This window comes from Hemitrygon akajei, unplaced genomic scaffold, assembly GCF_048418815.1.
Source record: "Hemitrygon akajei unplaced genomic scaffold, sHemAka1.3 Scf000102, whole genome shotgun sequence".
NCBI classification, from domain to species: domain Eukaryota; kingdom Metazoa; phylum Chordata; class Chondrichthyes; order Myliobatiformes; family Dasyatidae; genus Hemitrygon; species Hemitrygon akajei.
The window spans coordinates 1982413-2054501 of NW_027331988.1; the positions used below are offsets into that span (position 1 = coordinate 1982413).

The 72089-nt window shown below is 44.9% G+C and overlaps 1 protein-coding gene and 3 non-coding genes across 4 annotated transcripts; 1 reads left to right on the top strand and 3 right to left on the bottom strand.

Moving 5' to 3' along the window:
* Nucleotides 1–3009: 3009 nt before the first annotated feature.
* On the bottom strand, nucleotides 3010–3082 carry trnav-uac (transfer RNA valine (anticodon UAC)). The gene has a single exon. It is a non-coding gene; the product is annotated as a tRNA-Val (tRNA).
* Nucleotides 3083–13661: 10579 nt separating this feature from the next.
* On the top strand, nucleotides 13662–21013 carry LOC140723140 (endogenous retrovirus group 3 member 1 Env polyprotein-like). The gene is made up of 2 exons (XM_073037770.1): nucleotides 13662–14406; nucleotides 18497–21013. The coding sequence occupies exon 2, from the start codon at nucleotides 18789–18791 to the stop codon at nucleotides 20457–20459; it is 1671 nt and encodes a 556-aa protein (XP_072893871.1). The 5' UTR covers nucleotides 13662–14406; nucleotides 18497–18788; the 3' UTR covers nucleotides 20460–21013.
* Nucleotides 21014–23151: 2138 nt separating this feature from the next.
* trnav-uac (transfer RNA valine (anticodon UAC)) lies at nucleotides 23152–23224 on the bottom strand. Its single transcript has one exon. It is a non-coding gene; the product is annotated as a tRNA-Val (tRNA).
* A 12892-nt stretch (nucleotides 23225–36116) lies between these two features.
* Nucleotides 36117–36189, bottom strand: trnav-uac (transfer RNA valine (anticodon UAC)). Its single transcript has one exon. It is a non-coding gene; the product is annotated as a tRNA-Val (tRNA).
* Nucleotides 36190–72089: the final 35900 nt, after the last annotated feature.

A 72089-nucleotide genomic window follows, 5' to 3' on the forward strand; every position in this document is an offset into this window, starting at 1 on the left:
GCATCTTCGATATTTGAATTTATTTCCCATTTAGAATCTTGTCTACGCCTTCAACAAAGTGTACAGTCGGACCTCCTTATCCGCAGATTCCGCATGCGCGGATTCAACCAACCGTGGATCGAGAAAACCCAGAAGATCTCTCTCCAGCACTCGTTGTTTGAGCATGTACATACTATTTTTTCTTGTCATTACTCCCTAAGCAATGTAGTATACCAACTATTTACATTGTATTAGGTATGAAAAGTAATCTAGAGATGATTTAAAAGTACAGACAGTTCCTGGGTTATGAGGGAGTTCCGTTCTTGAGGCCGTTTTTAAAACGGATTTGAAGTCGGAACAGGTATATCGGTTTATTTAGCGTCAGTTAGTCAAAGGTTTGTCTTAGTATATAGTATATATTTTACCTTTCTATGCATATAGAACACTTAAGAAATGTTCTATTTTAAATTCATCAGTCCGTAGGACTTGATTCCAAAATGCATCAGGCTTGTTTAGAAGTGCCTTTGCAAACTTCTGATGCTGAATTTTGTGGTGAGGACGCAGGAAAGGTTTCCTTCTGATGACTCTTCCATGACGGTTATATTTGTGCAGGTGTCGCTGCAGAGTAGAACAGTGCGCCACCACTCCAGAGGCAGCTACATCTTCCTGAAGGTCTCTTGCAGTCAAACGGGGGTTTTGTTTTGCCTTTCTAGCAATCCTACGAGCAGTTCTCTCGGAAAGTTTTCTTGGTCTTCCAGACCTCAACTTGACCTCCACCGTTCCTGTTAACTGACATTGATTAATTACATTACGTACTGAGGAAACGGCTACCTGAAAACTATTTGCTATCTTCTTATAGCCCTCTCTTGTTTTGGGGCATCATTTATTTATTTTCTAAGCAGCTGCCAGGAGGAGCCCATGGTTGCTGATTGTTGGGACAAGGTTTGAGGAGTCAGGGTATTTATGAAGCTTTGAAATTTGCATCCCCTGGCCTTTCCTAACGACGACAGTAAACACGCCAGAGCCCTCACAAGCTCATAAAGGTCTGAGACACTGGTAAAGGTTATCTGAGACCTCAAATCTCTTGGGGTGCCCGAGCTTTTGCTTGGTGCTCCTTTTATTCTCTTTCACTCTAAAATTGTACAAAACGAAAATAATACACTCATCTTGCTTAAAGTGCAGAAAAAGAATGTTTCATCTTTAACTGTATGACTTTTGGAGATCGGTTCATCTTCTACTCACTGAACTATTCACAGTAACAGAATCTTTGTCCAGGGCTGCCCGAACATTTGCATGTCACTGTACATGAGGCGGTGGAAAAGCGGCACAAGATCCGGACCGAAGAAGCACAAAATCTCAAACGTTGCCATGGAAGTTTACACGCAAACTCGCGACTGCTGAGCAGGACAAATTACCACTGTCAATATACCATCCATCTGTTCATTAACGTCCAACGGCGAGGTGTTTTTTTCCAACTGGACTCTAGGGATATCCCAGGATACATTTTCACTGATCACTTTTCAGTGGCATACATTTCAAACCTTTCACATCACTGTGGGGATCCTGGAGTAAAGCATCACTGGTGATTACGTTGCCGAAATGCTAAACAATGTAATTGTGGCCGGTTTGATCAGAATGACCGGCCGTAAGGTTTTAATAAGGTGATAGAGTTAAGACTGTAACCTGCGAAAGATCGGGAGTTATTTCGGTGTAATTCTAAACGTTGAGTCTGGGGCGGAGCGTATTCCGAGATAAGTATTTATTCCTGATGTTCACATTGCGGAAGAAGCTCCATGGCCAGTTACTGACCCTTATGCAGGCGCGGGATATTCCGCCCATGTTTTAGATAGATAGATAGATAGATAGATAGATAGATAGATAGATAGATAGATAGATAGATAGATAGATACTTTATTCATCCCCATGGGGAAATTCAACTTTTTTTTCCAATTTTACATGGAGTCACAACAAATTCGATATATTGAAAAGTACCGTGATCCCAATGCGATCACCCACCGCCACCTCGTCTCAAAACTAAACAGTACCCAGGTTTCCTGTTCTACATTACCGTCATTACACAGGAAGGTTTTAAGCATACTTTTCCACATTCCCGCAGAACCACGATGTCAGCGTTGTGATCAGTCCTTCCTTGCTGGTCCTTTAACAGGAATGGAATGTGCGATACCAATGGTAAGATATTTGGCTTCTGTCTGCGCTGCAATATCATCGGAAGATCGCAGATTCGAGTCCTGAAAATTTTAGGTGCTGATGTTACCGACTGTTTCCACCGCGGCTTAAACTGTACGAAGCACAAATATTTGATCGGTTGACGTGGGGTGGCTGTGGTGCTGCTCGCGACAGATAAAACAAAGAGAAGCAGAGAGATTGAATGTGTGTGTGTGTGTGAGAGAGAGAGAGAGAGAGAGAGAGAGAGAGAGAGAGAGAGAGAGAGAGAGAGAGAGAGAGAGAGAGAGAGAGAGAGAGAGAGAGAGAGAGAGAGAGATGGGGTGAGGCAAACTGAAAAGGTGGAGCCTAGAATACTGTGGTGGAGAATTTGAACGGAGAGTCTGTATGGTGAGACCAGGAAAGCGTGGAATACAGGGGAGGGGGGAGGCAAAATAAAGCGATTTCACATTTTAAAGTAGGTTTGAAATTTTGCAGCACACGGTTATTCTTCCCGATGTTTGTCTGGAGGGGAACATTTCAGATGTGAGCTCCGTTGAAACCACAATGCATCCTCATGCGACAATACATGACAAAAGGGTTGAAGGCTGATTCTCCCGTTACGCAGTGTACGTTATCCACGAACCTCCTTAGGCTGAAATCCGTTTATGTTCTCCTGTAAATTAGATGTAATTTCTATTAATTCTTCTTTCTTTAATTTACCTTTGCCGGGTTTGAAATACAATGACCTTTGCTAGAAAAGCGAATGTTCATTATATTTACACCTGGATGCCCATGACAATTACACTTGAACACAAACTGAAAAGTTGAGTCTCAAGTTCATTTGAAGCACTGAAGCCCAAACAATGTTTCTGCCCAGGATTGAACTGGGGACCTTTCGCGTGTAAAGCGAATGTGATAACCACTACACCACAGAAACCGTGCAAAGCGCTCAATGCTTTGCGCTCTTGAGCAATGACCCGAGGCACCCCCTCCCTGCCCTGCGCTGAAGTACAGCAATAAGTACAAAACATTCCCCACTGTTCCTTTCCGTTTTCAGTAACAAGTATTACATAAGCTAGAGAGAAAGGTTCAATAGTTTAGGACTTTATTCCATGGAGTGTAGAAGAATGAGGGGAGACTTGATAGAGGTATATAAAATTATGATGGGTATAGATAGAGTGAATGCAAGCCGGCTTTTTCCACTGAGGCTAGGGGAGAAAAAAATCAGAGGACATCGGTTAAGGGTGAAGGGGGAACAGTTTAAAGGGAACTTTGGTTGGGGGGGGGGGTTCTTCACACAAAGAGTGGTGGGAGTGTGGAATGAGCTGCCAGATGAAGTGGTAAATACGGGCTGACTTTTAACATTTAATTAAACCTTGGACAGGTACATGGATGCCAGGTGTACGGAGGGATAAGGCCCAGGTGCAGGTCAGTGTGACCAGGCAGAAAAATGGTTCGGCACAGCCGAGAAGGGCCAAAAGGCCTGATTCTGTGCTGTAATGTTCGATGGTTCTATGTTTATGCGCCATATACAGAGATATGCATTAACAATTTCCTGTCCGATGTTGGTTAAGGCGCGACATGTGACAGTTAACTAAACTGTGTTGTATAAAACACCTTCTGTACTCTAGTTTCCAGTAGTCTCCACAGGGTGGCGCTCGGGCTCACGTGCTGAATTTAACAATGCCTTTCAGCTTTCCCACCCTGTCTCTCTCGTCCGTTCTCTTCACCTCAGATTACAAGTTAATTGAAGCAAGTGAGAGAATCATGTGCCGATACATTTATATACAACAGGACGCGTTACGAGCCAGGGTTACTTGTGAGATGATGCCAGCTGTATAGTAACGAATCACGGCCAATCGTCCTACCGAGTCCGCACTGACACCAGAGACACTGTCACACTGATATTTCATTAATGATCACTGTCCAATCTGTTCTGTCGGATCGCAACCAGACCAAGACATCAACGGCCAATTAAACGACCTATTGAAGGAACATTATTTTGGTAACAACAGTCTTCAGGAACGGAGCGGCAAGTCGATCAGCTCTGAGGTCGCAGTGGAGTGATCACTCTCCAGCCGGAAGGACGTCAGCAGAATCGAGGGAGCTGTCGTCTCTTTAACAGAGGCTTGGTGATCTCGGGACATGTGAGAATTATTTTATAATTCGGCCCAGAAAGAATGCAGGTTCATGTTGAGAGAGCGGGAGAGTGATATCAGCATCTCCATACCATTTCCGGCCATTGAGGTTACGATTAATATCTCTTTTTTTTTCGCGTGTGCCTGAAGCTTATAGTGGACTTCAGGAAGGAGAGAGATACCAATCCTCATAGAGGGATCAGAAGTGGAGAGAGTAAGCAGTTTCAGGTTCCTGGGTGTTAAGATCTCTGAGGACTTAACCTGGTCCCGACATATCGATGCAGTTATGAGGAAGGCAAAACAGCGGCTATCCAGTACTTCATTAGGAGATTAACGAATAGACTGAAACAACATCCGGAGAGCATTCTGACAGGCTGCATTACTGTCTGGTGGGGGAGTGGGGAGGGCGGGAGTGTTGTTACTCTACCGGAAGGAGAGATGGGGCGATGGGGAGCCTTATGATCATGCGCATGAGAGCTATGGATGGTGGAGAACAACTGAGCACTCTGTACTCAGTCGGTGAACTTTCCATGAGCGAAGGTAGCAGGCGACAATTACAGTCTGATTCTTAAAGGAACAGTAGCATCTAACCATTCTCCGGCGGAAATCAGTGTCGAGACTTGGATGGCAGTGTCGCAAGGACATGGCGGTGGAACGAACCCAGGTGCTGAACACGGGCGCGGAGGCCGAGTCGGGAGGCGTTACCGTCGTAGCGAGCGTGGAATGGGTGCCAAGGGAGTCTTTACCCGGAGTCTTGGTTTCAGTACAGAATTCAGGAACAATGCTAGACTTAGAACCGATAGTCCAAAGAACCATGGGTGAGGTTACTCGTACACGGGTCTCACAATGTATTGGCAGCTCCTAGTTGTGATCACATGATTTTTACACTGCATTTGCTGATGGAAAGCAGGTGTTTGTAGTTAGTGGAACCTGGGAATGATTGGGAACTAAACGAGGTGATTAAGGCACAATTCCTGAGCCCGGTGCCAGAGGGGACCATGACAAGCAGCCTTTGTTATGTTGGAAAAATGACGCTGGAACTCTTCCATGGTTGGGAACTGATGGGTACTTGAAGTTAATCTTCATCTGCTCTTGAATCTTTCTTTGTACGCTGTTACTCTGTATGTCCAGACACCACATTATGGCTGAAAATTTGAATTTTCATTTTAGTTGATTATCCGCTCGCAGTGCTTCATTTTCTCAGCCAGTTCACTTACCTTTTGCACTCTAGGTCCATCCAATAATATATCATCAATGCCGTTAAATCTGGGGCATCAAGTGAGAGATTGCTAGTCACCGACCCGCTGGCTAATGGATCATGACATTCAGTCTGCCATGGGAAATCGCTCCAGTAAGACTGAGCAAATATTCATTTCCCAAATTCCACAAGAACTTTTCATTGATAATCTCCTTGTGAATTCCGCTCCATCAAATTCGCAATATTGACACAGCAGCATATAGTTAGAGGAACACACAGACAAAAACAGACAGCAGAGGACAGGCAGCCAGACAGACGAATAGATAGATAGATAGATAGATAGATAGATAGATAGATAGATAGAAGCACACAGACAGTTATGCAGACCGGAAAGACCTATAATCTACAACTCAGCAAAGAAGAACGAGACGCGAGGCAAAAGCTAGAAATATATATATATGTGTGTGTGTGTGTGTGTGTGTGTGTGTGTGTGTGTGTGTGTGTGTGTGTGTGTGTGTGTGTGTGTGTGTGTGTTGCCCTGTGGCTCAGAAGGGTAGGGAAAGGAAGAGGAAGGCAGTTGTGATAGGGGACTCCATAGTCAGGGGATCTGACAGGCGATTCTGTGGACACAGGAAAGAAACTCGGAAGGTAGTTTCCTCCCAGGTGTCAGGGTCCGGGATGTTTCTGATCGCATCCAAGATATCCTGCGGTGGGAGGGAGAACACCCAGAGGTCGTGGTACATATTGGCACCAATGCCATAGGCAGGAAAAGGGAAGAGGTCCTGAAAGAAGACTACAGGGAGTTAGGAAGGAAGTTGAAAAGCAGGACCTCAAAGGTAGTAATCTCGGGATTACAGCCTTTTCCACGCGACAGTGAGAATAGGAATAGAATGAGGTCGAGGATAAATGCGTGGCTGAGGGATTGGAGCAGGGGGCGGGTATTCATATTCCTGGATCATTGGGACCTCTTTTGGGGCATGTGTGACCTGTACAAAAAGGACGGGTTGCACATGAATCCCAGGGGGACCAATATCCTGACGGGCAAGTTTGATAGAGCTGTTGGGGAGGCTTGAAACTAGTTTGGGAGGGGGAGGGGTGGGAATCAGAATGTGAGTGCAGGGATTAAGGTAGAAAGACAAGGGCATGATGCTAAGAGTTCTGAGTTGATGAGGAAGGACAGGAAAGGGACAGAACATAATTGTAACCAGTTAAAGGGGTTGAAGTGTGTCTATTTCAAGGCTGGGAGTATTAGGAACAAGGAGGATGAACTTACAGCATGGATTAGGATGTGGATCTACGATGTTGAGGTTGGTACCGAAATTTGGTTGAAGGAAGGGCAGGATTGGATGATGCAGGTCCCGGGGTTCAGGTTTTTTAAAAGGAATAGGATGGGAGGTAGAAAAGTGGTGGGGGTGGGTGAGTGGCATTGCTGGTCAGGGATAGTATCACGCCTATAGAAAGGGAGGGCGCTGCAGAGGGAGTGTCCACTGAGTCGGTGTGGGTGGAAGTCAGAAATAGGAGGAGATCAATCAATTTGCTGGGAGTAGTCTATAGGCCCCCAAATAGCCCTCGGGGAAACCGAGGAGCAGATAAGCAGGCAGATTTTAGAATGGTGCTGTAAATACATGGTAGTAGTTATGGGTGATTTCAACTTCCCTCATATTGACTGGCACCTCCTGAGTGCAAAGGGATGGATGGGGCTGAATTTGTCAGGTGTGTTCAAGAAGGATTCCTGACACAGTATGTGGACCGGCCGACGAGAGGAGAGGCTATATTGGATCTAGTTCTGGGTAATGAACCTGGTCAGGTGACAGACCTCTTGGTGGGGGAGCATTTTGGGGAGAGTGACCACAACTCCCTTAGCTTCAGCCTAGCTATGGAAAAGAAATAAAATCAGACTAAATGGTAAAGTGCTTAACTGGGGAAAGGCTAACTTGGAAGGGATGAGGCAGGAACTAGCAACAGTAAATTGGAAACAGATGTTCAAAGGGGAAGGCACACAAGTAATGTGGGAGAAGTTTATGAACCACTTGAGCTGGGTTCAGGATAGATTCGTCCCACTGAGGCAAGGAAGAAATGGTAGGAAAAGGGAACTGTCGCTGACAAAACACGTGAGGCAACTCGTCAAGAGGAAAAAGGAAGCATATATTAGATAGAAGAAGCAGGAATTAGGAGGGGCTTATGAGAAATATAGGGTAGCTAGGAAGGAGCTAAAGAAAAGACAGGAGAGCTCGAAAGAGGCATGAGAAGGCTTTGGCATGTAGGATTAAGGAGAACCCCAAGGCGTTCTATGCGTAAGTGAAGAATAGGAGGATGACGAGAACGAAGGTGGGGCCGCTAAAGGATAAAGAGGGCAACATGTGCCTGGAATCGGAGGATGTTGGGGAGTCCAAATTAATACTTTGCTTCACTATTCAGAAGAGAAAAGGATCTTGGTCAGGATGAGGTCGAAGTAGAGCGGGCATGTGTGCTGGACAATGTGAAGGTTAAGGAAGAAAAAGTGCTGGATCTTCCTAAAAATATTAAGATTGATAAATCCCCAGGGCCGGATATGATACACCCCAGGGTGTTGTGGGAATTGAGAAAAGAGATTGCAGGAGCATTAGCTATGACCTTTGAATCCTCATTGGCTGCAGGGGAAGTGCCGGAGGACTGGAGAATGGCAAATGTAGTTCCCTTGTTTAAAAAAGGTAATAGCGAGAAACATGGGAACTATAGTCCGGTGAGTATTACGTCGGTGGTATGCAAACTACTGGAAAGGATACTTAAGAATAGGATCAACGAGCATTTGGAGAAGTACATTCTACTGATGGATAGTCAACATGGCTTTGTGAAGGGAAGATCGTGCCTCACGAGCATGATGGAGTTTTTTGAAGAGGTAACAAAAGAAATTGATGAGGGTAGAGTAGTGGATGTGGTCTCCATGGACTTTAGCAAAGCATTTGACAAGGTCCCTCATGAGAGACTCATCCAGAAAGTCATGTGGCATTGGGATATGTGGAACCTTGGCTGTTTGGATAAAAAATTGGCTTAAAGGCAGAAAGCAGAGGGGAGTTGTGAAAGGAAAGTATTCTGCCTGGAGGTCGGTGACTAGTGGAGTGCCGCTGGGATCCGTCCTGGGACCCCGCTATTTGTGATTTTTATAAATGACCTGGACGCAGAGGTGGAAGAATGGGTGAGTAAGTTTTCCGATGACACGAAGATTGGAGGAGTTGTCGATGGAGCTGTAGGTTGTCGAAGGTTACAAGAGGATATAGACCGGCTGCAGAGTTGAGCAGAAAAATGGCAGATGGAGTTCAATCCGGACAAATGTGAGGTGATGCATATTGAAAGGACAAACCAGAAGACTGAATACAGGATTAATGGTCTGTTACTTAAGAGTGTGGATGAACAAAGGGACCTTTGGGGTTCAAATCCATACATCCCTCAAGGTCGCTGCACAGGTTGATAGGGTAGTTAAGAAGGCCTATGGGATGCTAGGCTTCATTATCAGGGGGATTGAGTTCAAGAGTAGAGAGGTCATGTTGCAACTCTACAAATCTCTGGTGAGACTGCACTTAGAGTATTGTGTTCAATTCTGGTCAACTCGTTATAGGTAGGATGTGGAAGCTATGGAGAGAGCTAAGAGGAGACTTACCAGGATGTTGCCTGGTTTGGAGAGCAAGTCACATGAAGCAAGGTTAGCAGAGCTGGGACTTTACTCTTTGGAGCGTAGAAGAATGAGATGGGACTTGATAGAGGTCTACAAGATTATGAGAGGCATAGATAGGGTGAATGGTCTGTACCTGTTTCCCAGGGCACCAATAGCAAACACCAGACGGCATATGTACAAAATTAAGGGAGGGAAGTTTACGGGAGAAATCATGGGTAAGTTCATTACACGGAGGGTTGTGAGTGCCTGGAATGACTTGTCAGGGATGGTGGTGGAGGCTAAAACATTAGGGGTATTTAAGAGCCTCTTGGACAGGCACATGGATGAAAGAAAAATGGAGGGTTATGGGGTAGTGTTTGGTTTAGTACTTTTTTAAAGGATTACATGGGTCGGCACAACATGGAGGGCTGAAGGGCCTGTACTGTGCTGTAGTGTTCTATGGTTCTATGGTTCTATGGGAAGAAGTATAGTTCAGGTAATTGTGTGAGTCGATGGACTTATGGTGTACGACAGTAGATAAGCTGCCTCAGAAGACAGAGAAAGAGGGATTGAGAAGGGGTGTGAGCTGTTGGAAATGGATCAGGTAAAACAAAATGCGTGGTGGAAATTTGAGCTGGTTGATGAAGTCAACGAGCAGCGTCCAGGAAGCAGCAGCAATGCTGTCGTCAGTGTCGCGCGGGAGAAGTCGGGCAGTGACACCAGTGTCGGCTTGGAACACGGACCGTTCCACGTAGCCAATAAAAAGGCAGGAATAGCCGGGATCCCTGCGAGTGCCCATGGCTACAAGGGTCTTCAAAATGGGGGAGGAGTAGGTGGGCGGGGGATGTGAATATTTTTACAGACACTGTACCTGTTATCCGTTCAGCGACAATTGCCAGATCAACACATATATTCGAATCTAATCTGAGTTGGGTCTGGATGACCACTGTCATTACTGCCACTGATATCTGCGATTCATGTTTAGTAGTATGGTTTAGCTGACGGACGTGTTCATATTCAGGTATTATCGTTATGTTTGAGAATGACAGGATTAACAGTTTAATTTATGTGTGAAAATATCACCACTAGTAGAACTATTTATGTGGCGGGAAAAGACCCGGTCACATCAGATCTCTCCAAGTATAAACACGATACCATGTGATACTTAAAAATAAAACAGCGAGCTTTTTCTGTGAACATTTTGGGCTATTCCCGATATTATTGCGATCAGAATAACAGTTAATGTTCCTATCTTCCTCTGTCCGTGTGGGCACTCGATGGGGCCCTTGTTCAAAAATATCTCTCCTCCAAACTCGATATTATCTAGCTCATAATAACTTTCAGGACAATTCTATCCGCCGCAACAGGGATTGTAAATGACATCATTGATTACAATGGGTTTTTGACGATTGTAGCTGGATGGACTATCAGCATTTTATTTCTTGCAAGACAGCGGACACTGGAAATGCAGTGTGTCGCCAGTGTCATCTCCGTTGCCCTTGAATACCTGTACCTACTGGAAATAATGTCTGGAGTATGGTTACAGGAAAAAGGGAGACTTGTGCGCACCGCTGGTAATCAATGGAGTCGCGCAGTGGACGATCAGCAGAAACCGGAGATGGAGGAGGGAAAGTCGTGCCTGGTGGTAGAGTGGCTATGGAGATGGTGGAAGTTACGGTAAAATATCTTGCATGCGGAGGCTCGTGGCGTGTTACCTGAGGACAACGAGACCCAATCCCTTTTATTATTCTGGGTGGGATGGAGTGATGGTACCTGGGGGAAATGCGTCAGAGAATGGTGACGGCATCATCGATCGTGACGGAAGGGAATCTCCATTGACTGTAAAATGTCCGGAGATGAAATTCTCATCAATGGAAATGATAGAATGGAATAGCACTTTTGCGAGTGTCCGTTTGGCAGAAAGTATCGTCAAGATAACTGTTGGAGTCAGTAGCATGGCTTTGTAAAATATGTCGGTAGATAATCTCTCCCTGGAGTTGGGAACAGAGAGATCGAGAGACAAGATTGGTATCAGAACGGGTACAACCTGATCTGAGGGCGGTGTGGCAAGTTGTAGGCCAGGTACATGAGAATGACGAGCTCAGCGTGACTGCAGGAAGAGGCACCGATTCAGTTGTCAATGGACTCGCAGCAGCATAAGGGGCATAAGCATAAGGGGCTTGCCTATGCAATTTCCGCTTGTGAGGTGTGACAGGAATAAGGATATCACCGGGCCAAGAGGGACAGAAAGTGCCCGCAATATATAGAACGTAGTGGTATCTGGACGGGCGACGCCTCTAAGTCACGATTTTTTTTCTGAACAATGAGGGCAAGCGGAGATTTTACCACATTATTTAGCTGCTCCCTGAACTTGGCCTGTGTAACGGCGTAAAGGGCCGTGTTTGTACAACAGCTCAGAAGCTGCAGAATGATGCCCAGCTCTCGAAGGGAATCTGGCGGAAGCAAACGCATGGGAAGGTAATTCAGCCGATCCCACGCAGAGAACACACTGAAAGGTGCCCACAGCAGGATGAAATTACCCGAGACCATCAGCAATAAAACGAGGGATTTCCTGCGTTTCTCCATCTCCGGGTCTCTGGCGTTCTGTCCGTTACCGGGAACCCTGAGTCTCCTGCGGGCTCTGCTGGTGATTAAGACGTGCCTGACAGTGAGGCCGTTCGTCAGCAGAATCAGCACAAATGGGAGTACAGGGGTGAGGAAGGAATAAAATAGGTCATTTTGATTCGTGAATTTGGAATAATGATACCTCTGTTGACAAATGAATGGAGCAATTATCCATGTGTATTCCTCTGACAGTCGAAAATACCAGTAAATATTCTTTAAATTGCTGATCACAGTCACTGTCCCCAAAACCACGGCCGCGGTTTTCCGCGTGCAATATTTTGTTTTCATCTTTTGGCAACAAATGGCGACAAACCGATCCAAGGTGAACGTGACGGTGAACCAGACCGAACAGTCGGTTGCGGTGTAAATCAGAGCAGCGTGGATATTACACCCCTTGGGCATTGAGCGGGTGAAAACGGAGGGATGAATGTACGTAAGTGGAATCTTGCTCAATGTCAGGTCCAGGATAAGAACCAGAAGATCCGCCGCTGCCATGGCAACCAGATAGCACGTGACAACTCTGGAGAGGCCGCACTTTCCCCGAGACAGGATGAATATGGTCACCATGTTCACTGCGAAGCAGAATAAACCATCAGGGTAAATACAACAGGAAGAGCTCTCTTAAAACGAGTGCAATGTGTGTCAATTATTGAGATGAGTGTGCCTGACGGAATAATGTAATCGTAGCGATTACCAGTTCGATAAAATTGAACCGGTTTCCAAAGTAGTGTAATCTTAGTGCAATCTGTTCGATGGAATATTAGCAACGAAACGGAAAGCGAAGAACACAGATAACGATGACTGATGATTGTGAAATTCCGTACATGCTGAGCGAAAAAGATCTGAATGATGCTCCGCGGAATCTCAACTGTCGTGAAATAATAATCCTTGACACCCATCATCTCTGGATGAGGCGCAGATTCCCGCCCTTGATCCTTAGCCAGGGCGACTGAATTTGCTGATGGAGTTGTAGTCCAAAGCCTTATTTATGCACCTCTCTTCCTGTTTGCCAACATTGAGGGAGTATTACCTTGAAATCGTGCCGCGAGTCTCACCAGCTCCTCCTTGTACTTCTGCCTTTACCATCCTATGCCAGTCATTAATGTCTCGAAAATGCCTTTTTTTTCGGCAACAATGAAGTTCATTTGTCACCAGAACAATACGTCATTACAGTGGTCTATCATGTTTTCAGTGGGAACAAAAGTCATGTTTTCAGAAATATGTTCCTTAGGCTTTACACACGGTCAAATGCAGCTGGCGTGAAAATATATATTAAAGATCATTGCATTTTACAATTTTTGGGTCCCAATCGGAAAATGCATTTTATGAACATAGTGGGCAGGAGGGTGGCCAGAGGCAGAAGATGCAACCAGTGATTATATTCCAGAGACAATGCTTCCTTTGCTTCAGCGGCACCTCGGTCAGCACATGAAAGTTGGAAAGGTATCAACGAATTTATTAACTTTCTAATCCGACCGATGTTGTTGGAGATGATCAGAGAGAAACGGAGGAGGGGTCGTCACACTAACGTCATTCTTTCTGCTGGAAGGCAGATAAGTAGACGATTTATCGAACACAATTCTGCGGCAGCCTCACGCTGCCAACTGAAACGATAACAAAAGAAATGTGGATACAGAGCTGGCGAACGCAAAACGCGCGGAAGTGGAGCCATTAACATAAACGTTCAAAGTTTAGAGAACGTAATGTCACTGCTGAACGACAGCCAATGTGGAAACGTGAAGAACGAACGACGTTTTCTAAGGAACTCCCGCAAGCCTATAGGGCGAGATAGGAGCCAAAATGCGAAAGACACTTCGATAATGTGGTCGGCACGGCCGAAGGTCCTGACAGCGGAGTGACCTGGTTAAGTTTACGGAACTCCTGGACTACAGATGACCGATCAGACCGATTAGCCACGTGTAAGAAGAGAAAGGGTTAAGGTTAGACTGTGCTAAGATCTAAGCTTACAAAACATATGCTGACACATTGCTAAATAAGGATATAAGATTCTTGCAAAACTGTATAGGTACAATCTGTACCTTGTGGTAATCATGAAGAACTAAAAAGGAGTCATTGAGCTAGGAGCTGAGAGCGGAGGTGGATGGAACAGATGGAGATAAGCTGTACTCTTGTGGCTAACTCCAAGGCCGATAAGTGTTTGAAAACTTGGCAGACATGGCTCTGCGGATGGCTAACTCCAAGGACAGAGGATATGAGAAAATGTGTATGTGACCCCCGAAATGTACAAGCTGTGGGGAGGGGGAGAGTGGAGCTGACTATGAATAATTGTAGGAATGATACAGCAACTGAGGGACACGTGATAACCTACTTGAAACTGTATAAAAGGAAATGAAATGTAATGCTCTGGGCTCAATACTGCTGGAGCAGTTTTGGGTCCGACTCTGCAGACTCGTGAAAAATAAAGCTTTGCCGCTTTGCAGTTTGCTGAGACTCATGGTGTGAGTTATTTCTGACAGCTGGGGGTCTCGTCCGGGATCCCCACTCCGGTCGTGGAGGGCGAGAGGAAGGACATCGGAGAAGGTGCACCCTGCCGAGTTCGGCAGTCCCTGATTCCTTGCTCGTCGTCTGAAACGGCTTGAGCGAGTGAGATCCGGACAGCGCAAGGCGGCAAAGCAGGGAGGAAAGGAGACGGTTCTACGGCACACCGGGTAAGTGAGACTAGCTAACTGAGATCTAGGTGGGTGTGACCGGGTAAACTAGGTGTGACGACACCTAGAGTAAAAAGAACCGGGCCGGGAAGGGAATAATGGGAGGGGGAAGCTCAAAGGAAGAGGAGCCGGAGAGTTCGGGTTTGTTCCCGAAGGTACCTCCTGATAGCCCCCTCGGTAGAATGTTTGCAGGATGGGGATATGGACGAACAAAGGGAAAGCAGAAAAAGAGAATGGTAGAATATTGCAAATTATGGTCCAAACAGCCAATAAAAGGGTCCTCGGTATGGTGGCCACCATTTGGGTCAGATGAGGATTGGGTTAGACAGGCCTTAAACATATATGTAAACTCTAAGCCAAATGTAAAAGAAGAAGAAAGTGAATACGCCTCTTGCTGGGTTTCGGGGCCAGGAGACTCAGCCAGAAGTTACAAATTGGAAACAAAGAACAAGGAGAAACCTCCTTGGGAAGTATTGAATCATTTACCTCCGCCTTACGTGCCCCGGCCTGAACAACCGGAGGCGGCTCCCTCTGCCCCCCTCCAACCGGACGATCCGGCACGGGAGGCGGAGGCTGAAAAGGAAAAAGAACGGGAAGAATGGGCGGAAGAAGAAGAAAAACGAAAAGAGGAATACGATGAGTGGTTAGAAAAAGAAAGGAAGAAGTGGGAGGAAGGGAATCCACCACAATCAGGACCCCCCTTTATTATGACGCGCTCCCGGACACGACAACGGGTGAAAAAGGAAGAGGAGCCCAAGTTATGCCCCTTAAGGGAGGTCCCGATGAGTGGACCTGATGGGGGAACGGGGTATGTGAATGTTCCCCTGACCAGCACTGAGGTAAGAACCTTTAAAAAAGAAATGAAGAACCTCCTGGAAGATCCGATGGGACTGGCTGAACAGTTGGATCAGTTCCTCGGGCCTAATATATACACCTGGGATGAAATGTATTCCATCATGGGGACGTTATTCTCAACCCAAGAGAGACAAATGATAAGACAAGCGGCTATAGTTATGTGGGAGAAAGAAAAGACTACCGAAGGGGCACCTAAGTTTCCCCTCACGGAGCCAAACTGGAACAAACAGACTCCTGAAGGACGAGGAAACATGAGAGACATGAGGGAATTCCTGATAAAGGGAATAAGACAAGCGGTCCCCAAGGGTCATAACTTCACTAAGGCGTTCGGAAGCCACCAGAACCCCGATGAGACCCCAACTGACTTCCTGGATAGAATTCGGAAAAATATGCAACAATATGCGGGGGTAGACCCGGAGACAGAGGTGGGACAACAGCTAATTAGGGTAGAATTTGTATCGAAAGCCTGGCCAGACATTCGGAAGAAACTAGAGAAGATAGAGGACTGGAATTCAAAACCCTTGAGCGAATTACTGCGAGAAGCACAGAAGGTGTTTGTAAGAAGAGACGAGGAGAAACAGAAAAATACCGCTAGGATCATGGTCCAGACAGTACGGCAAGTAACCACAGAAAACAGGGAAAAGAGGGGAACATGGTCAGACCGAGGCAATGGCCAAGAACCAGGAAGGAAAACGCGAAGGACTCTAAGATGCTTCCACTGTAACGAGGAAGGACATTTTAAACGGGAATGTCCTAAGTATCGGCGAGAGGTCAGGTCATATGCCATGATGGAGGACGAAGACTAGGGGGGTCGGGGGTTCCTACCCTTGGGGAGAAGAAACTATCGACAGGAACCCCTGGTAAATCTGAAATTAGGTCCCCAAGGGTCAGATACAACCTTTATGGTAGATTCGGGTGCTGAAAGATCCAGTGTAATCCAGATACCTCCCGGCGCCCGAACAGGAACAAGAGTAATGAAGGTATCCGGTATCGGAGGAAAAACGATACAAGTGTCCATTGTGGACAATGTGGAAGTCGGATATGAAGATAGGGCAACAAGGCAAGACTTTCTCCTGCTGCCCTCGGCAGGATTCAACCTATTAGGAAGGGACCTGCAAGTGCAACTGGGCATTGGAACAGTGCCGAACAATGGAGAAATAATAGTAAAATTATTCGCATTAAAAGAAGAGGACGACCAGAAAATAGAGCCCGAGGTGTGGTATAGAGAGGGAAATAGGGGAGGATTGAACATCAGCCCTCTACAGATCACCTTGCTACCGGACGGTCGCCCAGTAAGGAGGAAGCAGTATCCCATTGCGATGGAAGGAAGAAAAGGGCTGCAGCCGGTAATTCAACTATATCAAGGGGCAATTGATCCGTGCTCCGGTGTTAGTCTTGCCAGCCCTGGAAAAACCATTCCAGCTGTACGTCAACAATGCCGAAGGAATGGCCCAAGGGGTACTCACCCAACTAAGAGGAGGAAAGCGGCAACCCGTGGCTTTCCTGTCAAAAATGTTAGACCCGGTATCGCGTGGATGGCCCACCTGTATCCAAGCAGTGGCAGCGACAGCGGTATTGGTAGAGGAAGCCCGGAAACTAACCTTTGGAGGGAAGATCACAGTGCATTCTCCCCACTCGGTCAGCACCCTACTAGCCCAGAAGGCACATCGGTGGCTCACTGACTCCCGCATTCTAAAGTACGAAACTATACTGATGACCGGAGAAGACCTAAACTTCGCAAAGGATTCCAGTTGCAACCCAGCCCAGTACCTCTATGGAGGACTAGAAGAAAAGGAGTCAGAACACGACTGTATTGAATTGTTGGACTTGCAAACAAAGAGCCGGGAGGACTTACAGGAAGTTCCCCTGGGAGAAGGACAGGAATTGTATATAGATGGATCCTCACGATGTATTGATGGAGTACGGCACAGCGGATATGCCATCATTGACGGAGAGACTGAAAGAATAGTGGAGTCCGGGAGATTACCGGGAAACTGGTCGGCCCAGTCATGCGAATTATACGCACTCCAGAGGGCTCTGAGGATATTGGAGAAGAGGATCGGAACAATATACACTGACTCTAAGTACGCCTATGGGATAGTACATACCTTTGGGAAGATATGGAAAGAAAGAGGACTGATAACGGCCAGAGGAAAGGGACTGGCACACGAGCAAATGATAAGTATGACATTGGAAGCCCTGGCCCTACCAACTGAGATTGCGGTAGTACATGTACCCGGACACCAAAAAGGATCAACACCTGAAGCAGTAGGGAACCGTCTAGCCGATGGGGAGGCCAAACGAGCAGCCGTTGAAGACCCGATCCAACTCCTGACCTTGATACCAGTGAGGGAAGGACTTACTAAACAACCTATGTTTACCCAAATAGAGATTGATAGCATGAACCAACTAGGAGCCCGAAAAGACACTGATGGTAAATGGACGGTCCCGGATGGGAGACAGGTACTAAATAAGGAAGTAACCCGCAACATCCTCCAACAGTTGCACCATCAAACCCACTGGGGAGTACAGGCCATGTGCGACACAATTCTGAGGGACTATGTATGCAAAGGAATATACACACTGGCCCAGCAAGAGATAACTGGATGTTCGACGTGCCAGCGGATAAACAAGAAAGTGATGCGATCTACTCCAAGAGGTGGCCAGCCACTGGCCATGAGACCGTTCCATAGAGTCCAGATCGACTTTACCGAACTACCCTCAGTGCAGAGATGGAAGTACCTGTTAGTAATAGTGGATCATTTTACCCACTGGGTGGAAGCATACCCGACCACAAAGGCCGATGCGCCTACAGTAGCCCGAATACTACTAGAAAACATAATCCCCAGATATGGGATCATGGGGTCCATAGACTCGGACAGAGGGACACACTTTGCCTCCAAGACGCACCAGTTGATTTGTGATGCATTGAGTATCCAATGGAAATACCATACCCCGTGGCATCCCCAGAGTTCGGGACGGGTGGAAAGGATGAACAGTACCTTAAAGGCGCAATTGACCAAATTAATGCTAGAAACCAAGTTACCCTGGACTAAGTGTCTCCCCATCGCCCTGTTAAGAATCCGAACAGCACCCAGGAAGGATATAGGAATCTCCCCCTATGAAATGCTGTTTGGACTCCCGTATTGGAATAAGGTAGAAGGGTACCCCACGCTACAAGGGGGTGATATTTTTATAAGGAACTATTTACTGGCACTATCTCGTTCCTTTGCAGAACTGCGGAAGAAGGGTCTCTTGGCCCAGACTCCGCCGCTCGACTTTGCTTTACATCAGATCGTGCCTGGAGATTGGGTTCTGGTACGGACCTGGAAGCCGGAGAAGTTACAACCACAGTGGGAAGGCCCTTTCCAGGTCCTGTTAACCACCGAGGCGGCCGTACGAACAAAAGAGAAAGGGTGGACCCACGCATCCAGAATAAAGGGACCAGTTAAGCCTGAGGGACACACGGAGTGGACCTGTGTTCCCAGTGAAGAACCGTTGGTGGTGAAACTGAAAAGGCAACAAAAATGAACTCAATGTGGACTGTTACATTATTGACTGTAATATATTTAATTCTGTATGTGGGAAAAATAGAAGGGAAATGTGACAAGTGTAGGAACCGAGTTTTGGAGAAAGGAAAAGAACGACCCGGGGCCCTTGTGTCACATTCACATGTAAATGACCAATGTTATGGAAAAGAAAAAGAGGAATGTGAAGAGGGAGGAATAAAATATACCCTGAGAAAGAACAGGGGATACCCCGGTGGATCAGTGAGAGAAGAAAAAGGAGAAGGGAGAAGTTGGAGTGTACAAGAAAGTACATGCCCTGAGACAGAATGGATATGTGAAAGGAAAGAAAAAGGAAGGGCAGAGTTTGGTGGAGTCAGAGAAGAATGGGGAACCTATGGAAAAACAAGACCGGAAATGAAGGAAAACCTGTTTATAGACTTAGCAACTCGAATAGCTACAAGTTTAAATGTAAGTGACTGTTGGGTTTGTGGGGGACCCCACATGAGCGAGCAATGGCCATGGATAGGTGAGAGTTTGAGTGTGTGGGAGCTATTGGCTCATGATTGGGATAAGAAAAGGACTGGGAGGACGCAAGAATGGAAGTTAACAAACTATCCGGAAGGACAAGTATGTGTAGAAAGAAAAGGGAAGGTGAAAGTAGGAGAAAGCCCATGTCAGAGTATAAAGTTGGCTAAAACAAAAAATAATGCCACTTGGTGGCCCGAGGAGCCGACTTGGTACATAACTAAAGGGGCAAAGGACAATTGTACGGCTATGGGAAACAATTCGGGAATCTGGAATTGCAGTGGGCATAACCCGTACGAAGGAATTCCCAGTGTTTGGAAAGCCTGGCGGAAAGCAAGGAAAGGAGGATTTGTCCCAGAAGGTCTGTTCTGGATTTGTGGGAATCAGGCATACACCAAATTGCCGAAAGGATGGGGAGGAGTTTGTTTCTTAGGCCTTATAAGGCCAGAGTTCTTCCTCCTACCCCAGGATGAAGATAGGGAATTAGGAATCAAGTTATTTGACTCACTGAGAAGGGAGAAGCGGGAGATAAAGGTGGGAGAATGGGGCGACGAGTGGCCTCCAGCACGCATCATTGAATATTACGGACCAGCAACTTGGGCCCAGGATGGGTCATGGGGTTACCGAACCCCGGTATATATGTTAAATCGAATAATACGCCTACAAGCTGTAGTAGAGGTGATCACCAACCAAACCGCATTGGCTCTGGAATTGCTGGCTGAGCAGCAAAGCCAGATGAGAACAGCCATATACCAAAATCGATTAGCATTGGATTACCTATTGGCCTCCGAGGGAGGGGTCTGTGGAAAGTTCAATCTGACAAACTGTTGCCTAAAGATAAATGATAATGGAAAGGCAGTGTTGAAAATATCCGACAAAATTCGGAAGTTGGCCCATGTGCCAGTACAAACTTGGAGATCCTTAGGGAACCTGAGTTGGCTGGATAGTCTGCTGGGAGGAAGCTGGTGGCGAATAGCCCTGTTAATATTTGGCGGAATACTCATAATGATAATCATATTACCATGCTTAATACCCTGCTTGAGAGCATTAATAACGCGAGTAGTAGTACAGGTAATGCAGCCAGGGAACCCAGCTGACCCGGCTAAAATGCTGTTGCAACGAGGCAGAGAACTGGAAGAGTGGAATCCCTGGACAAATCCTTAGCACACTCTAAAAAGAAAAAGGGTGGAATTGTAAGAAGAGAAAGGGTTAAGGTTAGACTGTGCTAAGATCTAAGCTTACAAAACATATGCTGACACATTGCTAAATAAGGATATAAGATTCTTGCAAAACTGTATAGGTACAATCTGTACCTTGTGGTAATCATGAAGAACTAAAAAGGAGTCATTGAGCTAGGAGCTGAGAGCGGAGGTGGATGGAACAGATGGAGATAAGCTGTACTCTTGTGGCTAACTCCAAGGCCGATAAGTGTTTGAAAACTTGGCAGACATGGCTCTGCGGATGGCTAACTCCAAGGACAGAGGATATGAGAAAATGTGTATGTGACCCCCGAAATGTACAAGCTGTGGGGAGGGGGAGAGTGGAGCTGACTATGAATAATTGTAGGAATGATACAGCAACTGAGGGACACGTGATAACCTACTTGAAACTGTATAAAAGGAAATGAAATGTAATGCTCTGGGCTCAATACTGCTGGAGCAGTTTTGGGTCCGACTCTGCAGACTCGTGAAAAATAAAGCTTTGCCGCTTTGCAGTTTGCTGAGACTCATGGTGTGAGTTATTTCTGACACCACGGAAAGACTAGGGGTTGGAACCCAGTTTAATTGCAACTGACTCTCAAGTGAGGGGAAACAAAATCTTGATTCATCGCAGACATTCTCGCGGCGAGGAGAAAGTGAATGGAAAGCGGAGATATATTTTAATATGCAATGGTTCAACGTCTCGGTGGTAGGCTGCTGTGCTGAGCGACTGTCAGTAAGTTTACTCCTCAGAAATTTAACCATTACATCAGGAGCATTAACTAAGCCAGCCTGACCACGCCACAGGACCATAAGCTACTTAAATCATGATTGACGTGTTTCCCTTCTAAAACTGTCTTCTTACCTTCTCTACATAAACGTTGATGTCTCAGTTAACAACCGCTTAAATTACGCAAATACGGGCACAGGGCCATCAAACGCGCCTCATACGTGAGATCGTTTAATCGCTGGACCATTCTCGTAAACCTGCTCTGTATGAACACCACTGCCAACACATACTCTCTTGAACAGGGATCGTCAGGGCAGAAAACCACCAAAGTGCATAGGAAAAAGGTTTGTTTAATTAACACATTGCAGAGCGACAGCATCATTAATTATTATAATGAGAGGTACACGTGATAAGAAAAATGCGGTGACGTATTAAAGAGAGACTCACCAGGAAGAGCAATAATAGCGAGGACGGGGAAGAAAACCACTTGAATGGCGACGAGAACATATGTAACTCGAAAATCTACCGGCACCCAATAGTCTGTAGAAATGTATGGAAACATCCAGAAGACACTTCTCCCATTTCCCGTTATATTCCAGGCTGCGCTTCCCGGATTCCGATCCATGACAGAACGAGCAAGTCCGTCCTCACTCTCCCTGACACTGCAGCTCCGGTTATCTGTCCGTGGCAGGGGAGGCTGCTCTCGCTGAAACTGGGGGAACCGAGTGAACGGGGCTCTTATTAAACAGAGAGAAAAATAATCTCCGGTGACGTCAGCAGCCTACCCTGAAAAGACTGTAATTATTTTCCGCAAAGTTACAGGAAGAGTTAACCCTTGGTCTACCAGGTGGCTGAGGAAGAAGTGTGTAGATAAATGCTGCTGTGGCCACATATCCTGAAATTACTAAAATAAATTTTAAAAATATCCCACTGCACTGGTTTTAACAGAGTTTGAAGTGGAAATAAGTCCAAAATGAGCAAATATATGCATTTTCCTTAAAACACCCGGGTTAGCAAAGCGGTAAATTAGTCAAAATCACATTTGATCCATCTTGGCTGCTGTAAGATGAATGGAAGAAAACAGCGGTTCTGAAAGAGAGCGCCATTAGCGTGGAAAGTAGAGGTTTTATGAGACAGAAAAGGACTGTCAGCCATCTGTGCAAATGTGCTCTCATGTTCGACAGGAGTAGCAGGTGGACAAGAAAGGTAGACAAGCGGAGGAAGGGAAGAGTGAGAGTGAGAGAGAGAGAGAGAGAGAGAGAGAGAGAGAGAGAGAGAGAGAGAGAGAGAGAGAGAGAGAGAGAGAGAGAGAGAGAGAGAGAGAGAGAGAGAGAGAGAGAGGAGGAGAGAGAGAGAGAGAGAGAGAGAGAGAGAGAGAGAGAGAGAGAGAGAGAGTGGGGGGGGGGGCGGAAGAGGCAGTCGGAAAAGGTGGAACCTAGAAGACCGCGGTGGAGAATTTGAACAGAGAGTCTGTATGGTGGGACTAGGAAGGAGTGGAATACAGGAGGAGGAAAAAGAAAGCGATTTAACATTTTAAAGTAGGTTTGAAATTTTGCAGCACACGTTTATTCTTCCTGATGTTTGTCTGAATGGGAACATTTGAGATGCGAGCTCCGTTGAAACCACAATGCATCCTCATGCGACAATACATGACAATAGGGTTGAAGGCTGATTCTCCCGTTACGCAGTGTACGTTATCCACGAACCTCCTTAGGCTGAAATCCGTTTATGTTCTCCTGTAAATTATATATAATTTCTATTAATTATTCTTTCTTTAATTTACCTTTGCCAGGTTTGAAATACAATGCGCTACTGCTGGAAAAGCGAATGTTCATTATATTTACACCTGGATGCCCATGACAGTAAACTTGAACACAAACTGAAAAGTTGAGTCTCAAGTTCATTTGAAGCACCGAAGCCCAAACAATGTTTCTGCCCGGGATTGAACTGGGGACCTTTCGCGTGTAAAGCGAACGTGATAACCACTACACCACAGAAACCGTGCAAAGCGCTCAATGCTTTGCGCTCTTGAGCAATGACCCGAGGCACCCCCTCCCCCCACCCTGCTCTGAAGTACAGCAATAAGTACAAAACATTGCCCATCCTTCCTTCCTGTTTTCAGTAACACGTATTAAATAGGTTAGGACTTTATTTTATTGAGTGTAGAAGAATGAAGAGAGACTTGATAGATGTATGTAAAATTATGATGGGTATAGAAAGAGTGAATGCAAGCAGGCTTTTTACACTGAGGCCAGGGGAGAAAAAAAATCAGAGGACACCGGTTAAGGGTGAAGGGCGACAGTTTAAAGGGAACATTGGGGGGGGGGTTCTTCACACAAAGAGTGGTGGGAGTGTGAAATGAGCTGCCAGATGAAGTAATAAATACGGGCTCACTTTTAACATCTAATTAAACCTTGGACATGTACATGGATGCGAGGTGTATGGAGGGATATGGGCCAGGTGAAGGTCAGTGGGACAAGGCAGAAAAATGGTTAGGCACAGCCAAGAAGGATCAAAAGGCCTGATTCTGTGCTGTAATGTTCGATGGTTCAATGCTTATGCGCCATTTACAGAGATATGCATTAACAGTTTCCTGTCGGGTGTTGGTTAAGGCGCGACATGTGGCAGTCAACTGAACTGTGTGGTATTAATAGGCAAGGAATTAAAACACCTTCTGTACTCTAGCTTCCAGTAGTCTCCACAGGGTGGGCGCTCGGGCTCACGTGCTAAATTTAACAGTGCCTTTAAGCTTTCTCACCCTGTCTGCCTCGTCCGTTCTCTTCACCTCAGATTACAAGTTAATTGATGGAAGTGAGTGAACCACGTGCCGATACGTTTATATACAACAGGACGCGTTACAAGCCAGGGTTACTTGTGAGATGATGCCAGCTGTATAGTAACGAATCACGGCTAATCACCCCACCGGGTCCGCACTGACACCAGACACACCGTCACACGGATATTTCATTAATGATCACGGTCCAATCTGTTCCGTCGGATCGCAACCAGACCAAAACATCAACGGCCAATTAAACAACCTATTGTGAAGGAAAATTATATCGGTAACAACAGCCTTCAGGAACGGAGCGGCAAGTCGATCAGCTCGGAGGTCGCAGTGGAGTGATCACTCTCCAGCCGGAAGGACGTCAGCAGAAACGATGGAGCTGTCGTCTCTTTAACAGAGGCTTGGTGAACTCCGAATATGTGAGAATTATTTTATAATTCGGTACAGACGAATGCAGATTCATGCTGAGAGAGGGGGAGAGAGATATCAGCATCTCCATACCATTTGTGCCTATTGAGGGTACGATTAATATCTCTTTTTTTTCGCAGGTGCCTGAAACAATTCGCCAATGCAAGTAAATATTGAGTTTTATCGACATCACAACGAACCAGGATGAGCTGTAATTAGAGGGTTTCTGAAGCATAGTTTCAGGAAAGGTAGAGATCTTTGCTTCACCATTTGGTTAATTGAACTAAGAAGACAGGAATGTGGGGGACAATTCTGCCTTAATTCAGCAAAGAAAACCATCTGTTCAGACACTTTCCATGAGCGAAGGTGGCAGGCGACACTTGCAGTCTGATTATTAAAGGAACAGCGGCATCTCACCATTCTCCAGCGGAGAGCAGTGTCGAGACTTGGATGGCAGTGTCGCAAGGACGTGGCGGTGGAACGAACCCAGGTGCCGAACACGGGCGCGGAGGCCGAGTCGGGAGGCGTTACAGTCGTAGCAAGCGTGGAATGGCTGCCAAGGGAGTGTTTACCCGGAGTCTTGGTTTTAGTAGAGAATTCAAGAACGATGCTAGACTTAGAACTGATAGTCCTAAGAACCAAGGAACGAGGCTACTCGTACACAAGTCGACTAACAAACTGGCAGCTCCTAGTTGTGGTCACAGGGTTTTTACACTGCTTTTGCTGATGGAAAGCAGGTGTTTGTAGGTAGTGGAACCTGGGAATGATTGGGAACTAAACGAGATGATTAAGGCACAATTTCTGAGCCTGGTGCCAGAGGGGTCAATGATAGGCATCCTTTGATATGTTGGAATAATAACGCTGGAACTCTTCCCTGGTTGGGAACAGATTACTTGATGTTAATCTTCATCCTCTCCGGAATTTTTCCTTGTACGTTGTTACTCTGTGTGTCCAGACTCCACATTATGGCTGAAAATTGTAACTTTCTTTTTAGTTGATTATCCGCTCGCAATGCTACATTTTCTCAGCCAGATCATGTGAACGTTCACTTACCTTTCGCACTTGAGGTCCCTCCAATAATATATCACCAATGCCGCTAAATCTGGGGCACCAAGTGAGAGACAGCTAGTTACCGAACCGCTAACTATTGGATCGTGACATTCAGTCAGCCTTTGTAAATCTGTCCAGTCATACTGAGAAAGTAATCATTTCTCAAACTCCACAGTGCTTCTCATTGATAATCGCCTTGTCAATTCCGCACCATCAAATTCGCAATTTCTGATACAGCACAACGAGACAAAAACAGACAGCAGACGTCAGGCAGCAAGACAGACGAGTAGATAGACAGACAGATAGATAGATAGATAGATAGATAGATAGATAGATAGATAGATAGATAGATAGATAGATAGATAGATAGATAGATTGATTGATTGATAGATTGATACAAGCACACAGACAGTTATGCCGACCGGCCCTGTGGCTCAGAAGGAGAGGGAAAGGAAGAGGAAGGCAGGAAGGCAGTAGTAATAGGGGACTCTATAGTCAGGAGTTCAGACAGGCGATTCTGTGGACACAGGAAAGGAACTCGGAAGGCAGTTTGCCTCCCAGGTGCCAGGGTCCGGGATGTTTCTGATCGCGTCCAAGATATCCTGCGGTGCGAGGGAGAACACCAAGAGGTCGTGGAACATATTGGTACCAATGACATAGGTAGGAAAAGGGAAGAGGTCCTGAAAGAAGACTACAGGGAGTTCGGAAAGAAGTTGAAAAGCAGGACGTCAAAGGTAGTAATCTCGGGATTACCGCCTGTTCCACGCGACAGTGAGAATAGGAATAGAATGAGGTGGAGGATAACTGCGTGGCTGAGGGATTGGAGCAGGAGGCAGGGATTCAGAGTTCTGGATCATGGGGACCTCTTTTGGGGCGGTTGTGACCTACACAAAACGGGCGGGTTGCACTTGAATCCCAGGGAGACCAATGTCCTGACGGGCAAGTTTGATAGAGCTGTTGGGGAGGCTTGAAACTAGTTTGGCAGGGGGAGGGGTGGGAATCAGAATGTGAGTGCAGGGATTATGGTAGAAGGACAAGGGCATGATGCTACGAGTTCTGGGTTGATGAGGAAGGGGACAGAACATAATTGTAGCCAGTTAAAGGGGTTGAAATGTGTCTATTTCAATGCTAGGAGTATTAGGAACAAGGAGGATGAACTTAGAGCATGGATTAGGATGTGGATCTATGATGTTCTGGTTGTTACCGAAATTTGGTTGAAGGAAGGGCAGGATTGGATGATGCAGGTCCCGGGGTTCAGGTGTTTTAAAAGGAATAGGATGGGAGGTAGAAAAGTGGGGTTGGAAGAGTGGCATTGCAGGTCAGGGATATTATCACGTCTATAGAAAGGGAGACCGCTGCAGAGGGAGTGTCGACTGAGTCGGTGTGGGTGGAAGACAGAAAGAGGAAGGGTTCAATCATGGTGCTGGGAGTAGTCTGTAGGCCCCCAAATAGTCCTCGAGACACCGAGGAGCAGATAAGCAGGCTTATTTTAGAATGATGCTGGAAATACAGGGCAGTAGTTATGGGTGACTTCAACTTCCCTTATATTGACTGGCACCTACTGAGTGCAAGTGGGATAGATGGGGCTGAATTTGTCAGGTGTGTTAAAGAAGGATTCGTGACACAGTATGTGGACCGGTCGACGGGAGGAGAGGCTATACTGGATCTAGTTCTGGGGAATGAACCTGGTCAGGTGACAGACACTTGATGGGGGAGCATTTTGCTGAGAGTGACCACAACTCCCTTAGCTTCAGCCTAGCTATGAAAAAGAAATAAAATCAGACTAAATGGTAAAGTGCTTAACTGGGAAAGGCTAACTTTGAAGGGATGAGGCAGGAACTAGCAACAGTAAATTGGAAACAAATGTTCAAAGGGGAAAGCACAGAAGTAATGTGGGAAAAGTTTATGGATCACTTGAGCTGGGTTCAGGATAGGTTTGTCCCACTGAGGCAAGGAAAAAATGATAGGAAGAGGGAACCGTGGCTGACAAGGCATGTGAGGCAACACTTCAAGAGGAAAAAGGAAGCATATATTAGATATAAGAAGCAGGAAGTAGGAGGAGCTTATGAGAAATATAGTGTAGCCAGGAAGGAACTAAAGAAAGGACTTAGGTGAGCTCGAGGGCGGCATGAGAAGGCCTTGGCCTGTAGTATTAAGGAGAACCCCAAGGCGTTCTATGCGTATGTGAAGAATAGGAGGATGACGAGAACGAAGGTTGGACCGCTAAAGTATAAAGAGGGCAACATGTGCCTGAAGGCAGAGGAGTTAGGGGAGGTCCTAAATTAATACTTTGCTTCAGTATTCACAAGTGAAAAGGATCTTGATCAGGATGAGGTCGAAGTTGAGAGGGCCTGTGCACTTGACAATGTGGAGATTAAGGAAGAAGAAGTGCTTAAGACTGATAAATCCCCAGGGCCGGATATGATACACCCCAGGTTGTTCTGGGAATTGAGAGAAGAGATCGCAGGAGCATTAGCTATGACCTTTGAATCCTCTTTGGCTGCAGGGGAAGTGCCGGAGGGCTGGAGAATGGCAAATGTAGTTCCCTTGTTTAAAGAAGGCAATAGGGAGAAACTTGTGAACTATAGACCGATGAGTCTTACGTCGGTGGTATGCAAACTACTGGAAAGGATCCTTAAGGATAGGATCTACGAGCATTTGGCGAAGTACATTCTACTCCTGGATAGTCAACATTACTTTGTGAAGGGAAGATCGTGCCTCAGGAGCCTGATTGATTTTTTTGAAGCGGTAACAAAAGAAATTGATGAGGGTAGGGCAGTGGATGTGGTCTACATGGACTTTAGCAAAGCATTTAACAAGGTCCCTATTGAGAGACTCATCCAGAAAGTCAAGAGGCATTGGGATGTGGAACCTTAGCTGTTTGGATAAAAAATTGGCTTAAAGGCAGAAAGAAGAGGGTAGTTGTAGAAGTGTACAATGTACAGGGTATGTTAATTAAAATGGCTTCTTTGGTTTTCTAGAGTAGGAATGCTTTTATGTCTGATAAGTGTTTTCTCTCGCAGTTATTTGGATTTGGACTTGCTGATATGGGGATTGTATTCATTTTTTAACCAATGGGGACTGTTATTTTGGCTTGTGGGGCTGGGAGCTTGGGGGTTTTCGCGGGTTTGTCGGGAAGAAGACCCCGAGGAAGGTGGACGTGCGCTGCACTGCTCGGTCGACCACCGGGGGTGGTCCCAGGTGCGAGGACGTGGAGGTCGGAGGAAAGTGACGAGGGGTCGAATGGTTCGATGGTTGAGCTCCTACGATGTGCACTAAACTGACTGAACTTTGATAAGTTGGCGCCTTTTACTTTATTTTCTTTTCCATCACATATACTGTATTGCATAGTAGTCTTTTAGTTTTAGTAAAATCTTTAAAGTGTATTCCATAAAGGTATCTGGTGTGAGTTTGATACTGTGTGTTTACGGGAGGCATAAACTTGATTCTCACAGCACCTGCGTGTACGGGAGGTGAAGTTGGTGAGTGGCTGGATCTCCTTTTCCCCTAGACATATACCGGCCTGTTGGGTAAGTGTTACAGAAGGAAAGTATTCTGCCTGGAGGTCGGTGACTACGGGAGTGCCGCAGGAATCCGTCCTGGGACCCCGCCTTTTGTGATTTTTATAAATGACCTGGATGCAGAGGCGGAAGGATGTGTGAGTAAGTTTTCGGATGACACGCAGATTGGAGGAGTTGTGGATGGAGCTGTAGGTTGTAGAAGCTTACAAGAGGATATAGACAAGCTGCAGAGTTGGGCAGGAAAATGGCAGATGGAGTTCAATCCGGACAAGTGTGAGGTGATGCGGTTTGGAAGCGCAAACCAGAGGACTGAATACAGAGTTAATGGTCAGTTACTTATGAGTGTGGATGAACAAAGGGACCTTGGGGTTCAAATCCATACATCCCTCAAGGTCGCTGCACAGGTTGATAGGGTAGTTAAGAAGGCCTATAGGATGCTAGGCTTCATTAACAAGGGGATTGAGTTCAAGAGTAGAGAGGCCATGTTACAACTCTACAAATCTCTGGCGAGTTCGCACTTAGAGTATTGTGTTCAATTCTGCTCACCTCATTATAGGAAGCATGTGGAAGCTATGGAGATTTACCAGGACGTTGCCTGGTTTGGAGAACAAGTCATATGAAGCAAGTTTATCAGAGCTGGGACTTTTCTCGTTGGAGTGTAGAAGAATGAGAGGGGACTTGATAGAGACCTACAAGATTATGAGAGGCATAGATAGGGTGAATAGTCAGTACCTGTTTCCCAGGGCACCAATAGCAAACACCGGATGGCATATGTTCAAAATTAAGGGAGGGAAGTTTAGGGGAGAAATCAGGGGTAAGTTTTTTACACGAAGGGTTGTGAGTGCCTGGAATGACTTGCCAGGGATGGTGGTGGAGGCTAAAACATTAAGTGTATTTAAGAGCCTCTTGGACAGGCACATGGATGAAAAAAAATGGAGGGTTATGGGGTGGTGTGTGTTTAGTACTTTTTTAAAGGATTACATGGGTCGGCACAACATAGAGGGCTGAAGGGCCTGTACTGTGCTGTAGTGTTCTATGGTTCAATGGTTCTATGGGAAGAAGTATAGTTCAGGTAATTGTGTGAGTCGATGGACTTATGATGTACGACAGTAGATAAGCTGGCTCAGAAGACAGAGAAAGAGAGATTGGAAATGGATCAGGTAAAACTAAAGGCGTATTGGAAATTGGAGCTGGTTGATGAAATCAACGAGCAGCGCCCAGGAAGCAGCAGCAATGCTGTCGTCAGTGTCCCGCGGGAGATTTCGGGCAGTGACACCGCTGTCGGCTTGGAACACGGACCGTTCCACGTAGCCAATAAAAAGGCAGGAATAGCCGGGATCCATGCGCGTGCCTATGGCTACAAGGGTCTTCAAAGTGAAGGAGGGGTGGGTGGGCGCGGGATGTGAATATGTTTACAGGCACTGTACCTGTTATCCGTTCAGCGACAATTGCCAGTTCAACACATTTATTCGAATCTAATCTGAGTTGGGTCTGGATGACCACTGTCCTTACTGCCACAGATATCTGCGATTCATGTTTAGTAGTATGGTTTAGCTGACGGACGTGTTCGTATTCAGGTATTATCGTTATGTTTGAGATTGACAGGATAAGCAGTTTGATTCATGTGTGAAAATGTCACCACTAGTAGAACTATTTATGTATCGGGAAAAGACACGGTCACATCAGATCCCTCCAAGTATAAACACGATACCATGTGATACTTAAAAATAAAACAGCGAGCTTTTTCTGTGAACATTTTGGCCTATTCCCGATATTATTGAGATCAGAATAACAACAAATAATGTTCCTATCTCCCTCTGTCCGTGTGGGCACTCGATGGGGCCCTTGTTCAAAAATATCTCTCCTCCAAACTCGATAATATCTTGCTCATAATAACTTTCAGGACAATTCTGTCCGCGGCAACAGGGATTGTAAATGACATCATTGATGACAATGGGTTTTTGACGATTGTAGCTGGATGGAATATCAGCATTTTATTTCTTGCAATACAGCGGACACTGGAAATGCATTTTTTCGCCAGTGTGATCTCCGTTGTCCAGGAATAACCAGTACCTGCTGGAAATAATGTCTGCAGTACGGTTACAGGAATAAGGGAGACTTGTGCGAACCGCTGGTAGTCAATGGAGTCGCGCAGAGGACGATCAGCAGAAACCGGAGATGGGGGAGGGAAAGTCGTGCCTGGTGGTAGAGTGACTATGGAGATGGGGGAAGTTACGGTAAAATATCTTGCATGCGGAGGCTCGTGGTGTGTTACCTGATGACAAGGAGACCCAATCCTTTTTTATTAATCTGGGTGGGATGGAGTGATGGTACCTGGGGGAAATGCGTCAGAGAATGGTGACAGCAGCATCGATCGTGGCGGAAGGGAATCTCCATTGACCGTAAAATGTCTGGAGATGTAATTCTCATCAATGGAAATGATAGAATGGAATAGCACTTTTGCGAGTGTCCGTTTGGCAGAAAGTATCGTCAGGATAACTGTTGGAGTCAGTAGCATGGCTTTGTAAAGGATGTCGGTAGATAATCTCTCCCTGGAGTTGGGAACAGAGAGATCGAGAGACAGGATTGGTGTCAGAACGGTTACAACCTGATCTGAGGGCGGTGTGGCAAGTTGTAGGCCGGGTAGATGAGACTGACGAGCTCAGCGTGGCTGCAGGAAGAGGCACCAACTCAGTTGTCAATGGAATCGCAGCAGCATAAGTGGCATAAGCATAAGGGGCTTGTCTATGCAATTTCCGCTTGTGAGGTGTGACAGGAATAAGGATATCACCGGGCCAAGAGGGACAGAATGTGCCCGCAATATATAGTGGTATCCGGACGGGCGACGCCGCTAAGTCACGAGTTTTTCTGAACAATGAGGGCAAGCGGAGATTTTACCACATTCTTTAGTTGCTGCCTGAACTTGGTCTGTGTAACGGCGTAAAGGGCCGTGTTCGTACAACAGCTCAGAAGCTGCAGAATGATGCCCAGCTCTCGAAGGGAATCTGGCGGAAGCAAACGTATGGGAAGATAATTCAGCCGATTCCACGCAGAGAACACACTGAAAGGTGCCCACAGCAGGATGAAATTACCCGAGACCATCAGCAATAAAACGAGGGATTTCCTGCGTTTCTCCATCTCCGGGTCTCTGGCGCTCTGTCCGTTACCGGGAACTCTGAGTCTGCTGGTGACTAAGACGTGCCTGACAGTGAGGCCGTTCGTCAGCAGAATCAGCACAAATGGGAGTACAGGGGTGAGGAAGGAATAAAATAGGTCAATTTGATTCGTGAATTTGGAATAATGATACCTCTGTTGACAAATGAATGGAGCAATTATCCATGTGTATTCCTCTGACAGTCGAAAATACCAGTAAATATTCTTTAAATTGCTGATCACAGTCACAGTCCCCAAAACCACGGCCGCGGTTTTCCGCGTGCAATATTTTGTTTTCATCTTTTGGCAACAAATGGCGACAAACCGATCCAAGGTGAACGTGACGGTGAACCAGACCGAACAGTCGGTTGCGGTGTAAATCAGAGCAGCGTGGATATTACACCCCTTGGGCATTGAGCGGATGAAAACGGAGTGCTGCATGTACGTAAGTGGAATCTTGCTCAATATCAGGTCCACGATAAGAACCAGAAGATCCGCCGCTGCCATGGCAACCAGATAGCACGTGACAACTCTGGAGAGGCCACACTTTCCCCGAGACAGGATGAATATGGTCACCATGTTCACTGCGAAGCAGAATAAACCATCAGTGTCAATACAACAGGAAGAGCTCTCTTAAAACGAGTGCAATGTGTGTCAATTATTGAGATGAGTGTGCCTGACGGAATAATGTAATCGTAGCGATTACCAGTTGGATAAAATTGAACCGGTTTGCAAAGTAGTGTAATCTTACTGCAATCTGTTCGATGGAATATCAGCAACGAAACGGAAAGCGAAGAACACAGATAACGATGGCCGATGGTTGTGAAATTCCGTACATGCTGAGGGAAAAAGATCTGAATGATGCTCCGCGGAATCTCAACTGTCGTGAAATAATAATCCTTGACACCCATCATCTCTGGATGAGGCGCAGATTCCCGCCCCTGATCCTTAGCCAGGGCGACTGAATTTGCAGATGGAGTTGTAGTCCAAAGCCTTATTTATGCACCTCTCTTCCTGTTTGCCAATATTGAGGGAGTATTACCTTGAAATCGTGCCGCGAGTCTCACCAGCTCCTCCTTGTACTCTTGTCTTTACCATCCTATGCCAGTCATTAATGTCTCGAAAATGCCTTTTTTTTCCCAGCAACAATGACGTTCATTTGTCACCAGAACAATACGTCATTACAGTGGTCTATCATGTTTTCAGTGGGAACAAAAGTCATGTTTTCAGAAATATGTTCCTTAGGCTTTACACACGGTCAAATGCAGCTGGCGTGAAAATATATATTAAAGATCATTGCATTTTACAATTTTTGGGTCCCAATCGGAAAATGCATTTTATGAACACAGTGGGCAGGAGGGTGGCCAGACTCAGAAGATGCAACCAGTGATTATATTCCAGAGACAATGCTTCCTTTGCTTCAGCGGCACCTCGGTCAGCACATGGAAGTTGGAAAGGTATCAACGAATTTATTAACTTTCTAATCCGACCGATGTTGTTGGAGATGATCAGAGAGAAACGGAGGAGGGGTCGTCACACTAACGTCATTCTTTCTGCTGGAAGGCAGATAATTAGACGATTTATCCAACACAATTCTGCGGCAGCCTCACGCTGCCAACTGAAACGATAACAAAAGAACTGTGGACACAGAGCTGGCGAACGCAAAACGCGTGGAAGTGGAGCCATTAACATAAACGTTCAAATTTAGAGAACGTAATGTCACTGCTGAACGACAGCCAATGTGGAAACGTGAAGAACGAACGACGTTTTCTATGGAACTCTCGCAAGCCTATGGGGCGAGATAGGAGCCAAAATGCGAAAGACACTTCGATAATGTGGTCGGCACGGCCGAAGGTCCTGACAGCGGAGTGACCTGGTTAAGTTTACGGAACTCCTGGACTGCAGATGACCGATCAGACCGATTAACCACGGAAAGACTAGGGGTTGGAACCCAGTTTATTTGCAACTGACCCTCAAGTGAGGGGAAACAAAATCTTGATACATCGCAGACATTCTCGCGGCGAGCAGAAAGTGAATGGAAAGCGGAGATATATTTTAATATGCAATGGTTCAACGTCTCGGTGGTAGGCTGCTGTGCTGAGCGACTGTCAGTAAGTTTACTCCTCAGAAATTTAACCATTACATCAGGAGCATTAACTAAGCCAGCCTGACCACGCCACAGGACCATAAGCTACTTAAATCATGATTGACGTGTTTCCCTTCTAAAACTGTCTTCTTACCTTCTCTACATAAACGTTAATGTCTCAGTTAACAACCGCTTAAATTACGCAAATACGGGCACAGGGCCATCAAACGCGCCTCATACGTGAGATCGTTTAATCGCTGGACCATTCTCGTAAACCTGCTCTGTATCAACACCACTGCCAACACATACTCTCTTGAACAGAGATCGTCAGGACAGAAAACCACCAAAGTGCATAGGAAAAAGGTTTGTTTAATTAACACATTGCAGTGCGACAGCATCATTAATTATTATAATGAGAGGTACACGTGATAAGAAAAATGCGGTGACGTATTAAAGAGAGACTCACCAGGAAGAGCAATAATGGCGAGGACGGGGAAGAAAACCACTTGAATGGCGACGAGAACATATGTATCTCGAAAATCTACCGGCACCCAATAGTCTGTAGAAATGTATGGAAACATCCAGAAGACACTTCTCCCATTTCCCGTTATATTCCAGGATGCGCTTCCCGGATTCCGATCCATGACAGAACGAGCCAGTCCGTCCTCACTCTCCCTGACACTGCAGCTCCGGTTATCTGTCCGTGGCAGGGGAGGCTGCTCTCGCTGAAACAGGGGGAACCGAGTGAACGGGGCTCTTATTAAACAGAGAGAAAAATAATCTCCGGTGACGTCAGCAGCCTACCCTGAAAAGACTCTAATTATTTTCCGCAAAGCTACAGGAAGAGTTAACCCTTGGTCTACCAGGTGGCTGAAGAAGAAGTGTGTAGATAAATGCTGCTGTGGCCACATATCCTGAAATTACTAAAATAAATTTTAAAAATATCCCACTGCACTGGTTTAACACAGTTTGAGGTGGAAATAAGTCCAAAATGAGCAAATATATGCATTTTCCTTAAAACACCCGTGTTAGCAAAGCGGTAAATTAGTCAAAATCACATTTGATCCATCTTGGCTGGATTAAGATGAATGGAAGAAAACAGCGGTTCTGAAAGAGAGCGGCATTAGCGTGGAAAGTAGAGGTTTTATGAGACAGAAAAGGACTGTCAGCCATCTGTGCAAATGTGCTCTCATGTTCGACAGGAGTAGCAGGTGGACAAGAAAGGTAGACAAGCGGAGGAAGGGAAGAGTGAGAGTGAGAGAGAGAGAGAGAGAGAGAGAGAGAGAGAGAGAGAGAGAGAGAGAGAGAGAGAGAGAGAGAGAGAGAGAGAGAGAGAGAGAGAGAGAGAGAGTGGGGGGGGGGGGGCGGAAGAGGCAGACGGAAAAGGTGGAACCTAGAAGACCGCGGTGGAGAATTTGAACAGAGAGTTTGTATGGTGGGACTAGGAAGGAGTGGAATACAGGAGGAGGAAAAAGAAAGCGATTTAACATTTTAAAGTAAGTTTGAAATTTTGCAGCACACGTTTATTCTTCCTGATGTTTGTCTGAATGGGAATATTTGAGATGTGAGCTCCGTTGAAACCATAATGCATCCTCATGCGACAATGCATGGCAATAGGTTTGAAGGCTAATTCTCCCGTGTACGTTGCAGTGTACGTTATCTACGAACCTCCTTAGGTTTAAATCCGTTTATTTTCTCCTGGAAATTATATATAATTTCTATTAATTCTTCTTTCTTTAATTTACCTTTGCCAGGTTTGAAATACAATGCGCTACTGCTAGAAAAGCGAATGTTCATTATATTTACACCTGGATGCCCATGACAGTAAACTTGAACACAAACTGAAAAGTTGAGTCTCAAGTTCATTTAAAGCACTGAAGCCCAAACAATGTTTCTGCCCAGGATTGAACTGGGGACCTTTCGCGTGTAAAGCGAATGTGATAACCACTACACCACAGAAACCGTGAAAAGCGCTCAATGCTTTGCGCTCTTGAGCAATGACCCGAGGCACCCCCTGCTCTGAAGTACAGCAATAAGTACAAAACATTCCCCACTGTTCCTTTCCGTTTTCAGTAACACGCATTAAATAGGTTAGGACTTTATTTTACTGAGTGTAGAAGAATGAAGGGAAACTTGATAGAGGTATGTAAAATTATGATGGGTATAGATAGAGTGAATGCAAGCAGGCTTTTTACACTGAGGCCAGGGGAGAAAAAAAATCAGAGGACACCGGTTAAGGGTGAAGGGCGACAGTTTAAAGGGAACATTGGGGGGGGGGTTGTTCTTCACACAAAGAGTGGTGGGAGTGTGGAATGAGCTGCCAGATGAAGTAATAAATACGGGCTCACTTTTACCATTTAATTAAACCTTGGAGAGGTACATGGATGCGAGGTGCATGGAGGGATATGGGCCAGGTGCAGGTCAGTGGGACAAGACAGAAAAATGGTTAGGCACAGCCAAGAAGGGTCAAATGGCCTGATTCTGTGCTGTAATGTTCGATGGTTCTGTGGTTATGCGCCATTTACAGAGATATGCATTAACAATTTCCTGTCGGGTGTTAGTTAAGGCGCGACATGTGACAGTTAACTAAACTGTGTTGTATTAATAGGCAAGGAATTAAAACACCTTCTGTACTCTAGTTTCCAGTAGTCTCCACAGGGTGGCGCTCGGCTCACGTGCTAAATTTAACAGTGCCTTTAAGGTTTCTCACCCAGTCTGCCTCGTCCGTTCTCTTCACCTCAGATTACAAGTTAATTGAAGGAAGTGAGTGAACCACGTGCCGATACGTTTATATACAACAGGACACGTTACAAGCCAGGGCTACTTGTGAGATGATGCCAGCTGTACAGTAACGAATCACGGCTAATCACCCCACCGAGTCCGCACTGACACCAGACACACCGTCACACTGATATTTCATTAATGATCACGGTCCAACCTGTTCCGACGGATCGCAACCAGACCAAAACATCAACGGCCAATTAAACAACCTATTGTGAAGGAAAATTATATTGGTAACAACAGCCTTCAGGAACGGAGCGGCAAGTCGATCAGCTCCGAGGTCGCAGTGGAGTGATCACTCTCCAGCCGGAAGCACGTCAGCAGAAACGACGGAGCTGTCGTCTCTTTAACAGCGGCTTGGTGAACTCCGGATATGTGAGAATTATTTTATAATTCGGTACAGACGAATGCAGATTCATGTTGAGAGAGGGGGAGAGGGATATCAGCATCTCCATACCATTTGTGCCTATTGAGGCTACGATTAATATCTCTTTTTTTTCGCAGGTGCCTGAAACAATTCGCCGATGCAAGTAAATATTGAGTTTAATCGACAACACAACGAACCAAGATGAGGTGTAATTAGAGGGTTTCTGAAGCATAGCTTCAGGAAAGGTAGAGATCCTTGCTTCACCATTTGGTTAATTGAACTAAGAAGACAGGAATGTGGGGGACAATTCTGCCTTAATTCAGCAAAGAAACCATCTGTTCAGACACTTTCAACAACGGAAAGTGAGGCTGCGCGTGTTGAACTAAAGAACCAAACAGGGAGATTGTTTGTAGCCCTGCGGGCACATGCCTTTTAGTGCATGAGGGATGATCTCTTGCAACGTTTGTAAACTTACACTCTCCTGCGCAGATCACACTCAAAGGTGCATCGATTCGCAGTTAAATACAAATAACGTAGGTTATCTCAGAAGCACATAATCAAATGTAACATTTTAGTGGAATGATCAGCTTGAGAGACGCTTAGTCACCCGGGCACTGCAAGCATTAAAAACCACAAGCGCTCTAGGTGAGGCTCGAACTCACAGACTCGGCATTTCTCCGCCGTGTACTGCCATATAAGCACCACTCGCTAACCGATTGTGCCACGAGAGCCTAGTGCTGCAAAGACGTGTTTTTACATATGAAAAGAAAATATAGAAGAAATTTACAGATATAGAGCCTAAAAATATACAGCACGTGAAAAGGCCGTTCGGCCCACAATGTATTGCCATACTAGCTAAAAAGCAAATCAAAGGCAATCAAACTCTAATCCCTCCTTCCTACCCTGTCCATATCCCTCAATCTTCCTTACATCCATGTGTATATCGAGTCAGCAAATGTGCACATCAAATACCACCTATAAATTTGCTGAAAATGCAAACATTCTTGGTCGAATCTCAGATGGAGACGAAATGGCGAACAGGGGCGAGGTATGACAACTGGTTGAGTGGTGTCGCAGCAACAACCTTGCACTGAACGTCAGTAAGACGAAAAAGCTCATTGTGGACTTCAGGAAGGAGAGATACCAATCTTCATAGAGGGATCAGAAGTGGAGAGAGTGAGCAGTTTCAAGCTCCTGGGTGTTAAGATCTCTGAGGACTTAAGCTGGTCTCAACATATCGATGGAGTTATGAAGAAGGCAAAACACTGGCTATCCAGTACTTCATTAGGAGATTAAAGAATAAACTCAAACAACTTCTGGAGAGGATTCTGACAGGCTGCATCACTGTCTGGTATGGGGGGGGGGGGGCGGGTGGGGGAGGTGTTGCTACTCTACCGGATGGGGAGATGGAGAACTATATGATCATGCAGATGTAAGCAGAGAGCTATGCATGGTGGAGAACGAGTGAGCACTCAGTACTCAGTAGGTGAACCTTAAGTACAGACTTTCCATGAGCGAAGGTGGCAGACAACAATTGCAGTCTGATTCTTAAAGGATCAGCGGCATCTAACCATTCCCCGGCGAAATGTAGTGTCGGGACTTGGATGGCAGTGTCGCAAGGATGTGGCGGTGGAACGAACCCAGGTGCTGAACACAGGCGCGGAGGCCGAGTCGGGAGGCGTTACCGTCGTAGCGACCGTGGAATGGGTGCCAAAGGAGTCTTTACCCGGAGTCTTGGTTTTAGTAGAGAATTCAGAAACGATGCTAGACTTAGAACTGATAGTCCTAAGAACCATGGAACGAGGTTACTCATACACGAGTCGACTAACAAACTGGCAGCTCCTAGTTGTGGTCACAGGATTTTTACACTACATTTGCTGATGGAAAGCAGGTGTTTGTAGGTAGTGGAACCTGGGAATGATTGGGAACTAAACAAGATGATTAAGGCACAATTTCTGAGCCTGGTGCCAGAGGGGTCAATGACAGGTATCCTTTGATATGTTGGAATAATAACGCTGGAACTCTTCCCTGGTTAGGAACAGATTACTTGATGTTAATCTTCATCTTCTCCTGAATCTTTCTTCGTACGTTGTTACTCTGTGTGTCCAGACACCACATTATGGCTGAAAATTTTAACTTTCATTTCAGTTGATTATCCGTTCGCAGTGCTACATTTTCTCAGCCAGATCATGTGAACGTTCACTTACCTTTCGCACTTGAGGTCCCTCCAATAATATATCATCAATGCCGCTAAACCTGGGGCACCAAGTGAGAGACAGCTAGTTACCGACCCGCTAACTATTGGATCGTGACATTCAGTCAGCCTTTGTAAATCTGTCCAGTAATACTGAGAAAGTAATCATTTCTCAAACTCCACAGTGCTTCTCATTGATAATCGCCTTGTCAATTCCGCTCCATCAAATTCGCAATATCTGATACAGCACAACCAGACAAAAACAGACAGCAGATGACAGGCAGCAAGAAAGACGAGTAGATAGATAGATAGATAGATAGATAGATAGATAGATAGATAGATAGATAGATAGATAGATAGATAGATAGATAGATAGATAGATAGATAGACAGATAGACAGACGAGTAGATAGATAGATAGATAGATAGACAGATAGACAGAGGAGTAGATAGATAGATTGATTGATAGATAGATAGATAGATAGATAGATAGATAGATAGATAGATAGATAGATAGATAGATAGATAGATAGATAGATAGATAGATAGATAGATAGATAGATAGATAGATAGATAGATAAAAGCACACAGACAGTTATGCCGACCGGCCCTGTGGCTCAGAAAGATAGGAAAAGAAAGAGGAAGGCAGGAAGGCAGTAGTAATAGGGGACTCTATAGTCAGGAGTTCAGACAGGCGATTCTGTGGACACAGGAAAGGAACTCGGAAGGTAGTTTGCGTCCCAGGTGCCAGGGTCCGGGATGTTTCTGATCGCGTCCAAGATATCCTGCGGTTGGAGGGAGAACACCAAGAGGTCGTGGTACATATTGGTACCAATAACATAGGTAGGAAAAGGGAAAGCGTCCTGAAAGACGACTACAGGGAGTTCGGAAGGAAGTTGAAAAGCAGGACGTCAAAGGTAGTAATCTCGGGATTACCGCCTGTTCCACGCGACAGTGAGAATAGGAATAGAATGAGGTGGAGGATAAATGTGTGGCTGAGGGATTTGAGCAGGAGGCAGGGATTCAGATTTCTGTATAATTGGGACCTCTTTTGGGGCGGGTGTGACCTGTACAAAACAGGCGGGTTGCACTTGAATCCCAGGGAGACCAATATCCAGACGGGCAAGTTTGATAGAGCTGTTGGGGAGGCTTGAAACTAGTTTGGCAGGGGGAGGGGTGGGAATCAGAATGTGAGTGCAGGGATTATGGTAGAAGGACAAGAGCATGATGCTAAGAGTTCTGAGTTGATGAGGAAGGGGACAGAACATAATTGTAGCCAGTTAAAGGGGTTGAAATGTGTCTAATGCAATGCTAGGAGTATTCGGAATAAGGAGGATGAACTTAGAGCATGGATTAGGATGTGGATCTACGATGTTGTGGTTGTTACCGAAATTTGGTTGAAGGAAGGGCAGGATTGGATGATGCAGGTCCCGGGGTTCAGGTTTTTTAAAAGGAATAGGATGGGAGGTAGAAAAGTGGGGTTGGGTGAGTGGTATTGCTGGTCAGGGATAATATCACGGCTATAGAAAGGGAGAGCGTTGCAGAAGGAGTGTCCACTGAGACAGTATGAGTGGAAGACAGAAAGAGGAAGGGTTCAACCACTGTGCTGGGAGTAGTCTATAGGCCCCCAAATAGCCCACGAGACACCGAGGAGCAGATAAACAGGCTTATTTTAGAATGATGCTGGAAATACAGGGTAGTAGTTATGGGTGACTTCAACTTCCCTTATATTGACTGGCACCTACTGAGTGCAAGCGGGATAGATGGGGCTGAATTTGTCAGGTGTGTTAAAGAAGGATTCGTGACACAGTATGTGGACCGGCCGACGGGAGGAGAGTCTATACTGGATCTAGTTCTGGGGAATGAACCTGGTCAGGTGACAGACTTCTTGGTGAAGGAGCATTTTGGTGAGAGTGACCACAACTCCCTTAGCTTCAGCCTAGCTATGGAAAGGAATAAAATCAGACTAAATGGTAAAGTGCTTAACTGCGGAAAGGCTAACTTTGAAGGGATGAGGCAGGAACTAGCAACAGTAAATTGGAAACAAATGTTCAAAGGAGAAAGCACAGAAGTAATGTGGGAAAAGTTTATGGATCACTTGAGCTGGGTTCAGGATAGGTTTGTCCCACTGAGGCAAGGAAGAAATGATAGGAAGAGGGAGCCGTGGCTGACAAAGCATGTGAGGCAACACTTCAAGAGGAAAAAGGAAGCATATATTAGATATAAGAAGCAGGAAGTAGGAGGAGCTTATGAGAAATATAGTGTAGCCAGGAAGGAACTAAAGAAAGGACTTAGGTGAGCTCGAGGGCGGCATGAGAAGGCCTTGGCATGTAGGATTAAGGAGAACCCCAAGGCGTTCAATGCGTATGTGAAGAATAGGAGGATGACGAGAACGAAGGTGGGACCGCTAAAGTATAAAGAGGGCAACATGTGCCTGAAGGCAGAGGAGTTAGGGGAGGTCCTAAATTAATACTTTGCTTCAGTATTCACAAGTGAAAAGGATCTTGATCAGGATGAGGTCGAAGTTGAGAAGGCCTGTGCACTTGACAATGTGGAGATTAAGGAAGAAGAAGTGCTTAAAACTGATAAATCCCCAGGGCCGGATATGATGCACCCCAGTTTGTTCTGGGAATTGAGAGAAGAGATCGCAGGAGCATTAGCTATGACCTTTGAATCCTCTTTGGCTGCAGGGGAAGTGCCGGAGGACTGGAGAATGGCAAATGTAGTTTCCTTGTTTAAAGAAGGCAATAGGGAGTAACTTGTGAATTATAGACCGATGAGTCTTACGTAGGCGGTATGCAAACTACTGGAAAGGATCCTTAAGGATAGGATCTACGAGCATTTGGCGAAGTACATTCTACTCCTGGATAGTCAACATTACTTTGTGAAGGGAAGATCGTGCCTCAGGAGCCTGATTGAGTTTTTTGAAGCAGTAACAAAAGAAATTGATGAGGGTAGGGCCGTGGACGTGGTCTACATGGACTTTAGCAAAGCATTTGACAAGGTCCCTATTGAGAGACTCATCCAGAAAGTCATGAGGCATTGGGATGTGGAACCTTAGCTGTTGATAAAAAATTGGCTTAAAGGCAGAAAGAAGAGGGTAGTTGTAGAAGTGTACAATGTACAGGGTATGTTAATTAAAATGGCTTCTTTGGTTTTCTAGAGTAGGAATGCTTTTATGTCTGATAAGTGTTTTCTCTCGCAGTTGTTTGGCTTTGGACTTGCTGATATGGGGATTGTATTCATTTTTTAACCAATGGGGAATGTTATTTTGGCTTGTGGGGCTGCGAGCTTGGGGGTTTTCGCGGGTTTTCAGGGGAGTCGGGAAGAAGACGCCGAGGAAGGTGGACGTGCGCTGCACTGCTCGGTCGACCACCGGGGGTGGTCCCAGGTGCGGGGACGTGGAGGTCGGAGGAAAGTGACGAGGGGTCGAATGGTTCGATGGTTGAGCTCCAACGATGTGCACTAAACTGACTGAACTTTGATAAGTTGGCGCCTTTTACTTTATTTATTTTCCTTCATATATACTATATTGCATAGTACTCTTTTAGTTTTAGTAAAATCTTTAAAGTGTATTCCATAAAGGTATCTGGTGTGAGTTTGATACTGTGTGTGTACGCGAGGCATAAACTTGATTCTCACAGCACCTGCGTGTACGGGAGGTGGAGTTGGTGAGTGGTTGGATCTCCTTTTCCCCTAGACATATACCGGCCTGTTGGGTAAGTGTTACAGAAGGAAAGTATTCTGCCTGGAGGTCGGTGACTACGGGAGTGCCGCAGGAATCCGTCCTGGGACCCCGCCTTTTGTGATTTTTATAAATGACCTGTATGCAGAGGCGGAAGGATGGGTGAGTAAGTTTTCGGATGACACGCAGATTGGAGGAGTTGTGGATGGAGCTGTAGGTTGTAGAAGCTTACAAGAGGATACAGACAAGCTGCAGAGTCGGGCAGGAAAATGGCAGATGGAGTTCAATCCGGACAAGTGTGAGGTGATACAGTTTGGAAGCGCAAACCAGAGGACTGAATAGAGAGTTAATGGTCAGTTACTTATGAGTGTGGATGAACAAAGGGACCTTGGGGTTCAAATCCATACATCCCTCAAGGTCGCTGCACAGGTTGATAGGGTAGTTAAGAAGGCCTATAGGATGCTAGGCTTCATTAACAGGGGGATTGAGTTCAAGAGTAGAGAGGCCATGTTGCAACTCTACAAATCTCTGGCGAGTCAGCACTTAGAGTATTGTGTTCAATTCTGGTCACCTCATTATAGGAAGGACGTGGAAGCTATGGAGAGGGTGCGGAGGAGATTTACCAGGATGTTACCTGGTTTGGAGAACAAGTCATATGAAGCAAGGTTAGCAGAGCTGGGACTTTTCTCTTTGGACCGTAGAAGAATGAGTGGGGACTTGATAGATGTCTACAAGATTATGAGAGGCATAGATATGGTGAATAGTCAGTACCTGTTTCCCAGGGCACCAATAGCAAACACCAGAGGGCATTTGTACAAAATTAAGGGAGGGAAGTTTAGGGGAGAAATCAGGGGTAAGTTTTTTACACGAAGGGTTGTGAGTGCCTGGAATGACTTGCCGGGGATGGTGGTGGAGGCTAAAACATGAAGTGTATTTAAGAGCCTCTTGGACAGGCACATGGATGAAAAATAATGGAGGGTTATGGGGTGGTGTGGGTTTACTACTTTTTTAAAGGATTACATGGGTCGGCACAACATGGAGGGCTAAAGGGTCTGTACTGTGCTGTAGTGTTCTATGGTTCAATGGTTCTATGGGAAGAAGTATAGTTCAGGTAATTGTGTGAGTCGATGGACTTATGATGTACGACAGTAGATAAGCTGGCTCAGAAGACAGAGAAAGAGAGATTGGAAATGGATCAGGTAAAACTAAAGGCGTGTTGGAAATTGGAGCTGGTTGATGAAATCAACGAGCAGCGTCCAGGAAGCAGCAGCAATGCTGTCGTCAGTGTCCCGCGGGAGATTTCGGGCAGTGACACCGCTGTCGGCTTGGAACACGGACCGTTCCACGTAGCCAATAAAAAGGCAGGAATAGCCGGGATCCATGCGAGTGCCTATGGCTACAAGGGTCTTCAAAGTGGGGGAGGGGTGGGTGGGCGGGGGATGTGAATATTTTTACAGGCACTGTACCTGTTATCCGTTCAGCGACAATTGCCAGTTCAACACATTTATTCGAATCTAATCTGAGTTGGGTCTGGATGACCACTGTCCTTACTGCCACTGATATCTGCGATTCATGTTTAGTAGTATGGTTTAACTGACGGACGTGTTCATATTCAGGTATTATCGTTATGTTTGAGATTGACAGGATAAGCAGTTTGATTCATGTGTGAAAATGTCACCACTAGTAGAACTATTTATGTGTCGGGAAAAGACCCGGTCACATCAGATCCCTCCAAGTATAAACACGATACCATGTGATACTTAAAAATAAAACAGCGAGCTTTTTCTGTGAACATTTTGGGCTATTCCCGATATTATTGAGATCAGAATAACAACAAATAATGTTCCTATCTCCCTCTGTCCGTGTGGGCACTCGATGGGGCCCTTGTTCAAAAATATCTCTCCTCCAAACTCGATAATATCTAGCCCATAACAACTTTCAGGACAATTCTGTCCGCGGCAACGGGGATTGTAAATGACATCATTGATGACAATGGGTTTTTGACGATTGTAGCTGGATGGACTATCAGCATTTTATTTCTTGCAATACAGCGGACACTGGAAATGCATTTTTTCGCCAGTGTGATCTCCGTTGTCCAGGAATAACCAGTACCTGCTGGAAAAAAATGTCTGCAGAACGGTTACAGGAATAAGGGAGACTTGTGCGGACCGCTGGTAGTCAATGGAGTCGCGCAGAGGACGATCAGCAGAAACCGGAGATGGGGGAGGGAAAGTCGTGCCTGGTGGTAGAGTGGCTATGGAGATGGTGGAAGTTACGGTAAAATATCTTGCATGCGGAGGCTCGTGGCGTGTTACCTGATGACAAGGAGACCCAATCCTTTTTTATTATTCTGGGTGGGATGGAGTGATGGTACCTGGGGGAAATGCGTCAGAGAATGCTGATAGCAGCATCGATCGTGGAGGAAGGGAAACTCCATTGACTGTAAAATGTCTGGAGATGAAATTCTCATCAATGGAAATGATAGAATGGAATAGCACTTTGGCGAGTGTCCGTTTGGCAGAAAGTATCGTCAGGATAACTGTTGGAGTCAGTAGCATGGCTTTGTAAAATATGTCGGTAGACAACCTCTCCCTGGAGTTCGGAACAGAGAGATCGAGAGACAAGATTGGTGTCAGAACGGGTACAACCTGATCTGAGGGCGGTGTGGCAAGTTGTAGGCCGGGTACAACTGACGAGCTCAGCGTGGCTGCAGGAAGAGGCACCAAATCAGTGGTCGATGGACTCGCAGCAGCAATTCAGCCGCCACTGTCGGGAATGAACGGGTTGTTTCGGGATCACGGATGCCCTCGCAGGAATATGGCCTTGAAGCTGGACCAACGAATCGGGAGGACGGAGGAATGTACTGTGGAACTATGGGGCGAAATGCACTACAATCAGTAGAGCAGAGAAGGGAAATGAGCCAGCGAATTCGGGACCAGCATTGCGGCTGCATAAGGGGCTTGTCTATGCAATTTCCGCTTGTGAGGTGTGACAGGAATAAGGATATCGCCGGGCCAAGAGGGACAGAAAGTGTCCGCAATATATAGTGGTATCCGGACGGGCGACGCCGCTAAGTCACGATTTTTTCGGAACAATGAGGGCAAGCGGAGATTTTACCACACTCTTTAGCTGCTCCCTGAACTTGGCCTGTGCAACGGCGTAAAGGGCCGTGTTTGTACAACAGCTCAAAAGCTGCAGAATGATGCCCAGCTCTAGAACTGAATCTGGCGGAAGAAAACGCATGGGAAGATAATTCAGCCGATCCCACGCAGAGAACACACTGAAAGGTGCCCACAGCAGGATGAAATTACCCGAGACCATCAGCAATAAAACAAGGGATTTCCTGCGTTTCTCCATCTCCGGGTCTCTGGCGCTCTGTCCGTTACCGGGAACTCTGAGTCTCCCGCGGGATCTGCTGGTGATTAAGACGTGCCTGACAGTGAGGCCGTTCGTCAGCAGAATCAGCACAAATGGGAGTACAGGGGTGAGGAAGGAATAAAATAGATCAATTTGATTCGTGAATTTGTAATAATGATACCTCTGTTGACAAATGAATGGAGCAATTATCCATGTGTATTCCTTTGACAGTCGAAAATACCAGTAAATATTCTTTAAATTGCTGATCACAGTCACTGTCCACAAAACCACCGCCGCGGTTTTCCGCGTGCAATATTTTGTTTTCATCTTTTGGCAACAAATGGCGACAAACCGATCCAAGGTGAACGTGACGGTGAACCAGACGGAACAGTCGGTTGCGGTGTAAATCAGAGCAGCGTGGATATTACACCCCTTGGGCATTGAGCGGATGAAGACGACGGGATGAATGTACTTAAGTGGAATCTTGCTCAATATCAGGTCCAGGATAAGAACCAGAAGATCCGCCACGGCCATGGCAACCAGATAGCACGTGACAACTCTGGAGAGGCCGCACTTTCCCCGAGACAGGATGAATATGGTCACCATGTTCACTGCCAAAAAGAATAAACCATCAGGGTAAATACAACAGGAAGATTTCTCTTAAAACGAGTGTAATGTGTGTCAATGATTGAAGTGACTGTACCTGACAGAATAATATAATCGTAGCGATTACCAGTTGAATAAAATTAAACAGTTTTGCAAAGTAGTGTAATCTGAGTGCAATCTGTTCGATCGAATATCAGCAACGAAACGGAAAGCGAAGAACACAGATAACGATGGCCGATGGTTGTGAAATTCCGTACATGCTGAGGGAAAAAGATCGGAATGATGCTCCGCGGAATCTCCGTGAAATAATTATTCTTGACACCCACCATCTCTGGGTGAGGCGCAAATTCCCGTCCCTGATCCTTAGCCAGGGCTGTTGAATTTGCAGATGTAGTCCAAAACCTTATTTTTTGCACGTCACTTCCTGTTTGCCAACATTGAGTGAGTATTACCTTGAAATCGTACCACCACACTCACCAGCTCCTCCTTGTACTTCTGCCTTTACAATCCTATGCCAGTCATTAATGTCTCGAAAATGCCTTACTTTTTCAGCAACAGTGAAACTGATTTGTCACCAGAACAATACGTCATGGTCAGCATTTCAAGAACTTACAGTGGTCTATCATGTTTTCAGAAAAAAATCATGTTTTCAGAAATATGTTCCTTAGGCTTTACACACGGTCAAATGCAGCTGGCGTGAAAATATATATTAAAGATCATTGCATTTTACAATTTTTGGGTCCCAATCGGAAAATGCATTTTATGAATACAGTGGGCAGGAGGGTGGCCAGAGCCAGAAGTTGCAACCAGTGATTATATTCCGGAGACAATGCTTCCTTTGCTTCAGCGGCACCTCGGTCAGCAGATGAAAGTTGGAAAGGAACTAACGAATTTATTAACTTTCTAATCGCACCGATGTTGTTGGAGATGATCAGAGATAAACGGAGGAGGGGGTCGTCACACTAACGTCATTCTTTCTGCTGGAAGGCAGATAATTAGATGATTTATCCAACACAATTCTGCGGCAGCCTCACGCTGCCAACTGAAACGATAGCAAAAGAAATGTGGATACAGAGCTGGCGAACGCAAAACGCGCGGAAGCGGAGCCATTAAGATAAATGTTCACAGTTTAGAGAACGTAATGCCACTGCTGAATGACAGCCAATGTGGAAACGTGAAGAACGAACGACGTTTTCTAAGGAACTCCCGCAAGCCTATAGGGCGAGATAGGAGACAAAATGCGAAAGACACTTCGATAATGTGGTCGCACGGCCGAAGGTCCTGACAGTGGAGGGACCTGGTTAAGTTCACGGGAATCCTGGACTGCAGATGACCGATCAGACCGATTAGCCACGGAAAGACTAGGGGTTGGAAACCTGTTTAATTGCAATTGACCCTCAAGTGAGGGGGAACAAAATCTTGATTCATCGCAGACATTCTCGCGGCGAGGAGAAAGCGAATGGAAAGCGGAGATCCATTTTAATATGCAATGGTTCAACGTCTCGGTGGTAGGCTGCTGTGCTGAGCGACTGTCAGTAAGTTTACTCGTCAGAAATTTCACCATTACACCCGGAGCATTATCTGAGCCAGCCTGACCACGCCACAGGACCATAAGCTACTCAATCAGGATTGATGTGTTTCCCTTCCAAAACTGTCTTCCTGCCTTCTCTACATAAACGTTGATGTCTCAGTTAACAACCGCTAAATTACACGAATACGGGCGCAGGGCCATCAAACGCGCCTGATACGTGAGATCGTTTAATCGCTGGACCATTCTCGTAAACCTGCTCTGGATCAACACCACTGCCACCACATACTCTCTTGAACAGAGATCGTCAGGACAGAAAACCACCAAAGTGCATAGGAAAAAGATTTGTTTAATTAACAGATTGCAGTGCGACAGCATAATTAATTATTATAATGAGAGGTACACGTGATAAGAAAAATGCGGTGACGTAATAAAGAGACTCACCAGGAAGAGCAATAATGGCGAGGACGGGGAAGAAAACCACCTGAATGGCAAGGAGAGCATGTGTAACTCGAAAATCTACCGATACCCGGTAATTTGTAGAAATATATGGAAACATCCAGAAGACACTTCTCCCATTTCCCGTTATATTCCAGGCTGCGCTTCCCGGATTCCGATCCATGACAGAACGAGCCAATCCGTCCTCACTGTCCCTGACACTGCAGCTCCGGTTATCTGTCCGTGGCAGGGGAGGCTGCTCTCGCTGAAACTGGGGGAACCGAGTGAACGGGGCTCTTATTAAGAAGGGAGAAAATAATCTCCGGTGACGTCAGCAGCCTACCCTGAAAAGACTTCCGCAAAGCTACAGGAAGAGTTAACCCTTGGTCTACCAGGTGGCAGAGGAAGAAGTGTGTAGATAAGTGTTGCTGTGACCACGTATCCTGAAATTAATAAAATTAATTTAAAAAATATTTTACTGCACCTGTTTAACAAGTTTGAAGAGGAAATAAGTCCAAAATGAGCAAGTATATGAATTTTCTTCAAAACACCCGGGTTAGCAAAGCGGTAAATTAGTCAATAATCACATTTGATCCATCTTGGTTGGTGTAAGATGAATGGAAGAAAACAGCGGTTCTGAAAGAGAGCGGCATTAGCGTGGAAAGTAGAGGTTTTCTGAGACAGAAAAGGACCGTCAGCCATCTGTGCAAATGTGCTCTCATGTTCGACAGGAGTAGCAGGTGGACAAGAAAGATAGACAAGGGGAGGAAGGGAAGAGTGAGAGTGAAAGAGACAGAGAGAGAGAGAGAGAGAGAGAGAGAGAGAGAGAGAGAGAGAGAGAGAGAGAGAGAGAGAGAGAAAGGGAGGGAGGGAGAGAGAGAGAGAGAGAAAGGGTGAGAGAGAGAGAGAGGGAGGGAGAGAGAGACAGAGAGAGAGAGAGAGAGAGAGAGAGAGATAGAGAGAGACAGAGAGAGATACAACGATAATAATGATGGAGTTAACTGTCCGCAACTGGGTTCCCTCCAGCGCAATGCGGATCAGATCACTGAGTGGGCAATAAGTATTCTTTGCGACGGTTGATTATTATTATTTTTTTTTTCATGTCATCCTTATATACTAGTAGATAGGCACTGTATCTCACTTTCCTCTAAAATCCTGCTGCTGTTGAACCAGAAATTAGCAAGAAAAGTCAAGTTGTTTCCTTACGGTCCATAAGCCTCCCCACACCACATACAAAGCCCAGGCCGCAGACAGACAGAGATTTCCACTGTATGGCCAATGATCATAAGCCTCCCCACACCACATACAAAGCCCAGGCCGCAGACAGACAGAGATTTCCACTGTATGGCCAATGATCATAAGCCTCCCCACACCACATACAAAGCCCAGGCCGCAGACAGACAGAGATTTCCACTGTATGGCCGATTATCATAAGCCTCTCCACACCGCATACAAAGCCCAAGCCGCAGACAGACAGAGATTTCCACTGTATGGCGGATGATCATAAGCCTCCCCACACCGCATACAAAGCCCAGGTCGCAGACACGCAGAGATTTCCACTGTATGGCCGATGATCATAAGCCTCCCCACACCGCATACAAAGCCCAGGCCGCAGACAGACAGAGATTTCCACTGTATGGCCGATGATCATAAGCCTCCCCACACCGCATACAAAGCCCAGGCCGCAGACAGACAGAGATTTCCACTGTATGGCCGATGATGCTGTTCTGCTGTCTGCAATGTGTCGTAGTGATAGGATGAGCTTTAATCCAGGCAGAATCAGCATTTTTCTGTAAAGTGACTTTGTATTTGTTGGCAAGCAAACGTGCCGCTGTACCTTTGTACAATTTACCCTCGATTGAAGATCATACAGAAATTAGCATTCACCAGTGCTCTAAATGTGTTATTCGGATTATTTTATTATTTGTTTTTTCCTCTTTATTCGGTTCCTTGGAATGTTTCCTCTCACTTGAGCAGTGTCCGCAATCCTATGGCATTTCAACAAAGTCTATGGAAACTAGAATTGTTTTCATTTTCCACAGACATGGTATATTTGTCTGATTGTGATCGGCGAAGATTTCGGGCAGATTGATCAAGACCGTGTTTCACATCCGTCCCCTTTTCCAGAGAACTCCGTCTTGAATGTTCACTCCTGTTGTAGCAAACATTTCTAATTGTTGCAAAATCATTATCAATAATGTGTGTTATTTCATTCTATACAAACCCGTGGCGTGTTCTATATTTCTGCATGTGCTGAACTATAAAGGGTTAGCTAGAACTATTTCTGACAGTAATTAATCTGATATGTGATGTGCAATAATTCTCTTTCTTTTTGTGCATAGCCTGGTTGAAACAACATAAACATAAACATTTATTTGCAGTATTCACATTATTTTAAAATATGTTAAACGTATCTTTAGACGCAGAGGATATATGTTAACAATTATATTTACTACATTATTGACAGCTTTGAACATCAGAAAAAAATACATCTGAAGAAAGCTGTAAGTGAAGTAAACACGATATTTTTATTTTTCCCGGTGTGTTCCATTATCTGCACCACTGAAAACAAGTTGCACCGTTTTCATACTTTAGGTTCTTTATCCGCTTCTCCACTGGAAAATGCCCAGAGATTTCTTTCTGAAGATGGACCAAATAAAAGAGTTGTAGATATCTCCCTTCCTCCGCTAGACTGCAGGTCACATTTGGGCAAACATGGTTACCCTCCACCCCACCGATCAGGGGTACATGCAGTTATGTGAGCTGGTGGAAGATGGTCGTATGAGCAGCTGGTGTCTATCACAGAACCCGGTTATGCGACCATCCACTAACGTCGGACAGATAATCTTTGAAGTGTGCTGATTGTCGCTGGGGTAATCGAACACAGGGACGATTTATTGTCGTTTTAGTCAATTGACATTAACGATTAGAATGAGATCGTGTTGCAGTTTCTGGAGGAGATTCTGGAGAGGGAACGATCTTTTCCAAAGGGACGGGTTACCCTTGAATCAGAGGGGTCTAATGTGCAGGCGGGCAGCTAGGCTGGAATTTTCTGGGGGCTTTTAAACAAAATTGCATTCAGTCGGATAAGATGGAACGTAAAAGGCGAGAAAAATAGGAATGGGTGAATACCGGACTGAAGGCGTTCTATTTGAATGCACCGGACATGGTTGAAGAACTTCTCGAACAGTTGCATATGGGAATACGTGTAGAGGATGGTGTAAGAATCACTGAATCATTGCTGAAGGAAGATTGTAACTGGGAGCTTAATGTCAATGATATAAATTGCAGTAAAAGGCTAGCCAAGAATGGAGAAGGGGCAGTGTTGCTCTGTTGGTTAAATGTGAAATTAAATCATTTAAAAGAGGTGATATGGGGTTGCAAGGTGTTGAATCATTGTGGATAGAACAGCGAACTGTAAGGATAAAAACCATTATGTGAGTTATATTTAATGACAACCCAAACCAGAATACGGATTTGCTCTACAAAATATAACATGAGGTAGAAAACGCCTGCCGAAAGGACAGTATGATAATCGTCATGATGGTTTAAAATATTGCGCAAGACTGGGAGAATCATGTTGATCCTGGACTCCAAGGGACAGAATTTCGAGAATGCCTGCGCGGTGGCTTTTCAGAGCAGCTCGAGGTTGAGCCCACCGGGAGATACTGTGTAATGTAGAGAGGAGTTCGCCAGAATGGATTGGAAAAGAACACAGGCAGGCATGACAGCAGAACAGTCTGTAGTTTCCGAAAGGAATTTCGAAAGCACACAATATATACTTTCTAAATTGGAGATGTGCTATAAAGGAAGATGATACAACCGTGACACAGAACACTATTCAACGCCAACATCATAGGCAGAGAGAAGGCATGCAATACAATAAGTATTAGCGGGAAGTTAAATGATTGGGAAATTTTATATGCCAGCAGAAGGCAAAATGAAACTCATTGAAAAGTTAAAGAAGGAATGTATTATAATGCTAGCCAATATGGTTAAAGAAGATACCAAAAGTTTTTTTGTTCAGACACACTAAGTGTACGAGCGAGGCGAAAGTGGAAAGCGATGATCGAGAGACAGTAATGGGGGATAATAAAATGGTGGACGCACTGAATAAGAATTTGCATCAATTTTCAAGTCGAGTCAAGTCACGTTTAACTGTCATTTCGACCATAACTGCTGCTACTGTACATTGTAAAAACGAGACAACGCTTTTTCAGGACCATGGTGTTAGATGACACAGTACAAAAACTAGACTGCACTACGTTAAAAAAAAACTACACGAGACTACGGACCTACCAAGGACTGCAAAAAGTGCACAAACCAGTGCAGGCATTACAATAAATGATAAACAAGACAGTAGGGCAGTAAGGTATCAGTCCAGGCTCTGGGTATTGAGGAGTTTGATAGCTTGGGGGAAGAAACTGTTACATAGTCTGGTCGTGAGAGCCCGAATGCTTCGGTGCCTTTTCCCAGATGGCAGGAGGGAGAAGAGATTGTATGAGGGGTACATGGGGTCCTTCATAATGCTGTTTGCTTGGCGGATGCAGCGTGTAGTGTAAATGTCTGTAATGGCGGGAAGAGAGACCCGGAGTATCTTCTCAGCTGACCTCACTATCTGCTGCAGGGTCTTGCGATCCGAGATGATGCAATTTCCGAACCAGGCTATGATGCAGCTGCTCAGGATGCTCTCAATACAACCCCTGTAGAATGTGATGAGGATGGAGGGGTGAGCGATGGACTTTCCTCAGCCTTTGCAGAAAGTAGAGACGCTGCTGGGCTTCCTTTGCTATCGAGCTGATGTTGAGGGACCAGCTGGGATTCTCTGCCCCGTGAACACCCAGAAATTTGATGCTCATAACGATCTCTACGGAGGAGCCGTCGATGTTCAGCAGGGAGTGGTCGCTCCGTTCCCTCCTGAAGTCAACAACCATCTCTTTTGTTTTGTTCACATTCAGAGACAGGTTGTTGGCTCTGCACCAGTCCGTTAGCCGCTGCACCTCCTCTCTGTAAGCTGACTCGTCGTTCATGCTGATGAGACCCACCACGGTCGTGTCATCGGCGAACTTGATTATGTAATTCGAGCTGTGTGTTGCAGCACAGTCGTGGGTCAGGAGAGTGAACAGCAGTGGACTGAGCACAGCCTGGCGGGGTGCCTGCTCAGTGTGATGGTTTTGGGGATGCTGCTCCTGTTCAGGACTGACTGAGGTCACCCATTCAGGAATTCTAGGATTCTGTTGCAGAGGGAGGTGTCTGAGGAATTCAATGAATGTCGGGTTTTTTACTGTATTCGTAGATAAAGGTTGGGAGGCGATAGTATTCGCTGCTATTTATATCAATGAGAGGAGACTTTATCCGCTTGTTTACATAAATGAGTTGAGCGGTTGCTATTCATACGTAACATGACGAGACATCTTGACAGCAATGTGGACAATATGTTTGCTGTTGCAAGGGAAACTCAAACAGGTGAAGATAGACGAGATTATTTTTACGAGGGGGAATAGTGTGTCTTTGGAATTCTCTTCCTCAAAGGAAAAAAAGAAAAAGTAGGAGTTTTTTTTGAATGTTTAATTCCGCAGAACACAGTCAGTTTCTTGACAGGCAGGGGAGTGACCTGTTGCAGGCTGTGCAGGCTTGGGCCGCTGAAATTAGAGTTCAGTTGAGATCAGAGAATCAGAGAATGGTGGAACAGGACTGAGAGGCCGAATGCCCTGCTACTAATCCAATATGCCAGCAGCAGCCTCCGCCAAATAAGAGACCCAGTGAATTTAATGTTCAGAGTTTTTCCATCCGTCACTGATAAAAAAACGTTTGATGTAGGTGTAAATTAAATGCGATGTCAGGCAAATTCAGCAGCCGGGAAATGGTCTAAATTTCATATGATGGCGCTTTAATCCAACAATTCGTTTCCAGTCAGTGAACAACAAACTGAAGGAGAAGGGCATCCTTGTCTTGCTGTCGACTTTGACGAGTAGTTATCTCTGTAAGATGGTAATCTTGGCACAGCCGTTTCCGAGTTGCCCATTACCAAAATGTTACAACTGCGGAGAACTGTTAAAGATGGCTTTTAAAAGGACCAACTTAATATCAGTGCATGTCCAGGCTACGGGGGCACAGTTAAATCTGGAGAAAGGGAATGTCCGCTGATCGAAAGAGAAAATTATTTCAAATGCATAACATTCCATCAGAGTGGAGAGCGCCCTTCCTTCTGCTGTCTCTGTGCAATAAACCCACAGTGATCTTTGCCCTGAGCTGTTGCTGGAGATTATAATCTGACAATAAACTGGTCCCTGGGTGTACAATAAATTCAATGTGACAGCAGCAACCAAACGGAACCAGGATGCGGGTTATGATTCCCCTATGGAGGTGGTAAAATGTCGCCCACTTCAGTATTAATTCTGCGTCGGACCACAAGTTAGAAAGACTAATTCAAGCAAGGTGAGTTTTTGTGTGGTTTAACACAAGCGTTGTGGAATAAGGTGTGGCGTTACATGCTGAATAGACTGAAGTTCAGGTTTATGAGCGTGTTATCAACTGAACATTGCTCAGGGTGTGTTCACTTACTGTTAGGGACATAAAATTCAGATACTTGGATTCGGTGAAAACAGACCCAGGTCTTCTGCATCAGGTAGGAAGATGGACTGTATTCGGCAGTGTTATGATGTTTTAATAAGCCTACTTGTAACGGCAATATTTCTAATATTTCTACCATATCAATATTATCATTGAAATCGTACGGCTTCACGGATCTGGGTGCTCGATTATTCTGTATGTGTGTGTTTTTAGGGAAGACGAGGAAGCTCTGGCAGTGATATTTATATTAACAAATATTGTGGTAATTCTCACTGGCCGTAGATAAAAATAGCAAATTCTACACTCAGTGGGCACTTTACCATGAACCTCCTGTCCCTAATAATGTGGCCACGGAGTGCATGTCCGGGGTCTTCTCCTGTTGTTCCCCGTCCATTTCAATGCTGACCACTGCGCTGTATTCGCTGGTATTCGATTACGATGGGTATGTGATTGCATTCGCTGTTATTTAGATGGAGTTGAGGAGATTTTATCCGCCGGTGGTTAAATAAATGAATAATGCTTTTTCTGGAGACATTGAACATCAAGCGGATTCTGAACAGGAATATCGAGAACATGTTTGCTACTATAGGGTTAGCTGAAACAAGTGAAGATAGATGAGGTTATTTTTCTGAGGTGGAATTAGTACGTCTTTGGAATTCGCTTCCTCAAAGAAAAAGTGTTTAACGTGTTTAATTCCGCAGAACACAGATTATTGACAGGCAAGGGAGTGATGTGTTGCAGACGGTCGCGGGAATCTGTCACTGAGATCACAGTCCTACTGTGATCATAGAGAATGACGGAACAGGACTGACGGGGCGAATGTCCAGTTACTAATTCAATATACCGGACGGCCGAGCTCTCTGCGCTGTGGGAACATCGAGCCATTGGTGGCGCCGTTGGACCCTCGGAGATGCGCAGGCGCGCTGCCGACACCAAGCATTGACCCCTGTTGTACCGTCCGGGTGGCGCTGAGGAAGGAGCTATTACCGGGTTTGTGTAAATCGGGGGCCGATTGCGGTGTGAAGGGCCGGGACTGAGCTCGGCCGGACGGCTGGAGGTTCTGTGATATCCTGTCCCGCTGCCGCGGTTTTAGCTTTGCGATGGAGACCGGGCTGTGGGATCAGTTAGTTGTGGATCCCCAAGGGGTTTGGGGTAAAGGGGATCTGTCTGTGTGTGGGTAGAGGTTATGGGTGGACGTGTGTGTGTGTGGGGTGAGTAGTTGGGATGGTGTGTGGTCGTAGGCGGGTTGGGGTCTGTTGGGTGAAGGTGGGATGATAGGAAATTTCGTGACAAACGAAGTTGTAAACAAGGGAGGATCTGGTGAATTGGGTCAGCCAGCTCAGCTCGCGGGTCCTTCCAAGAAACATCAATCCTCTCTTCATATTAATTACAGGAATTGTCAAACCTTGCTGTTAAGATTGTGTTTGTTACAGAGCACCAGAGTCTGGGAACAGATTCAGGAAACATCAATCCTCTCTTTATATTAATTACAGGTGCCGTCCAACCTTGCTGTTAAGATTGTGTTTGTTACAGAGCCCCAGAGTCTGGGAATAGCTGTCACCGTCATGAACAGCGAGTGCAGATTGGAAATGGGGTCACTGACCTCTGCATCAGAGAAAGACACCCTCCTGTGAGATACCAATGTCCTTAGAGTGGATTCAGATCTGGTGGCATATCGGGAGTCAGAAAGGGAAAGGGAGTAGGCAAGGGGCTAAAGAGAGAGTTTTAATAGGGGAACATGTTCAGGGGTAAAGGGGTACAGAAGCTGTCTGACAGATTGTTATAATTCCTTTTTATAATCTCACAGACGGTGACTGAGAAAGAATCTTGTTGACGGAGGATACCCGGAGGTTAGCAGGTCAGAAACGGAATCAGAAATTGAATTGAATGGAGTTCATTTCTTACATCCTTCACATACATGAGGAGTAAAAATAATCTAAATGTGAAATGTGCAATTATAGTAATTTATAATAGTTTAAAACAAATATAATAGTCAATGTAATCTAGAGTGTTCTCAAATCAGCGTGAGTTCATCAGTCTGATGTCCCAGTGGAAGAAACTGTCCCACAGCCTGTTGGTCCTCGCTTTTATGCTTCCCGGATGTAGCAGCTGGAATAGAGTGACAATGATTTGATTTCCTGTGTCACGGGTTTAGGCAGTCGACTCAAGTGAGGAGTTGGTCTGCAGCAACACACACAAAATGCTGGTAGAACGCAGGCAGCATCGATAGGAAGAAGTACAGTCGACGTTTCGGGCTTCGTCAGGTTCAGCATGGTAATGTTCTGTGGAAAGGTAGATCACGCGGGATCCAGGGAGAGCTGGCTGACTGGATGCCCAGTTGTCTTGATGGTAGGAAGCAGACAGTAACGGTGGGAGGCTGTTTATTGGACTCGAGGCCCGTATCTAGTGGTATTCCCCGGGGTTACACTCATTGATCTCGTTATTTATTGCTATTTAATTATATTTGCATTGTTGCAGTTTGTTGTCTTCTACGCTCTACTTGATCTTTCATTGATCCTTGAACAGTTACTATTCGATAGAGCTGCTGAGTATGCCCGCATGAAGAGGAATTTCAGGGTTGTATGTGGTGAAATGTATGTTCTGTGAAAATGAAATTGACTTTGAACTTTGAACACTGCAACTTGTCATCTCCACCAATAATTTGGTTGAGTGTGTGCACGCAATGGATAGTGAATTTGCAGCAAGTAAGTTCAAACAATTACTGTTTTTGAAAGATAGTCAGTATAAACACTCCCCTCCATTTCTCGCTCCTCACTCGACCACACCCTCTTCTTAATGTCTTCCCTCTCTGCCCCGTCTTCTCTCTCAACCCCGCAATGGGCAGACGTTCAGGGTGAAAGAAACATAGAAAACCTACAGCTCCATGCTGGCCCTTCGGCCCGCAAATATGTGCCGAACATGTCCCTACATTAGAAATTACTAGGCTTACCTATAGCCCTCTATTTTCCAATGCCCCATGTACCTATCCAAAAGTCTCTGAAAAGAACCTATCGTATCTGCTGCCACCACCGTTGTCGGCAGCCCATTCCATGCACTCACCACTCTCTGAGTAAAAAACATAACCCTGACACCTCCTCTGTACCTACTACACAACACCTTAAATCCGTGTCCTTTTGTGGCAACCAGTTCAGCCCTGGGAAAATCCCTCTGACTATACACACGATCAATGCCTCTCAACATCTCTTTCAGGTCACCTCTCATACCTCCATCGCTCCAAGGAGTAAAGGCCGAGTTCACTCAACCTATTCGCATAAGGCATGCTCCCTAATCCAGGCAACATCCTTGTAAATATCCCTTGCACCCTTTCTATGGCTTCCACATCCTTCCTGTAGTGAGGTGACCAGAACTGAGCACTGTACTCCAAGTGGGGTCTGACCAGGGTCCTATATAAGCTGGAACATTACCTCTCGGCGCCTAAATTCAATTCCAGTATTTATGAAGGCCAATACACCTTACGCCTTCTTAACCACAGAGTCAACCTGCGCAGCTGTTTTGAGTGTCCTATGGACTCGGACTCTAAGATCCCTCTGATTCTCCGCACTGCCAAGATTCTGCCAATTAATACTATAGTCAGTCATTTTATTTGACCTACCAAAATGAACCACGTCGCACTTATCTGGGTTGAACTCCATGTGCCACTTCTCAACCAAGTTTTGCATCCTATCATCGTCCCGCTGTATCCTCTGACAGCCCTCCACACCATCCACAACACCCCCAAACTTTGTGTCATCAGCAAGTTTACTAACCCTTCCCTCCACCTTCTCATTCAGGTCATTTACAAAAATCACGAAGAGTAAGGGTCTCAGAACAGATCCCTGAGGCACTCCGGTGCTGACCGGCCTCCATGCAGAATATGACCCGTCTACAACCACTCTTTGCCTTCGGCGGGCAAGCCACGTCTGGATCCACAAAGCAATGTCCCCGTGGATCCCATGCCTCCTTACGTTCTCAATAAGCCTTGCATGGGGTACCTTATCAAATGCCTTGCTAAAATCCATATACACTACATCTACTGCTGTTCCTTCATCAACGTGTTTATTCACATCCTCAGGAAATTCAATCAGGCTAGTAAGGCACGACCTGCCCTTGACAAAGCCATGCTGACTATTAGTAATCATATTATACCTCTCCAAATGTTCATAAATCGTGCCCCCCAGGATCTTCTCCATCAACTTATCAAATAATGAGTTAAGACTCAATGGTCTATAATTTCCTGGGCTATCTCTACTCCCTTTCTTGAATAAAGGAACAACACCCGCAACTCTCCAATCATCTGGAACCTCTTCTGTCTTCATGGATGATGCAAAGATCATCGCCAGAGGCTCAGTAATCTCTCCCCTCACCTCCCATAGAAGACTGGGGTACATCTCATCAGGTCCCAGGAACGTATCCAACTCGATGCTTTCCAAAAGCTGCAGCACATCCTCTTTCTTAATATCTACATGCTCAAGTTTTTCAGTCTGCTGCAAGTTATCACTACAAACACCAAGCTCCTTCCTTAGTGAATACTGTAGTAAAGTATTCATTAAGGACCTCTGCTATTTCCTCCGGTTCCATATATACTTCCCCACTGTCACTCTTGATATTTCAGGGTGGAAGGTGAAATATTCTTGGGGAATACGAAGGGGAATTCTTCACTCAGAAGTTCGTGAGAGTGTGGAATGAGCTGCCAGTGGAAGTGGTAGATGTGGGTTCGATTGAGACACTGAAGAGAAATTTGGGTAAGGACATGGATGGGAGGTTTATGCAGGTAGTTAGCAGTAAAAACAAAAACGGGTCGTTATTGACCAGAAGGGCCGAAAGGCCAGTTTCAGTGTTGCTGGGCTCTGTGGCTCTAATAATATTCTGATTTGTAATTTTTACAGTCAGTGCTTTGCTGCTCATGACCGAACCCGGTAATTTACAGAATGGGTGAAGAGGCAGCCCAGTGACTCTTCCTGTGCTCAGTGTTACTGGGACGTCCCATCACTGAGCAGATATTGTCTTCTCCATTCTCTTTCACTAAGTCCGTCACTCAACACGTTCCATGTTTACAGGAAATCACAGAACTCACAGAGAAGGAAACCGCAACAGAGGATTCCCCGCACTTCCTCAGACCTGGTGATGGGGAAAGGCTCCCAGTCCCAGGGAGTGATGTGGGAATCCTTTGTGGAAATGAGCAATAAGTTAGCAAAGTTGGACAAAATGCTGAAAGTAGTTCTGAAGTTCGGTACAGTAAAGCAACACACAGAATTGGAAATCACTTTGAAACAACGTTGGCATAAGATAGTACGTCAACAAAGTTCGGCCCATAATGTTGTGCTGAACCAAAGAAATTAGCAACCAAATGGCCACTAAACTGATTCTTTGTGCCAGCAGAATATCCACCTCTCTCCATTTTCCTCACATTTATGCGCCTGTCTTTCTTTCTTTAAATATTTTTGATTAATTTTAAACAAATAAATGAAACATGAATATAGAGAGTCTGAGAGTACATAATTAATAGGTTAAAATACAAATACAAATAGTTAATAATCCGTATATAATAACCTCCCAAACTCATAGTAATTACGACAAATGGAGTAAATAAGAAAAAAAAAAACAAAAAATGAAGAAACCTAACCAACATGGGCCATTGCATTATGTCAAATATACACAGTAGCGTCAATAACTCCGCACCTCCATCCAAATAATTAAGGATAATAAAAGTAACTTCAGGGAAAGTCAGTTTAGCTCATATGAAAATGTTGAATAAATGGTCTCCAAGTTTCTTCAAATTTAACTGAATGGTCAAATATAACACTTCTAATTTTTTCTAAGCTCAAACAAGAGATAGTTTGAGAAAACCACTGAAATATAGTTGGAGAATTAATTTCTTTCCAGTTCAATAGGATAGATCTTCCAGCCATTAATGTGACAAATGCAATCATCCGCCAGGCTGAGGCGGATAAACAACTATTATCCACCACTGGTAAACGGAAAATTGTAGTAATAGGTTGCAATTTGATACTCAGAACTGTTGAAATAATACCAAAAATATCTTTTCAATAATTTTGCAAGCAAAGGCAAGACCAAAACATGTGGGTCAATGAAGCAACTTCAGAATGGCATCTGTCACAGGTTGGATGAACACAAGAATAAAATCGAGCGAGTTTATCCTTGGACATGTGAGCCCTATTTATAACCTTAAATTGTATTAGGGCATATTTAGGACAAATAGAGGAAGAATTGACTAATTGTAAAATTTTCTCCCACTGCTCAGTGGGCATAAGTGAATGAAGTTCTTTTTCCCATTCCTTTTTAATTTTTTCTGATACTTCTGGCTGTATTTTCATGATCATATTATATAGGGTGGCTACTAAATCCTTCTCACAAGGATTCAGAGCTAAAAACAGTGTTTAAGGTAAATTATATTTATTAGATAGCTGTTCAAAGGACATAAAACTATTATCTAAAAATAGATCACGAAAACATGTTATACCTTTTATTTTCCATAATACAAAGGCTTGATCCATAGAAGAGGGCCTAAAAAAAAAGTTAGATATAATAGGGCTTGATAGGACAAACTTATTCAATCTAAAAAATTTACGAAATTGGAACCATATTCGCAATGTATGTTTAACTATAGGATTAGTTATTTGTTTATTCAATTTAGATAGAGAAAAGGGAAGTAAAAATCCTAAAATTGAAAACAATGAAAAGTCTTGTACAGATTTGCATTCCAAAATAACCCATTGTGGGCAAGATGCTATAATCGATTGTTGTGTCCAAAATATTAAATATCGAATATTATCTGCCCAATAGTAAAATCTTAGATTTGGCAAAGCCAAACCACCCTCCTTCTTAGACTTCTGTAAATATTTTTTTTGCTTAGTCTAGGATTTTTATTCTGCCACATATATGAGGATATTTTGGAGTCAATAACATCAAAAAAGATTTAGGAAAAAAATTGGTAATGGTTGGAATAAATATAAAACATTGGGTAATACTATCATCTTAATACCATTAATTCGATCAACCAATGACAAAGATAATGGGGACCACCTACTAACAAGTTGCTTAATTTGGTCAATTAAAGGTAAAAAATTAACTTTAAATAAATCCTTATGTTTCTTGGTAATTTTAATGCCTGTTATGAAGGATGAACAGTTCTGAAGGGCAGAAGGGTGCAGAGTTGCCCATGTCCCCGCCCCCCCGGGAGAATCACAAACCGTTACTGTTGCTATGCTGCTCATGAGAGAGAGAGCTGGAAAATAAAACATGCAAGAACATCTGCTACAGATAAGAGAGAGATAAGAGAGGGGAGAGAGACTTGTTGATTCACCTTATTATGACTTCTGAGAGACTTATGGCTTCTGAGAGGGTTATTTATCTTGTACCATTCTGTTCATAAACATTCCTCAGTGGACAGCCGGAGTGGGCTGGTTTGATGGACACAGCCATTCAAAATTGATTGACAACTGGGACCCCGTGAGTAGGGATAAAAGTCAGGTCTGGAGAGACACCCTTCAGTCACAACAGGAGACATACTAGTGGACACTGTTTGAGTGTTGGAACCGACGGGAAGGTGTGGGCATCGGAGACTGAAGCAGGAGCTCGGTCAGTTAAACTCACAGTGTTATAGCAGGGCCGGTGGGGACTTGTGTGTGTGTCCAATCATGCCAGAGTGATGAGTCCACCACAGAAGAACGGTCTAGCTGAACTCCAGCAGAGTATAGAATGATCTGTCCACGAATAAATGCTTTAAAAGTGTCCCATAAAGATCCACTAGAGATCTCTGCAGTAGAATCTGTTGAGAAACACAAATCAATTTGTTGTTTAATAAAATTAAGAAAGTCTGAGTCCTGCAATAAAGGAGTTGAACATCCAAGATTTAGCGTTAGAAGATGAATCCATTCTCTTAACAGATAGCTTCAAAGGGGCATGGCCAGAAATGGTAATATAATCATACTTACAATCAATAACATCGGTACGTAAACGATGATCAATAAAGTAGTCAATTCTTGAATAATTATGATAAACATGAGAAAAGTATTAAAATTATTTGTCATTGGGGTGTAAAAAACGCCAAATTTCGGAAATTGCAGAATCAGTCATAAAGGAATAATAAGAGAGGCCGATTTATTCGGAAGAGCTTGGGTGGGCTTAGATCTATCTATCGAAGGGATTAAGCAGCAGTTAAAATCCCCACCCATCATTGGCATGTTCTGATTCAAATTAGGAAAGGATGTAAATAGACACTTAAAAATTCAGGACAATCAGTGCTTGGAGCATAAACATCAACTAAAACAACTTTTTGATTAAAAAGTAAACCAGTAATAAGTAAAAATCTACCTTGTGGGTCCGAAATTGTTTCATAGTGTATAAAGGAGGTTGAAGAATCTATAAAAATGGAAACGCCTCTTACTTTGGCTTGGGAATTCGAGTGATACTGTTTGCCCCTCCAAAACCTGAAAAAAACGTTGACGATCCACCTTCCTCACATGAGTCTCTTGTACAAAGACAATATTAGCATCCATTCTGTGGAATACTTTGAATATTTTTTTCAGTTTGACGGATGATTTAAACCATTAGTATTCCAAGAAACAAAATTAATAATCTTATCCAAATTGCCAATATTTATTACAATTAACACATAAGGTTAAAAAAAAACGATGAACTCATGAATCCGGAAGAGGGAAGTAAGTTCAAGGAGGAACCGGAAGTTCTGACACTGCAACCATTTTTGTAGTTTCGAGTTAGCCCACGAAGTATAACTAAACGTGAAGCAAGCTGAAAGAATGATCTCCCTCCCTCCACCCTCAAAACCCCAGGGAAAAAAGCCAAAAAGAGGCAAGCAGGCAATCTAATTCTAAATTTATCCCCATGTCTCAAGACGGCAACTCAAACACAAAAGTTAAAAAAAGATACAAACCACCCATATTTTAAGAAAGGGTTAGTATAACAACGATTAAACTATAAAATTATTATTCTATATATAAAAAAGGGATTTAAAAAAAGAAAAAAAATTAAAACGTTAAAATCCATAAATTAATAATATTGTATTAGTGTTTTAAAAGAAAGTCCTTAAACTCATTCAGACACATCAGAACGTATGTGACGTATGCAAGCACTAAGGTCTTTGTGGAAAAGAAACGACATCCTAGAAAAGATTTTTATTATAAAAAAACTTAATATTTAAACGTTAAAAGTATAAAAAAGTGTATATAAACTTGAAAGAAAAACCTAATGAATTACTTTCAGAACTAACAGAATAATAATATGAAAAGAACGAACTCAGGATAAACCAAAAAAACGGACCTTTACCGTTGGTAAGAAATACACTGTTAACCATCACGTAAAAAATCATCAAATTATAAAAGATCCGGATCTATAGACTAATTATTACATTAGTCAACCCGTAGTAAAAGAAAAGTACTATTCTTCAAGGAATCTTTGAGCATCCGCTGGAGATTTGAACAGCCGATAGGTCCCATCTTTGAGAGTAACTCTCAAATGTGCTGGAAATAACAGCGTTTGCTTGTAGCCGTCCTGATGAATTTCCGACATAACCGATTTAAAAGCCATTCTTGCCCTTAAAACTTCGGGACTATAGTCTTCCAGAATACGAAATTTGAAATCATTAAAACTGATCATACCCTTTTTCCGGGCAGCCCGAATCAAACGTTCTTTGGTATGAGGGTAATGAATCCGGAGTATTACTGGTCGTGGTTTCGTACCTGAAGCTGGTTGAAAACGGGAAATGCGATGTGCACGTTCGATTATTGGAGGGGTTTCCAGTACTTCTGAGCCGAAGACGTCCATTAAAAATTTAGAGAAAAATACAGTGAGATCACCGTTCTCAAAATTTTCCGGAAGCCCAATTATCCGGAGATTTTGTCTGCGAGAGCGGTTTTCAAGATCAGTGATTTTAGATTTATAACGATCCAGCAGTTGGGAAGTCGAAGCTTGCTGTTGTTGCAAAGTTTCAATTTTGCGATCTTTCTGGCGAGCGGCATCTTCAGGAACTAAAATTCTTGCTTCTTGTTGCTGTGAATCAGTGTAAGTGATTGAAGTTTTCCATCGACTGTCTTTAAAATTTCATCGAACGTAGAAAGCTTTGAGGTTAATTTATTCTCCAGTTTTTCAAGTCTCTGCTCCATAAGTTTCGCAATTGCTTCCAGAGTTAACGGTTCTTTCGTCTGTTTCGATTCCTTTTGTTTAGACATTTCAACGGGTTGCAAATGATTCAAACAGTTGAAAACGATTTCATAAGTATGAACCCCTTTAGAATAGGTATAAACAGGTCAATTAGGGGGTGCTTGTAGGTAGAAAAAAATAAAAGGATTGGAGCGAAGCCTAAAACGGTTTCACTCCATAAGCGCCATCTTGAGACTCCTCGAGAATCAGCTTCTCGTGCTGCTTGTTAATAACCTGAATAAATTAGTTTTCACGGAGTCCCGGCATTTTGGGGATGGGTTTGTTGGGCATGCTGTGGATCGTTGGTGATAGTATCGCCTCCCTAAAATATGAACCATATTCAGATTTAATTAGAAAGTGAATGTGGGTCATCTGTACATGATTTAATAAAATCAATTTGAAAAGGAAGACATCGTGTGCTTATTTATTAGTTTTCATAGAAGGTACTCAAATATTTAGTCGTTGATCTCTGACTTCTGTAAGGGCTGATTTCCGTAACCAGGCATATCGCGGGGTAACATCGAATATAATGTCTACAGGATCGGGAATAGAAGATCGCCTTCTATTGCTGAGGGGTGGCTGGTCAACTGAGGAGGTTCCGGTACAGCTGTGTGGCACTGCCGATCACGAAATGAATGGAACGACACAACGTAAGCTAAAATAACACAGGACCGTTTGAAACGCCTTTCCAAAATTTGTATTCTTGTACTAATTATTGAGAAAGAATATTTTCTATTCTCAATATCTGCTGAAGTTTTTGGAGGCCGTTGTGCAGCATTCGAAAAGTTTTTGCCCCTCTTTTTCGCTGTTTCAGATGATACGGCTTGGCAGATCGGGAAATATGGAATAAGGGTGTTATTGACCGTAGCTCTCTGCTGCTTTACTGAGATCCAATGTTGGGTGCAAATAGTCTGTTTTCTTTAACATTGAACTGACGCTTGTCTAATTCAATACTGTGTTCTATCCGGCCCATTCCACCCATTCATACATTTTATCCCTACCTCGAGCTAATTCTTAACAGATACGAATGCGACACTTTCAGTTACCAGCATCGGGATGTTTTAAATGATAATTTTTATTTTATTATCAAACTTAAAGCGCGGATCTTCTACAAAATGTTGCCTGTTGTAAGACATGTGCAAGCTGGAACTGAGTTCTACTCGGGGGAGAAAGCCTTAGATGATCTTACATTTCTCTTGATCGATTCCCGGATAAGCGTCCAAGGAGACAGTATCAACGTTTTCAACTCTGCCCTGAAGTTAGTTTGGGTGGCTGCATAAATACACGTGTTTGTACAGGAACTCATGTTCGTGAGCAGAGCCCCGGTTTGAGCAGCGATATATCGGGCAGAGTCATAGTCGCGATCAAAATACATGGTTATGCTGGCGATAAAATCGGTCACTGCCCACGGCAGCCAAAATAGCATGAAGCTGCCCGATACACAGAAGAGTAATATGATGCCCTTTTTCCTGTTCTCCATTTCCGGGTCACGTTCAATCTTACTCTTATGGGTTCGGAAGCTTCTCCGGGGTTTGCTGGCCACTAAGATATGACTGGCCGTCATCCCATTACATAGAAGTATTAAACCAAATGCGCACAGCAGGTTTTGAAAGGTTTTGAATCTGCTGAACGCGACGAACCTTGGAGAGTTGACGATGTCCAATTTCGGGCGAATACCCCACGAAATATTTCCAATTATTCGTTGAGGCTGAAATGCAAACAAGAAGGGTATATTCTCCAAACAAAGCCCCGCCATTATTACTGCTGCCAGGATTCTGGCTGTCTTCACTCTGCAGTATTTTGTTTTAAACTTCTGACAACATATGGCAACATATCGATCACAGGTGAAGGCCACCGTGTACCACCGTGATAGTTCCAGAGTGACCGCCAGCACGTAGATCGTGGCTTTAAGGGCTTCCGTATAATGCAGAAATGAACTGGACAGGCGGAATATTAAAATCTCATAGACAAGGACATTGATGAGAATGACCGATAGATCTGACACAGCCATCATCGTCATGTAGGCAGAGATGCATTTGGAAAGACCGCATTTTCCCCGGGACAGAATAATAATTGTTAACAAATTAGCTGCAACAGTAAAAAAAAAAACAACAACAGATTAAGACATCACTGAAGGAGGAAGACAGCGGAATCTTACAACTTATTTCTGAAATATGTTCGGATGTATTTCTGTTTAGTACGGTGGTCTGAGAGTGAGCACAGGCGGGACGGAAAGGCACTTCGCAGTGTGATCTTCACCAGCTGGAAACGGGCTGAGAAACAGCACGTGTAATTTACTGGGAGCCTGGGTAATGTGCTGTCCTGCAGGAGGACAAACCAGGTTACCATTGCATGGTGAATGGTAGGTTGTGAGGTGCTCCGCATAAAAGAAACGGAGCTGTAAATACAGATCCATCATTCATTTAAAGTAAAACAACGGGTAAACCGGGTGGCACAGAGATCATTTTGCACATCGGCCATCACAAATCAGGACTTTCAGCACTGGGGTTGAGTTATTGAGTTGGAGTTGTGCAATACAAAATTGAAGCCGAGTTCGTAGTTTTGTTTAAATTTCTACTCACCTTCGTACGGGAATTATATCAAATTTCGCGACAGAGTTCAAAATATTTAGCGAAACACTACTGCTGTTGTAGTACACTTTTATTCTCGGAAAGGCACGATGGAAAATACATTACCTCCTGAGTGAAACACTACTGCTATTTCAGCGATGGCATCCCTCCGTTCTCTTTGCATCGGTCATGAGGAGACGGCCTCCTGTGTCCAGAGGAATGTCTCCTCACCGGCCGTGTGGACAGGGAACGATACAGCGCCTATTGAGCAGCTTGTACAATGGATACATTGCGGCGCATCTTCGGATCATACTTCATTAAAAATAACAATGTCCTGCCGAAAAACAGTAGCTATTAGACAATGTATTAATACGACTTACCGGGTAAACCAAACACCGCTAGAACAGGGTAACAAACGTCTTTCACCTGTAGGATCGCCGGTCGACTCATGTTCGATTGCTTGAATTATCTCCCGTTGTGCAGTTCACATCACCGTGTGACTCCGACCACGATACTCTGCTAATTTACAGGAAACACGAATTCTCCGTCACGGGTAGGCGGGCTGTGCAATGAATGACGTTACTTACAGCAAATGAACACACAAGGGTTGATGTTCCGCTCCGGTGCCACCTGTTCCCCAGCTGATGGACTGAGCAGCTGGATCATGAAGCTCCTTCATTCACATTCCACAACAGAACACCCCCCCCCCCGAGGGAGTGACGTCAGCGCTCCCCTCGCCTGTGGAGAGCATCGCTGCAGGAGGGCCCTTTCGTTGTCCCACAGTAACTCAGTAGAGAGGTCCCGCTCCGTTCCGTAACTGCATTTGTTACACAGCGTTCTGCTGATTCCCGCTGACTATAACATTACTGATGCTGCGCTTGCCTTTACTTTTCACAGAATAATCCTTCAATAACCTTTCTCATCATGCGTCCCGTCTAATGTCAACCCGTTAGACTTTGTCTATCCTGATAGGCTGTGATTCCTTCCTGCATGTGACGTAATTGAAACCAAACAATTGATGCAGCAACCCGGCAATGGGGTAGTGACTAGACTGTATAGGTGATATATTCTGTTATAGCTGGTGGAGAGTCGCTGTTGTATATGATATGGTTACTCCAAACAAGCAGATATAAATCATCTCCATCAGCACTGAAAATGCTGTTATTTAAGCGTTTAGAGCCGCCTGTGCCTCCACATTACTTCGGTGTGGGAACCGAAGCCGCTTGTTCGGATGAAACTTCTCAGACTTCGTCGGAGAGATTACAAAGTTGCCCCTTCACTGGGCAATCGACATTACCAATGAAATAGAAGAGGATGTCAGTGAGATTTTCGTTCCGTTAGCAGAGATTTGTATGACCCGAGTATTCGCTACGATATTTAGGATTGAAAGAGCCATGTGGAAGATCGTCTTACACCTTTCATCTACAAGTATATGGGTGATAAGGGACTTCCTACATCACGCACTGCTGGAGGTAGGGAGACACCGAATTTTTTTTTTGTTATGATCTCATACAATATTCTATACAAAGTTACCGGCTCAGTGCTGGGATCGGGGATTAATGTGCTTGAGCGGAGCACCGTCGGCGCCTCAGAAGGTGTCAGACTACAAGTTTGAGTGCTGATGCATACTGAACACAATCAGTGATCCCCAGTCCTGAAAAGTACATTTTGTAGATTGGTTAAATTCGCGCAGTGTGGTAATGAACCACAATGTGTATGTGCGCTGGCAGGTATGTGATACGAAACGAGAGTACGCCAACAACCATGCAGATCGGCCACTGTTCGTGAGATAATGTCCACAGTTCATCAATGTACACATGCGTATGCCGGAGTACATCGGAATTAAGTAGAAGATGTATGATATTCTGTCTGCCTTCGGGGCTGACGTAAATCAAATGTCGAGTCCATCTCTGTGCCGGGGTTATTTACATTAAGCAATTCTCTACAAACATATCAGATAGTTTTGTAAATCAGCACATTCCCAATTTGAGCATCAGCCACTCTCAATGTGCTTCATCATTCCAATAGATTCAACGTCTGTTACAATTGCGAAGACTTCAATTTTCAGGAAGTATCTGCGTTACAGGGAAAATACCAGCATGCATTGTGGACTGGCTGACAGGCAGGAGGCAGCAGAGGTTAGCTGCCTGTGATTGGTGGTGCTCCTCAGATGTCAGTACTTGGAACGCTGCTTTTCAAACCTTTGTCAATGATTTGGATAATGGAATTGATGGCTTTGTGGCAAGGTTTACAGGTGATACAAAGATCGCTGGAGGGGTAGTGCCAAGGTAGTGCCAAGGAAGCAATGCGATTACAGCAGAACTTAGACAAACTACAAGAATGGGCAAACAATATGGCTGATGGAATACAGTGTGGAGAAAAGAATGTTCATCATTTTGGTAAAATGAGCAATAGTGCGGTCTGTTACCAAAATGGGGAAAAAATTCAAACATCAGGATGCAGATGAACTTGGGCGTCCCCGTGCAAAACTTGCAGAAGGTTAAGCTGCAGGCTGAAATTGTGGTAAAGAAGGCAAATGCAATGCCAGCATTTACTTCAGGTGGAACAGGATATAAAAGCCAGGAGATGATGCTGAGCCTTTAATAAGTCAGTAGTCAGGTCGCACTTGGAGTGACGTCATCAGCTATGACAATAGACAATAGACAATAGGTGCAGATGTAGACCATTCGGCCCTTCGAGCCTGCACCGCCATTTTGAGATTATGGCTGATCAATTATTATCAATACCCGGTTCCTGCCTTGTCCCCATATCCCTTGATTCCCCTATCCATAAGATACCTATCTAGCTCCTTCTTGAAAGCATCCAGAGAATTGGCCTCCACTGCCTTCCGAGGCAGTGCATTGCAGACTCCCATAACTCTCTGGGAGAAGAAGTTTTTCCTTAACTCTGTCCTAAATGACTTACCCCTTATTCTCAAACCATGCCCTCTGGTACTGGACTCTCCCAGCATCTGGAACATATTTCCTGCCTCTATCTTGTCCAATCCCTTCATAATCTTATATGTTTCAATCAGATCCCCTCTCAATCTCCTTAATTCCAGCGTGTACAAGCTCAGTCTCTCTAACCTCTCTGCGTAAGACAGTCCAGACATCCCAGGAATTAACCTCGTGAATCTACGCTGCACTTTCTCTACGGCCAGGATGTCCTTCCTTAACCCTGGAGACCAAAACTGTTCACAATACTCCAGGTGTGGTCTCACCAGGGCTCTGTACAAATGCAAGAGGATTTCCTTGCTCTTGTACTCAATTCCCTTTGTAATAAAGGCCAACATTCCGTTAGCCTTTTTCACTGCCTGCTGCACTTGCTCATTCACCTTCAGTGACTGATGAACAAGGACTCCGAGATCTCTTTGTATTACTCCCTTACCCAACTCAGAAAGGATCTGTTGTTATTGGAGAGAGTCGAGAGCGCATTCACGAGAATGATTCTGGGAAGGACTGGGCTGGCATATGGAGAGCGTTCGGCAGCTTTGGGTCTGTATTCACTGGAATTTAGAAGTATACACTGGGATCTCACTGAAACCTAACGAATTTTGAATTGACTAGATAGGGTGGATGTGGAGGG

Coding starts and splice junctions, on each gene's coding strand:
- LOC140723140 (XM_073037770.1), top strand. CDS start 18,789: ATGAACTCAATGTGGACTGTTACATTATTGACTGTAATATATTTAATT.